Raw genomic sequence first — 68,908 nt, 5'->3', positions numbered from 1 at the left:
GTATTTTAAAAAACATATATTTTATAACTATTTTACAGATTTTATTTTCATTTGTTTTCTCTATTGATTTCCTGGTTTTTGTTCTGTTTTTTAGAGATGGGAGTCTCACTATGTTGCCTAGGCTGGACTCAAACTCCTAGGCTTAAGTGATCCTCCTGCCCTAGCTTTCCAAATGTCTGGGACTACTGGCACACCACTGCGTGTTTTGTTTTTAAAGTTAAAGATGCAGCCGTGCGTGGTGGCTCATGCCTGTAATCCCAGCACTTTGGAGGCCGAGGCGGGTAGATCATGAGGTCAGGAGATCGAGACCACGGTGAAACCCCATCTCTACTAAAAATACAAAAAAAATTAGCCAGGCGAGGTGGCGGGCGCCTGTAGTCCCAGCTACTCGGGAGGCTGAGGCAGGAGAATGGCGTGAACCTGGGAGGTGGAGCTTGCAGTGAGCCGAGATTGCACCACTGCACTCCAGCCTGGGTCACAGAGAGAGACTCCGTCTCAAAAGACAAAAAAAAAAAAAGTTAAAGATGCAGGAGAGAGAGATGATCGAGAGACTTCTGAAAGAGGAAGAAATTGGGGTTCAGGTTAGCCTTTGGCCAAAAGGGTGACATTTCCAAGCAGAGAGAAGAATGGGGGCGATGATGCAGAAAAATGCTATGCTTTTTGGGGGGCATGAGGTGGGAAAGGCAGGAAGATGGGAGAAATAAGGGAGCTCCCTTCTAGAGGCCTTTGCTTTTTCTGCAAAATAGGAAACTCAGTGGGGAGAAGGGTTTGGAGGCCAGAGAGGAGCAAGAGCTTGAAATAGCTGTTGTCAGGAGTGGGTGCAGCTACAAAGAGCCTCAAGGAAGGCTGTATTTGGTGGTGATGGCCCAGCTGAGCTTGGGGACTACTGGGGAACCAACTGTATTAGGGTTCTCTGGAGAAACAGAGCCAACAGGATGTGTGTGTGTGTGTGTGTGTGTGTGTGTACATATATATATATGGAGAGAGAGAGGGAGAGAAAGAGATTTTAAAGAATTAGCTCATGTGATTGTGGAGGCTTGGCAAGTCCCAAAATGGTGATGTCGGGGGGCAGCAGGCTAGAGACTCAGGAAAGAGTTGCAGTTCAAGTCCAAAGGTAGTCTGCTGGCAAAACTCCTTGTTTCAGACAGGTGCAGTGGCTCACGCATGTAATCCCAGCACTTTGGGAGGCCAAGGCAGGTGGATCACCTGAGATCAGGAGTTCAAGACCAGCCATGGCCAACATGATGAAAACCTGTCTCTACTAAAAATACAAAAATTAGCTGGGTATAGTGGCATGTGCCTGTAATCCCAGCTACTTGGGAGACTGAGACACAAGAATCGCTTGAACCTGGGAGGCAGAGGTTGCAGTGAGCTGAGATCGGGTCACTACACTCCAGCCTAGGTGACAGAGCAAAGACTCAGGAAAAAAAAAAAAAAAAATTCCTGGCCAGGCGCGGTGGCTCACGCCTGTAATCCCAGCACTTTGGGAGGCCGAGGCAGGCAGATCACAAGGTCAAAAGATTGAGACCATCCTGGCTAACATGGTGAAACTCCATCTCTATACAAAAAAATTAGCTGGGCGTGGTGGCATGCGCTTGTAGTCCCAGTTACTTGGGAGGCTGAGGCAGGAGGATCTCTTGAACCTGGGAGGTGGAGGTTGCAGTGAGCCGAGATCACGCCTCTACACTCCAGCCTGGCGACAGAATGAGATTCCCTCTAAAAAAAACAAAACAGTAGGCCAGGCGCGGTGGCTCAAGCCTGTAATCCCAGCACTTTGGGAGGCCAAGACGGGCGGATCACGAGGTCAGGGGATCGAGACCATCCTGGCTAATACGGTGAAACCCCGTCTCTACTAAAAAATACAAAAAACTAGCCGGGCGAGGTGGCGGGCGCCTGTAGTCCCAGCTACTTGGGAGGCTGAGGCAGGAGAATGGTGTAAACCCGGGAGGCGGAGTTTGCAGTGAGCTGAGATCCGGCCACTGCACTCCAGCCTGGGCGACAGAGCGAGACTCCATCTCAAAAAAAAACAAAAACAAAAAAACAAAACAGTAGTAGTAGAAACCCTTTCTCTACTAAAAATATAACAATTAGCCAGGCGTGGTGGTGGGCACCTGTAATCTCAGTTACTCAGGAGGCTGAGGCAGGAGAATTGCTTGAACCCAGGAGGCAGAGGTTGCAGTGAGTGGAGATCACGCCACTGCACTCCAGCCTGGGTGACAGAGCAAGACTGTCTCAAAAAAAAAAAAAGGAAAAAAATTAGTCGGCCTGCATTTATAGTCCCAGCTACTTGGAAGGCTGAGGCGGGAGGATTCCTGGAGCCCAGGAGGTCAAGCTTGCAGTAAGCTGTGATCACACTACTGCACTCCAACCTAGGTGACAGAGTGAGATCCCCCCAAAAAAAATATATATATGTATATTTTTCAAGATGGAGTCTTGCTCTGTCACCTAGGCTGGAGTGCAGTGGTGCGATCTTGGCTCACTGCAACCTCCGCCTCCCGAGTTCAAGCAGTTCTCCTGCCTCAACCTCCCGAGCAGCTGGGATTACAGGCATGCGCCACCATGCCCAGCTAATTTTTATATTTTCAGAAGAGACAGGGTTTCACCATGTTGACCAGGCTGGTCTTGAATTCTTGACCTCGTGATCTCCCCGCCTTGGCCTCCCAAAGTGTTGGGATTACAGGCGTGATCCACTGTGCCCGGCGCTAAATAATTATAAATTAATTATGGATCACTTGAGGCTAGGAGTTTGAGATTAGCCTGTCCAACAAGGCGAAACCCTATCTCTACTAAAAATACAAAAAAATCAGCTGGGTGTGGTGGCGCGTGCCTGTAATCCCAGCTACTGGGGAGGCTAAGGCACAAGAATCGCTTGAACCCTGGAAGCAGAGGTTGCAGTGAGCCAAGATTGCATCACTGCACTTCACCATAGGTGACAGAGCGCAACTCTCTAAATTTATTTACTTATTCATTTTTGTTTTTTGAGACAGTCTCACTCCATTACCCAGGCTGGAGTGCAGTGATGTGATCTCGGTTCACTGCAACCTATGCCTTCCTGGTTCAAGTGATTCTCCTGCCTCAACCTCCAGAGTAGCTGGGATTACAGGCATGTGCCACCATGTCCCGCTTATTTTTATATTTTTTGGTGGAGACAGGGTGTCACCATGTTGGCTAGGCTGGTCTCAAACTCCAAAGCTAAAGTGATCCTCTGGCCTTGGCCTCCCAAAGTGCTGGGATTACAGGTGTGAGCCACCGCACCTGGCCAAATTTAATAAAAATTTTAAAATCCATCATTTTAAATGTTGATCTTATCCAAAAATATGCCATCACAGAAAGATCTGGAATAATGTTTGACTCAATCCCTGGCACCATGGTCCACCTAAATTGACATATAAAATTAACCATCGCATCTACCTTGACATATTCAGATTTTTTCAAATTACCCAACAGCTGAGTGAAGAAATCACAAAGCCATCAGGTCGTATTGGCTTAGGGTTGGGGTTTTCAAGGCAGGGAAATCTGGAGGTATTGGCAGAAGTGAAGAAATGGAGAAGAAGGTCCAGGCTAGTGATGGACAAGAGCGATAGAGGGGAAAGCACTGAGGGATGGAGATTTTCAGTGAACTCAGGGCAGAAGGAAGGCATGAGAGACGCGAAAGAGCAGGAGAGTGTAGATGGGGACAGGACATAGAGTGGCAGCTAGTTAGGTGGCTGCAGGGGAGAGGAAGCCGAGGTCCTCACTGCAGTTGGGTGGATCAAAATATTGTGAGGCCAGGTCAGGGGTCGCAGACCCAGTTGCCTCCAGGGGCCAAGCAGATAACAAAAATAGTACAAGGAGCGGCCAACTGAAGAGAGTGTAGCAGCATGAGCTCTATCTAAAGGGGGTTGCCTCACTCAGCTCTGTGAGAGTTGCCTTGCAGAAAGAGGGACTGTATTAGTTCATTTTCACACTGCTATAAAGAACTGCCCGAGACTGGATAATTTATAAAGGAAAGAGGTTTAATTGACTCACGGTTCTGCATGGCTTGGGAAGGCCATTATGGTGGAAGGCACCTCTTCACAGGGCAGCAGGAGAGAGAATGAGTGCTGAGCGAAGGGAGAAGCCCCTTATAAAACCATCAGGTCTCAGCCAGGTGCGGTGGGTCACGCTTGAAATCCCAGCACTTTGGGAGGCCAAGGCAGGCAGATCACAAGTCAAAAGATCAAGACCAGCCTGGGCAACATGGTGAGACCCTGTCTCTACTAAAAATTACAAAACTTAGCTGGATGTGGTGGTGGGGCCTGTAGTCCCAGCTACTAAGGAGACTGAGGCAGGAAAATCGCTTGAACCCGGAAGGCAGAGGTTGCAGTGAGCCGAGATCTTGCCACTGCACTCCAGCCTGGTGACAGAGTCAGAAATCTGGATTTTCAGGCAAAGCAACTTTATTTTAAAATTTGCAATGAATAAATACACATTATGAAAATGCATTTTGTGAGCCAAATCATATACTTCTTCAAGGTCAGCCTTGTCATTAGGGCCCCCAACATTGTGCCATTTGGGACAGGGTATTGGGAGGAGAATAGGTTGTTAGGTGAGCAAGAAGGAGGAATATTTGGAGTTGGTGGGAAATTGGCTGGAGGATTCTAGAAGCAGCAGTGTGCTCAGGGCAGCCAGCAAGCAGAGCCCTGGGAAGGAGGAATTGCAGTGGCATGGGGTGGCAGTGGAGGAGGTGGCAGAGCAATTGCCCTGGGAAAGACCTGGTCCACAAGTATTCTGCAGACATGAGGAGTCTCTCACAGGGGTTAAGCAGGAAAGGGATATAATTAAGTTTGGTTATAGAAAGATTAAGAGTAGGTGGAGGTTTCACTGTGGGGTAATCCTTTCCTCAGGCCCGAAGGAGAGCTCATCCACACAAGACATAATGATGAACTAAATTGACATGAATTAGTTTATTCAATAAATGTCTTATTAAATGCTTTTGTGTCGGCAGGACATGGTGGCTCACGCCTGTAATCCCAGCACTTTGGGAGGCCGAGGCAGGTGGATCACCTGAGGTCAGGAGTTTGAGACCAGCCTGGCCAACATGGTGAAACCCCGTCTCTACTAAAAATACAAAAATTAGCTGGGTGTGATGGTGGGCACCTGTAATTCCAGCTACTCGAGAGGCTGAAGAAGGAGAATCGCTTGAACTTAGGAGGTGAAGGTTGCAGTGAGCTGAGATCACGCCATTACGCTCCAACCTGGGCAACAAGAGCGAAACTCCATCTCAAATAAATAAATGCTGGCCGGGCGCGGTGGCTCAAGCCTGTAATCCCAGCACTTTGGGAGGCCGAGACGAGCGGATCACGAGGTCAGGAGATCGAGACCATCGTGGCTAACACGGTGAAACCCCGTGTCTACTAAAAAATACAAAAAACTAGCTGGGCGAGGTGGCGGGCGCCTGTAGTCCCAGCTACTCAGGAGTCTGAGGCAGGAGAATGGCGTAAACCCGGGAGGCGGAGCTTGCAGTGAGCTGAGATCCGGCCACTGCACTCCAGCCTGGGCGACAGAGCAAGACTCCGTCTCAAAATAAATAAATAAATAAATGCTTTAGTGTCAGTCACTATGCTGAGCTATGGACATTGAGGGGTGAATAAGACACTGCTCTTACTGAAATAAGGTCTAGTGAGAGGTACTGAGAAGAGTTCACTACTACACTGCATCAGGATTTTAGTGGAAGATATAATAACAGCTATTGCTCACTAAGTGTTTCCCATGGCTGGGTGTGGTGGCTCATGCCTGTAATCTCAGCACTTTGGGAGGCTGAGACGGGAGGATTGCTTGAGCCCAAGAGTTAGAGACCAGCCTCGACAACATAATGAGACTCTACAGAAAATACAAAAATTAGCTGGGCATGGTGGTGTACACCTTTAATCACGGCCTGTAATCCCACCTGTAAACCCAGCCTGTAAACCCACCTGTAATCAGGAGGCTGAGGTGGGAGAATTGCTTGAGTCCAGAAGGCAGAGGTTGCAGTGAGCTGAGGTCGTGTCACTGCACTCCAGCCTAGGCAACACAGCAAGACCTTTTCTCAAAATTAATAAGAATAAGAATAATGTGTTTACCACATGCCAAGCATGTTAACTCCTTTGTATGTATATTTTCCATTAATTCCTTTACATATATTTTCTTTCTTTCTTTCTTTCTTTTTTTTTCTGAGATGGAGTTTCACTCAGCCACCCAGGCTGGAGTACAGTGGTGTGATCTCAGCTCACTGCAACCTCTGCCTCCTGGGTTCAAGCAATTCTCCTGCCTCAGCCTCCCGAGTAGCTGGGATTACTGGCGCCCACCACCACGCCAGACTAATTTTTTGTATTTTTAGTAGGGAGGGTGTTTCACCATGTTGGCCAGGCTGGTCTCGAACTCCTGACCTCAGGTGATCCACCCACCTTGGCCTCCCAAAGTGCTAGGATTACAGGCATGAGCCACCACGCCGTCTTTTTTTTTTTTTCTGAGACGGAGTTTTGCTCTTGTTGCCCAGGCTGGAGTGCAATGGCGCAATCTCGGCTCACAGCAACCTCTGCCTCCTGGGTTCCAGCCGTTCTACTACCTCAGCCTCCGGAGTAGCTGGGATTACAGGCATGCGCCACCATGCCTGGCTAATTTTGTATTTTTAGTTGAAACGGGGTTTCTCCATGTTGGTCAGGCTGGTCTCGAATTCCGGACCTCAGGTGATCTGCCTGCCTCGGCCTCCCAAAGTGCTGGAATTACAGGCGTAAGCCACCGTGCCCAGCCTTTTTTTTTTTTTTTTCCCCAAGACAGAGTCTTGTTCTGTCGCCTAGGCTGGACCAGGCTGGAGTGCAGTGGCATGATCTCAGCTCACTGCAACCTCCACCTCCCAGGTTCAAGAGATTCTTCTGCCTCAGCCTCCCGAGTAGCTGGGACTACAGGTGTGCACCACCACGCCCAGCTGATTTTTGTATTTTTAGTAGAGACAGGGTTTCACTGTATTGGGCAGGCTGGTCTTGAACTCCTGACCTCGTGATCTGCCCACCTCGGCCTCTCAAGGTGCTGAGATTACAGGCGCGAGCCACTGCGCCCGGCCCCTTTACATATATTTTATTGCTTAAACCTTATAACAACCTCTGTGAGGCAGGCAATACTATTATCCTCATTTTATTGAGGAAGTTAAGGCACAATAAGTTAAATAACTTGCTAAAGAGGCTTCTCACCAAAGGGCAACTTACATGAGCTTGTGTAGTGTGGAAGAGCTACCTGGAGGAAGTAGTAACTAAGTGGAGACCTAAATTTAAGTCCGAGTTAGCAAGGTGAAAGTGGAGAGAGGGCAGGAAGAGGGAAGATTATTCTAGGCTGAGAGACCTGCAAAGGCACAAGGTCAGAGAATGGGTCCACTGGAGGGTCAGAGTAGAATTTGGGGAAGTCACTGGAGAAGTAGCTGGGAAAAGATGGAAGGCTTTTGCAGTCCCTTTAAAGAATTTTAATTTTGATCCTAAGGATAAAAGAAAGCCCTTGAAAGGTTTTAAACTGGAGAGTGTGCTGATCACATTGTATTGAATATAGATGGCTCTTGCTGCAATGTAGAGATTGTGTTGGATAGATAGCTGGCAGACATTTTAGAAGCTGTTAAAATCAGATTCTAAGGCCAGGCACGGTGACTCACGCCTGTAATCCCAGCACTTTGGGAGGCTGAGGCGGGTGGATCACCAGGTCAGGAGTTGGAGATCAGCCTGACCAACATAGTGAAACCCCGTCTCTACTAAAAAATATAAAAAATTAGCCAGGCGTGGTGGCAGGCGCCTGTAATCCCGGCTACTGGGGAGGCTTAGGCAGGAGAATTGCTTGAACCCGGGAGGCGGAGGTTGCAGTGAGCGGAGACTGCGCCATTGCACTCCAGCCTGGGCAACAGTGCAAGACTCTGTCTAAAAAAAAAAAAAAAAAAAATCAGATTCTAGGTCAGCGTGGTGGCTCACACATAATCCCAGCACTTTGGGCAGATCCCTTGAGGTCAAGAGTTTGAGACCAGCCTGGCCAATATGGCAAAACCCCGTCTCTACTAAAAATAACAAACGTTAACCAGGCATGGTGGCACAGGCCTGTAATCCCAGCTACTCAGGAAGCTGAGGCAGGAGAATCGCTTGAACCTGGGAGGCGGACGCTGCAGTGAGCTGAGATCATATACCTGCAGCCAGGGTGACAGAGTGAGACTCCGTCTCAAAAAAAAAAAAAAAAAAACAGAATGGGGGGGGGGGCTTTTTTTTTTTGTTTTTTTTGAGACAGGGTCTTCTACTGTTGCCCACAATGGAGTTTAGTGACATGATCATAGCTCACTGCAGCTCAAGCCTGGGCTCAAGTGACCCTCCTGTCTCAGCCTCCCAGGTTAGCTGGGACTATAGGTGTGCACCATCATGCCTGGCTGATTTTTTAAACTTTTTTTGTTTTTTGAGACGGAGTCTTGCTTTGTCACCCAGGCTAGAGTGCAGTGGCATGATCTCGGCTCACTGCAACCTCCACCTCCCAGGTTCAAGCAATTCTCCTGCCTCAGTCTCTCGAGTAGCTGGGGGACTACAGACATATACTACCAAGCCCAGCTAATTTCCTTCCTTCCTTCCTTCCTTCCTTCCTTCCTTCTTTTCTTTTCTTTTCTTTTCTTTTCTTTTCTTTTCCTCTTTCTCGACGGGGTTTCACCATGTTGGCCAGGCTGATCTTGAACTCCTGACCTCGTGATCCACCCGCATTCGCCTCCCAAAGTGCTGAGATTACAGGCGTGAGCCACCGCGCCCAGCTATTTTTTAAAACTTTTTATTTGTAGAGACAGGGTCTCGTTATGTTTCCCAGGCTGGTCTTAAACTCCTGAACTCAAGAGATCCTTCTGCCTCAGCCTTCCAAAGTGCTGAGATTATAGGCATAGGCTACTGCTCTAGGTAGAGGGAAAAACTGACAAGGTCTGGTGATAGGGACAGTTGTGTGCGGTTTGGGGAGCAGAGTTAAGGAGGATGCTCCCAGGTCCTGGTTTGGGCAGCAGGGTGGATGACAGAACTGTCAGGGGCTAGAGAACACAGTAGGGGGTGGGAGGGGCAGGTTGTGGCAAGGGGCTGGGTGGAGATATTTGGGTCTTGAACTTGCCAGTTGAGGTGCCTGAAGGACACCCAGATGGAGGTATGTGGAAGGTGGTTAGATGTGTGGTCTGGAGCACAGGAAAGGTTGTCAGTGCAGGCGTGACAGCTGAAGCCTTGGAGAGGAGCAAGTGGATGCTGATTGAGAAGACAAGGTCAAGGACAGAGCCTGGGGCGCCCCAGGATTTATGGGCAAAGGAAAAGAGGAGACTGCAAAGGAAACCAAGAAGCTTCCCTAAAAGAAAAAAGAATAGCCAGGAGGGAGCAGTAGCCCAGGTGCCCAAGGAAGATTCCTGTGGGAGGCACATCGAGCAGCAGCGGGACCACAGGGAACTGAAGAGATGTGCTGAAATGTGCTCCTTGGATTTGGCAAGTCAGAGGAGTCATTGGAAAACTCTTCAAACTGGAGGGTGTGCGAATGAGAGGGACTAAGCTGGGCAAGAGGATGCTGAAGGACTAAATGTCTGTGTGGAGGGTCTAGGACTCAGTGAAAGGCTAAGAGACCAGAGGGCCTCCAGAGGGCAGGAGAAGGAAAGGGAAGGATCCTCCCCGCTGCCCCGCCCCACCTCCCCATGCACTTCTTTAGATCTTTTTGGCTCTTGCTGGGCCCCCTTCTGAGTTGTCTGAAAGAACCTCTGATGGGCACAGGGAAGTAGGGTCAGGAGGGCCTCCCTGGGATGCTGGTGGAGGGCGGAGGAGAAGGTATGAATGAAGCACCAAAGCAAGCTGATCTTGGAATGCCCTTCCCTCCAGGCCTGTGGAGGAAGGAGCCCTATCCTCCTTTGGAGAGGTGGGGCAGAGACCTGGACTCTCCAGCCCAGTGGCCAAGGGACCCAACAGCATTGTGACCTTTAACTCCTCTTGGAGTCCAGGCATTTCTGACACCCCACCCACCCCAACAGGGACTTCCAAGTGTCTCAGGCTGGTCCCCTGAGAGAACAGTGGGGGATGTTTCATGGTCACCAGGAGGAACAGCCAGGTATGATGGGAAGGGGTGGGAATGCTTTGGAATCCTATCCCATCCTCCTGGGTTTGGGGGTGGTCTTGGCACAGCTACCCAGGCCACAGCCCTGAACTTGGCCTTCTCCCACCTCCCCAGGCCCTGTTTGGTATGCACATCAGATACCGGTGCCCTTTGCAAAACTGTTATTTGTACAGAAACCTGAGGGAAGATGAAGGAGGGAGGCTGCTCCCCCCCTTTCCTCCCTCCAGCCACTTCCACTTGCAGGGACCTGCAGGAAAATGCCCACCCCCAGCACTCTGCCTCACCACTCCTGAGACTTGCAGCTTCCCCAGCTCCCCACGTGGCCCATGCTGGGAGTTTCTGCTCTGCCGGAAATGGCTGGGCCTTGGAGCTTCCCCCGACCTGCTGGGGCCTCTCAACCTCAGCCCTTCCTCCCCATTTCCCCAGCCCTGAGCTCAGCGCTGCCCTGCACCTCCTCCCCAACCTGGAGTCTCGCTGGCTGTGACATATTTGGCTTAAGCCTTCCCAGTTCCCTTCATCTCCAAGAATGGAGTTAGAGCCTCACCCTAGTCTATCCCCTGAGCAGCTCCCAAGATGCCCACCGTGCCCTGAGGGTGCAGGAGATGGCAGCGGGGGATGGGAAGCAGGCCATGCGAGGCAGGCAAGGTCTAGGAGAGAAAGAATGGGCTTTGGAGCAGATGGGCCAGGACTACACGCCCTCTGTCTGCAGCCTTCCAGCTTGTGTCCTGGACCCACTTCCTGTCTATGAATGGAGGTGGTAATACCGTCCCACAGAGCCCTGGTGGGGACCAAATGAACAAGGAATGAAGTGCCCAACACACTGCTTGCCACAGAGTAAGTGGGTGCTTAAAACAATGCCCTCCTCTCCTCCTCGGGGCACTGATGAAGAGGGTCCGTGCAGAGGGCTCTCCAAGAGGCAGGGGGCACCCGGTGTGGGGGGGCAGGGCTATTCTGTTTCACTGAGGGGCCTTTCGGGGAAAAGGGGAGGAATGCTGAGCCCTGGGCCACTCCAGTGCCTCTGCTCACTGCATTCCTTGGCCTGGCCTGGGGAGAACCTCTGGGAAGGGCTCCTTGCAGTGGGACGTCTCGTGGGGAAGGCCTGGTGTGGGGGGACAGCATCTGGGTTTTGAACACCCCCGGCACACACAGACTCCCCCAACTCATAATCTGATTTATATTCCTACTCCCTCCTCTGGACCCATCACCATGGCAACAGTTTTCTCAGTTGCACTTCATCAGCTTCTCAGCGAATCTTTTCTCCTGCCCCCTCCTTAACTCTCTTTTTCTCCTACTCCATCAGTCGGCCTTTCGAGGTACTCACAGCGCTCCCCTCCCCTTTGTCCCTCAGCTTCTGTTTCTCTCCTGCTCTTCACGAAGGTGTCCCTGCCTGCCTCTGTCCACATCTCTCTCTATGGCATCCCTCCTTTGCAGCAACAAGCTGGGGTCTGTTGATTAGACAATAACTTGTGTCCTTTCTGATATCAGGACAGAAAAGCAGAGTCCTGGAGGGTTTCGATTCCAGGGGGCTCTGCGCAGATTTCTGTCTGCCGTGATGCAGTGGGTGAGTGGGTGTCAGCTTGGGTTGATCTTTCCAACTCTGACCAGGAGGCAGAGAATGGTGGGGAGGGAAAGCAGTGTTGGGCAGTTTCTTCTCCAGCCCTAAGTCATGGCTCTGGATGTGTTCTACAGGGTCCTGTCCTTGGTTCGCTTCCCAGCTCACCCTCAAAGACCTCACCCACTGCCTGCAGCTACCACTGGCATGCGGTGCTTCCCAGGAACTTAACTTTGGCTTTGACTTCTCTTTCTCTGAAGTTCTAATCAAATCTTTTCACCTCCTCACTGGTCATGTCCACTTGGTATCCTACTGCCATGCCTAATGCAGTGACTAAACATGAACAATCTTCCCCAAATCATCACCCCCTTCATACTTCCCTGTCACTACCTAGAGTAAAAACCTTTGTGCTACCTGTGACTCCTCTCTCTGTCATCCTCCACACCTCACTTGAGTCCAAGGTGGACCAATTCTCCTTTGGAAATGTCATTTGGATCTGCTTCCTTCCCTTTGCCATTCCATACATATTATCCTAGACCAAGCCCCAGCCCCAGCGAGTCATTCTAGGCCCTCATAGAAGCCTCAGAGGTGGACTTCCCGCTTGGGTTTACTACAAATGCAGTCCCTCTTCAGAAACCAGACCTGGCCAGGTGCCGTGGCTCATGCCTGTAATCCTAGCACTTTGGGAGGCCGAGGCGGGTGGATCACCTGAGGTCAGGAGTTTAAGACCGGCCTGGCCAACATGGTGAAACCCCACTAAAAATACAAAATTACCTGGACATGGTGGCACATGCCTGTGATCCCTGCTATTCAGGAGGCTGAGGCAGGAGAAACACCTGAACCCAGGAGGTGGAGGTTGCAGTGAGCCAAGATCATGCCACTGCACTCTAGCCTGGGCAATAGAGTGAGACACTACTAGACCTGGGCCTGTCCTGAGCACCACTTTCTTCTCCTCCTCCTCACCCTCTCGTTTTTCTTCTTCATTTATTGAGTACCTGTTATGTACTAGGCTGTTCATACATGCTATCTCATTTAATCTTCACAATAAATCCTAAGGTGATTGTTATCCCATTTTACAGAAGAAACTGATGCTCAGAGCAGTCAATTTGCCCAAAGTTCTACAGCTGATAAGCAATAGAGCTGGAATTGTAGATCAGATCCAGATCTGTTGAGTTCCAAGGTTGGTGTTTTGTTTTTTTTGCTATGCCAGATTGTTCCTTGTATCACTCTTCTACTCAAAAACCTCTGAGCCTTTTTTCGTAGAAAAAGCCTTTTTCTCAAAAAAAAAAAAATCAATAAAAATAAAAAAATTTAAAAATCCAAGAATCACCTCCATGTATAGAATGGTTAGGTAAACCTAACAGAATAAAGTGATCAAATATCTAAGACCTCAGCAATACACAGTGGGCCAGACATGGCTTAGAAGAAGTTCAGGTGAAAAAGAATCAGGGGTTTTAGTAAGTTCAGTCTGAGACATCAGCATTGGTGGGGGAGAGGGGATCGGGAGAAAGAAAAAGGGACATCAAGCCGGGTGTGGTGGCTCATGCCTGTAATCCCTTTGGGAAGCTGAGGTGGGCGGATCACTTGAGGTCAGGAATTCCAGGAGCTCCAGACCAGCCTGGATAGTGAAACCCCGTCTCTACTAAAAATATAAAAATTAGCTGAGCGTGGTGGCAGGCACCTGTAATCCCAACTACTTGGGAGGCTGAGGCAAGAGAATCGCTTGAACCTGGGAGGTGGAGGTTGTGGTGAGCTGAGACCAACTGCGCCATTGCATTCCAGGCTGGGCAACAAGAGTGAAACTCCGTCTCAAAAAATGAAAGGAAAAAGTGACAGCAGGCTGGGAGTGGTGTCTCATGCCTGTAATCTCAGCATTTTGGGAGGCTGAGGCGGGTGGAACACCTGAGATCAGGAGTTCAAAACCAGCCTGGCTAACATGGTAAAACCCCGTTTCTACAAAAAATACAAAACCCCGCTTGAACGTGGGAGGCGGAGGTTGCAGTGGAGCCAAGGTCGTGCCATTGCACTCCAGCTTGGGGAACAAGAGCAAAACTGTGTCTCAAAAAAAAAAAAAAAAAAAAGAAAGAAAGAAAAAGGGGCATCAGCATAACGTGACTGCCAGGAGCAAATCCAATGTTAAGTCATGTTACTGGAGATACAGTATTTGGAATAAAGGAGAAGATAGATAATCTTGCTTTACTGTAAGTTGGCCAGGTGTTATAATGGGAGCCATTGTTTGTGACTTGGGAATGTTTAGGCAAAAGAAAAGAGTGGATCACGAGGTCAGGAATTTGAGACCAACCTGGCCAACATGCCGAAACCCTGTCTCTACTATAAATATAAAAATTAGCCGGGCGCGGTGGCTCAAGCCTGTAATCCCAGCACTTTGGGAGGCCGAGATGGGCGGATCACGAGGTCAGGAGATCGAGACCACCCTGGCTAACACGGTGAAACCCCGTCTCTACTAAAAAATACAAAAAACTAGCCGGGCGAGGTGGCGGGCGCCTGTAGTCCCAGCTACTCGGGAGGCTGAGACAGGAGAATGGCGGGAACCCGGGAGGCGGAGCTTGCAGTGAGCTGAGATCCGGCCACAGCACTCCAGCCTGGGCAACAGAGTGAGACTCTGTCTCAAAAAAAAAAATAAATAAAAAAATAAAAATTAGCTGGGCGTGGTGGCAGGCGCTTGGGAGGTTGAGGCAGAAGAATCCCTTGAACCCAGGAGTGGAGATTGCAGTGAGCTGAGATTGCACCATAGCACTCCAGCCTGGGCGACAAGAGCAAGACTCTGTCTCAAAACAAAAAAAAAAAAAAAAGAGAGAAAGAGTAGGGACCACTAAAGCTCAAATACCTGAAGGACTATCATGGGGAAGAAGAATTAGACTTACAGTGTGCACCCCCACAAAGTGGTACACAGACCACCAGGAGATAAGAGATCAGCTCAAAATGAAGTTCAGTTTCGTGGGGACCACTGGGAGATGAAGTTCAGCTTTAAGGAAGGAAAACAGATGTCCATAAATGGAGTGAGCTGTCTTGGGAGGCAGTAAGCTCCCTGTTACTGAAGGTGTTCAAGAAGATGCTGATGGCCAGGCGCCGTGGCTCACGCCTATAATCTCAGCACTTTGGAGGCCCAGGTGGGTGGATCATGAGGTCAAGAGATCAAGAAATCCTGGTAAACTTGGAAATCCAAGTCAACATGGTTAAACTTTGTCTCTACTAAAAATACAAAAATTAGCTGGAAGTGGTGACACGTGCCTGTAGTCCCAGCTACTAGGGAGGCTGAGGCAAGAGAATCGCTTGAACCTGGGAGGTGGAAGTTACAGTGAGCTGAGACCGCCCCACTGCACTCCAGTCTGGCGACAGAGCAAAACTGCATCTCAAGGAAAAAAAAAAAAAAAGAAGAAGATGCTAATACACTGCTGGCCAGAGATGTTGGCAGGGAGGTAACCATCAGAAAGAGTTTGAAGGCTGGGTACAGTGGCTCACACCTATAAACCCAGCACTTTGGGAGGCTGAGGAGGGTCGGTTGCTTGAGCCCAGGAGTTAGAAACAAGCCTATGCAACATGGTAAAACCCCAGCTCTACAAAAAATACAAAAATTAGCCAGGTGTCGTGGTACGTGCCTGTAGTCCTAGCTACATGGGAGGCTGAGGTGAGAGGACCACTCAAGCCCAGGGAGGCGGAGGCTGCAGTGAGCCGTGATCACGCCACTGCACTCCAGCCTGGGCAACAAAGTGAGACCCCATTTCAGGAAAAAAAAAAAAAAAAGAGAGAGAGAGAACTTGAACTAGGTGGTTGGTCTTTGAGATTCACTCCTTTCCCATTGACATTCATCCTGCTTTTGCTCTTTCCTTGCCCCTCACCGAGCCCTCTATGTGCCTCTGTCCCTGGCCTGTCTTTCCAGGCCCAGGTCAGTTTTCTCTTTCTCCACCAGGTCTACCTGAGGATGCAATTTGCACTGACTGCATGAACCTCATATCATTTAATTATTCAGCATCTTTTTTTTTTTTTTTGAGATGGAGTCTTGCTCTGTTTCCCAGGCTGGAGTGCAGTGGTATGATTTCGGCTCAGTGCAATCTTCGTCTCCTGGGTTCAAGTGATTATCCTGCCTCAGCCTCGCGAGTAGCTGGGATTACAGACATGCATCACCACTCCAGGCTAATTTTTTTGTATTTTAAGTAGAGATGGGGTTTCACCATGTTGGCCAGGCTGGCCTCGAACTCCTGACCTCAGGTGATTTGCCTGCCTGGGCCTCCCAGAGTGCTGGGATTACAGGTGTGAGCCACTGTGCCCGGCCTATTCAGCATCTTTTATTGTTCTCCCACTGTCCCCATCTTACATGCCCCTTGAAGGCAGGTACCTGTATTATTTGTACAATGACTAGTAAGGACAAGAACTTGGGGCTGGGCAATATAGAGAGACAACCGCCTCTGGGGGAAAAAAAAAAAAAAAAAAAGCAGCATCCTAGTCCCTGCAGATAAAGCAGATGCGGTCCTGAGGCTGTGAGACCCCGCAGGAAGACAGAAGCACTAGGCTTATTCCCTTACCTCAGAGCTACGTCTTTTTTTTTTTTTTTTTTTGAGACAGTCTCGCTCTGTAACTCAGGCTGGAGTGCAATGGTGCGATCTCTGCCCACTGCAAACTCTGCCTCTCGGGTGCAAGTGATTCTCCTGCCTCAGTCTCCCAGGTGCGTGCCACCATGCCTGGCTAATTTTTGTATTTTTGTAGAGACGGGGTTTCACCATATTGGCCAGGCTGGTCTCAAAACTCCTGACCTTGTGGTCTACCCGCCTAGGCCCCCCAAAGTACTGGGATTACAGGCGTGAGCCACCACGCCCGGCAGAGCTATGTCTTTTAAAAACACTTCCCTGATTTGGGATTTCAGAGGTGAGATTACAAATGCCTTAAGAGTTAGAATAGGTTATAGGTCTTTTTTTCTTTTTTTTTTTTGGAGATGGAGCCTCATTCTGTCACCCAGGTTGGAGTGCAGTGGCACGATCTTGGTTCACTGCAACCTCCGCCTCCTGGGTTCAAGTGATTCTCCTGCCTCAGCCTCCCGAGTAGCTGGGACTATAGGCGTGCACCACCACACCCAGCTAATTTTTTTTGGTATTTTTAGTAGAAATAGGGTTTCACCATGTTGGCCAGAATGGTCTCAATCTCCTGACCTCGTGATCTGCCTGTCTCGGCCTCCCAAAGTGCTGGGATTACAGGCATGAGCCTGGCCTAATTTTTGTATTTTTAGTAGAGACAGGGTTTCACCATGTTGGCCAGGCTGGTCTCAAACTCCTGACTTCAAGTGATCCACCCACTTCGGCCTCCCAAAGTGTTGGGATTACAGGCGTGAGCCACTGTGCCCCACCAGGTTATAGGTCTTGACAGATGGAGAACACAAGGCCCAGGGAAGTGAATCAGTTTGTTTTAAGTCACAGAGCAGGTTTTAGGTCTGGCTGGGATTGGGACTATGCCTGGCCCAGGGCTTTGTCCATAATCCAGGGAAGCCGTTTTAGAACGAGTAAGAGAGCTACATAAATATAAACAGGGTCATGATGAGAGAGAAAAGGGGGGCCTGGGAGAAGGCAGGTTCTGAGCACCTCTCCAGGCTCTGGGGGATGTCCAGATAAGGAGGCCGAGTCTGCCTTCCCAGATCGTATGGCCTCACAGGGAAATGAGCCAGACACAGGAAGAAGTCCAATGGAAAGTTGGATCAAGTGCTGCTGTGGTGTAGTGGAAAGAGTCTGGACATGGAGGCCTGGGTACCTCTTCCAGCTATCAGCACCAGCCCTATGCTTTTAGGGAAGTCCTTTCACCACTCTGGACCTTCACCAAGCACTTTCCTCACCTGAGAACATTCCATCTCTCAAAAATAACAGTCCTATAGTGCTACATATTGGAGCAGATTAATGCAGTAACTAAATATATTATGGGCATGCTCTCCCCTCCGGCACAATCTCAGAAAGCCTCTTGCCTTCCATTAGTAGCAAGAATGAAATGTTCCCAGGACGCAGAACTGCCAGACCAAGGGGGCAGTGGGCGAGACACGGGTGACTGACCAACTGGCTTTCTCTGAGACCCTGCCTCTGGCAGCTTCTCCTGGGTTTATGAGCTCTGGTAGCCCCACGCAGATCAGAGCCAAGTGAGTGTTTTTCTCTCAACAAGCCAACTATTTAATCGCTATCTATAGGATAAAGAAGAGCATGAAGATAAAGGCACCTAAGCCTCTTGTTTTACATTTGAAGAAGCTGCAACCCAGAGACAGGGAGTGACTAGGCCAAGGTCTTGTACTTTGGACTCTTAGACCAAAGTTCTTTTGGGACTTGGAGAATCAGAAATGGGTTGTTTGGGGCTGGGCATGGTGGCTCACGCCTGTAATCCCAGCACTTTGGGAGACCGAGGTGGGTGGATCGCAAGGTCAGGAGTTCGAGACCATCCTGCCTAAAACAGTGAAACCCCATCTCTACTAAAAACACACACAAAAAATTAGCTGGGTGTGGTGGCAGGCACGTATAGTCCCAGCTACTCAGGAGGCTAAGCCAGGAGAATTGCTTGAACCTGGGAGGCGGGGGTTGCAGTGAGCAGAGATCACGCCACTGCACTCCAGCCTGGGCAATAGAGCAAGACTCTGTCTGGGAAAAAAACAAAAAGAAGCATTGTTTGGGAATGTTGCCTTAGAGGCCTCTCAACAACTGGTGGAGAGGCTTTGGTGGGATGCTATTTTTTTTTTTTGAGACAGGGTCTAACTCCAGTTGCCCAGGCTGGAGTGCAGTGGTATGATCTTGGCTCACTGCAGCCTCGACCACCTCAGACTCAGGTGATTCTCCCACCTCAGCCTCCCGAGTAGTTGGGACTACAGGAATGCACCACCATGCCTGGCTAATTTTTTTTTTTTTTTTTTTGTACTTTCAGTAGAGACAGAGTTTTGCCATGTTGCCCAGGCTGATTTTGAACTCCTGGACTCAAGCAATCCACCCAACTCAGCCTCTCAAAGTGCTGGGATTACAGGCGTGAGCCTCCACACCCAGCCTCCTATTCTATCTTTAGAGCTTAGTGAGATGTACTGTTTGCCTGGACAGAACCATACCTGATGCTGGAAGTTCCAGCTCAGACAGTTGGTCCCTGCAGGCAGCTTCCTCAAACTCTCAAGTCTGGGATTGGTGTCCACTTCCCCTAAGTGTGCCCACACTGAATTGAAATCACCCGTTCACTTGTTTTCTGACTCCCACTAGGCTGCAGGCTGTGTGAGGACAAGGACAAACATCTATGTCACCAACATATACCAACCTAGTGTCTAGTCAAGTGCCAGGCACATAGCAGCTCCTCAATAAATATCTGTTGGATGAATAAGTAGGTGGGGCTGGTCAGAGAAGGATTCCTGAAGGAAAAGACTTTTTTTTTTTTTTTTTTTAAGAGACAAGGTCTCATCTGGTTTGAGCTGGTGTTTGAAAAAAAAAAAAAAATAAAGAGAAAGGGTGTCTTGGTGTTGTCCAGGCTTGTGTGCCCAATCCCACCATGATCCGCACCAGAGTTTCAATCTATTCCATTCTGACCTGGGCCAGTTCACCATTCCTTAGTCAACCTGGTGGTCTCCCACTCCTAGGAGGTCACCATATCGATGCTGAACTTGGTGTGGACACCCATCAGCATAATGCATTACAGCCCAGAACTCCTGTGGTCAAGCGATCCTCCCGCCTGCTAGCTGCGGCTACAGGGCTTGCCACTGAGCTGGGAGAAAAGGCAAATATTGAGGTATCACAGGGTACAAGGAGGACAGAATTGTCTCCAATTGGGTGAACTGCCCATGCAAAAAGAAGTCTTGAAAGGAAAGTAGTGGGAAATAAGGAGAGGCGGAAAAGTAAGGCAATTGAAAGGGGGAGGGGAAGGAGCCCTTCAAGATGATTGGCTTTGCTAACCAGGGAGGGCTTTGGGTAGATGGGAGGAAGGGTCTCAGCCATGCTGGGGATAAGAACACCTGGAATCCCTCAAGTGGAGTCTTTTTACAGGGAGGGACCTAGAAAGCAGCTTGGCTAGAGGGGAGGGAAGCTGACGGGGGTTGGGGTGGCTGGTAGGAGCTTTGAAGCCTGGCTGATTTGTATTTGATGCTGGGGTCTGGAGGGAATGGGTGCTCTGGGAAGGCCTGAGGTACAGAAAGAAAAGGTAGGAGCGAGCAACTTCTTCCTACAGACCCTCTCTATTAGATGGAGACCCTGGGAGGACAGGGCCTATATCTTCCGGTTTTTTTCCTACCCTCCTTCAGGTGTTTGGGACGCGCAAATAGAGCCCCTAGGGCAAGGATCTGGAAGTGGCTGAGGCAGCCTGATGAAAGAGATGGTGTGGCAGGGACTGTGGGAGCTCCCTCCTTCCATCAGCCTTCCCAGAAGGATCTCCTTCCCTGGGAAGGTGCTGTTCCCGCAAGACGAACACTCTACTGTCGTCGCCAATGCTCTTCTTCCGCGAATCCCCATGTGAGTCTATTTTTGCCAGCGGCTGCTAAGCCAGATTTAGCCACCAGGGGGCAAAAAAGCAGCCCTTAAGGTCAGTATACCCTCCTCTTTCCCCACCCACACACCTGAGGGCCAAGATGGGCGGTGCCTCACCTGGCGCTCCAGTCGAGCGCGGTAGCTGCGTTAACCCCTTCCTGCCTAGTCTGCGGTATTCTCTCGGCAGAGTCGTTCACAGCAGAGCTGAGGGGCACAGAGGACGGGGGAGGGGCTGTTCGCTAGGGGAGGGGCTAGGGTAGAGGCGAAGTCAGGTTTCCAGCTACTCAGGTCCTCAGTCCTCGCTGGAGCTGGGGGAGGCCAGCGTTCCCTGCCTCCGTAGGGTAGTTAGCCCCCCAGATGGGTGAAGCAGGCCCTCTGGGGGCAAGAGAGGCATGGGCTGCGGTCACCTGCGCTGGGCCTCAGTGGTGGGATGTAGAGGAGAGCGCTGAGGCAGCTACAGAACCCAGACTTCCGGGCTCCCCTGCTTCAATCTGGCAAGGACCTCGGCTCTCGACTGCAACTTGGAGATGGGGGTGGGGTGGGGGGAGGGTAGCCAAAGAGTGGAGGGAGAGACCCAGAGGGCGGCGGTGGGGATGGGAGGCAGGGAAGATTAGGCAAGAGAGCGGGCGATTCCGCAACTCTCAGGTGCCTTGTTTTGCGTGTGGCGACTCCAGAACCAAGCAGCCTTTCTGGGCCCTGGAACCCGACCAGTTCCGGGATTGCGTTCCGGGGCACAAGGTGTTAAACTGTGGGTGGGAGTGGGGTCCGGAGTCCCTCCTCCTTCCCTCCCTCACAGCGTCATCACCACAGAGTCCACCAGGCTGGCACTCAAGGAGTTAAGTCTGCCCGCAATCTGCAAGACTGGAGCCGCGGAGGGGGAGGAGGGGGAAGCTGAGGGGGTAGAGGAGAAGGGGGAAGCAGACTGCAGGGAGACAGCGTCAGGAACCCCCTCCCCAGGGTCCTGGCCCCTGGGCCCCCAGCCCCAAAAGAGGCCCTGTCCTCCCCGGGGTCGTTCTCTCTCCCCCCGCCCTGCCCCCGCCCTCCAGCTTTGTGTCCCCAGGAGGGTGGGCTGCAGGATTTCCAGCCAAGCCTTGGCTGCCTGCTCAGTTTTTCCAAACCCTCCAGTCGGGGAAGGCGGGAGCCCTGTCAGGATAAGAGTCCCTCCCCCTTGCCCCAGCCGGCCCCCTCTCTCAGCCTCCCTTTCCTGCCCCCGCACCTTTTCCAAACTCCTTCCCGTTCCCACCCTGGCCCCTGCGCCCTCTAGCACCTCCTCTATTGGCTCCCAAGTTGCAAGCTCAGGTTGGAAGGGGCAGGCGGGTCCCACTATCCTGAAAGGAGCTTATGAAGCCACACTCCTCAGGCCGACCCTGAGACCTGCGGGGCACCGGCTCTGCTTCTCTCCGCTTGGCGCCCGCCCCATCCCAGGACCTGGTCCTGGGGTCTCCCACCCCGAAACGGAGGCGTTCCTGGGGGGCGCCGGCAGAACCAGGCAGCAGGCTCTGTGTGGCAGGTGCCAGGCCCTGGGGCAAGCTTCGAGGAGGGGGCAATGTTCCGAGCGCTGGCACGGTTCTGTCCAGCAAGTCTATTATATAATAATCACCATCTATCAGGAAGCCAGGCAGCTGGAGTGAGTGGGGAAGCCAGGATGCCCGGATCAGCTCTTCCTCCAGGGCCCAGGACGGTGTCGCCACCAAGATGGGGGTGCGGGCGCACCCCGGCAGTGAGATGATGTGGGGGTCGAGGGGCAAGTGAGGGGCGCTGGGCAGTCAGACGGCGGCCACACAAACCCCGCCCCCAGACCTCTGACTGACAGTGCCCTGAACCAATGATTGAAGTCACTGTGGGACTCTGCGTTAACTCTTTCTTGGGTCCCTATTTGCTTTAGGGGATAGAGTCCTTTCCAGGAACTGTTTGGTCTGGACTCCTCCCACCGTCTTGGGCTAGTGCTCCAGCCAGTGAGGAGTACCAGCTGGAGAATCCTTTTGTCCTAGTAACCCCGGCAACGGGATGCCTAATCTCAGATCATCAGCAGCCCTCCCGCCGACCCCCAGCAGCCCCAAAGTAAATTGCATTACAATATAACAGTTGTGTGTACACACTGTGCTTCCAGAAACAGCCCCTCATGGCGCTGGCACGCCCACACTGCGTCACAAACGGGCACCCTCACGCACCCATACCCATGCGGGCACTTCCACCGACGAACGCCAAGGCTGACACACCTGTGACACCCCTCGTGACACAGTGACACACAGATACACGGAAACACAGAGGTTCCCCGAGTTGACCAGTAGAGGGAGCCGCTCGATTCCAGCAAGGGCCCCCTGCCTCTCCTTTCCTCCTGGCTCTTTCCAGGGTTCCACCCAGAACTTGTGGCTGCCCAGAGCTCAGCTCCGAATCCCAACCTGGAACCTCCGCTGGGGGAATGAGTCACAGCCCCACCCAGGGGAGCGCTCTGCATGGCTGCTCCATAGGACATGTATTGTGCACCATTTAAGAGACCCCTGGCAACACAGACTCACTCGCCCCTGCAAACTCTGTTTTGGACCTGCTATGAACCAGGAATTGTGCCAAAGGGATCATAACAAGCCCCTTTGGCTTGTCACATATGTAAGGGAAAACTGATCCACATAAATGCCGTGGTCCCCTCTAACAAGCACCCTGTTCGAGAAGTGGGGGCTCATGTCCTTCTGGAGAGAAGATAAGAAATTAAACCTTATTTCCATGGGTCAGGTACTAGTCTAGGTGCTGGGATCTTTCACACTAGAAGCCTCTCTGGCTTTTGGTTTTCTTTTAAGTGGGGATAAAATCAACTTCTCAGGACTGTGGTGATTCAACCACCTAACCCAGGACAGTGCTTGGCACAGCAGATTGGCACTTGGAAAAGTTTTGGTGATTAGATCAAAGCATCATCATGAGACAACATGCATGAAAATGCTTTGTAAGCGGTGACGGGACACACGGGGGGGGGCTACCATTTTATCTTCTTTCAGGTTTTTGGCCTCTTCCACCTGTGCCTCCCTAAACCTTGTCCAGTGCCCAGCTCTTGGCACCACCAACCCATCAAATCAGTATTTACTGAAGTCCAACTATGAACCCAGCCAGCACTTGAGTATTGTGGGGAATGTAGAGGCTAGGAGGCATGGTCTGAGCCCTTAGGAATCTTTTGGGGGAAATCAGACATATATATATATGTGTATGTGTGTGTGTGTGTACACCTATATATGTATAGGGATGTGTGTATATATATACACACACACACATATGTGTATGTGACAAGATAAAACACATGAGGAAGTACTCAGGTGCTATGACAGGATAGGTGGTCAGAAGAGAGGGAGGTCAGTGAGGCTAGAGTTATCTGGGGACCATCCGTGAGGATGGGCAGGGGACAGGACCGAGGAAACAGCAGGAGCAAGCAGGCTGGCTAGTGTTCTTCCTATCAGACAGTCAATGTTTGTCACTTGGTATTAATTCTGGGTGGGTGGGGACAGTAGGAAACAGTGAAAGTGCCCTGGGATAAGGAGACCCAAATTCTAGTCCTGGGCTTACCACTTTCTAGCTGGGTAGCTCTGAGTAAGTCCTTAGGTAATGTAAACCTCAATTTCCTCACCTCTGTAATGGGACTATAACATCTTTCTTGAAGGTTTGTGGTGAACATAGAAACATGTCAAATGTTTTTAAAAAGTGCTTTGGGCCAGGCGCAGTGGCTTATTCCTGTAATCCCAGCACTTTGGGAGGCCAAGGCAGGCCAATTACTTGAGGTCAGCAGTTCTAGACCAGCCTGGCCAACATGATGAAACGCCGTCTCTACTAAAAATACAAAATCAGCCAGGCATGGTGGCAGGTGCCTGTACTCCCAGCTACTTGGGAGGCTGAGGCAGGAGAATCACTTGAACCCAGGAGGCGGAGGTTGCAGTGAGCTGAGACCGCGCCATTGCACTCTAGCCTGGGCAACAAGAGCGAAACTCCGTCTCAAAAAAAAAAAAAAAAAAAAAAAGTGCTTTACAATTTCTTTTTCATTGCATCGATAATCCTATAGGGTGGTGAGAGTCGGTGTGAGTGTGTGTGTGTGTGTGAGAGAGAGAGAAGCACTTTGAGGTTAGGTTAGGAGAGCTCTTTTGAGAAGACAAAGGTTTCACTTCCACAAACATTTTCTTAGCATCTACTTTGTGCTGCTGAGGATTAAGATGAAAAAACTCAGTCTGTGTCCTCAAGAACCTCATGGTCTACTAGGGGAGAGACATGAATAAAGAGATGCTCAGTGCTTTATGGATGTGGGTGGGTACAATGAAGAGGGGACCCAGTGCTGTGTGTGTGTGTGTGTGTGTGTGTGTGTGTGTCAGGGCAACTTCCACTCCTTCCAATCAGTGCAGACAGGAAGGTAGGTTTGTCAAACCTTTCCCTAGCCTGGGATGTTGTTGGCGCGTCTCCTCCTCAATCCTCAGGAGTGGGGAGAAGAAACCCCACTCCCCGCCCCCGGGCCAACCTGCCTCCGGCTAGCCGGCCGGGCGCCTTACCGAGTCAGACCACTGGGAGGCTGGGGGAGCCGGGTTGGGCGAGGAGGCAAGCGAGATGGGGGAGCTCTTATTTTGACAGGGGCCTCTCCGGGCTCTGGTATGAAGGCAGAAGGAGGCAGCCAGAGAGCCCCGATGCTTATTCAGGCTGGGGAGTGGAGCCGAGTGGAGGGGCGAGCGAGGCTCCGGCAGCGCAGGGGAGCCCGGGGAGGCGGCGGCGCGCGGCGGAGCCAGTGGCTGGACATGCCCCGGACCCGGGGCCGCTGCACCACTGCCGCCGCCCGGAGCCAGACGGCCGGACGCCCGCACGCCTGGGTCCCCCGGCGCCGCGCAGCCCGGGGGCTGCGACCCGGACCCTCGGCGTCCGACCAACAATAAGCGCCCAGACAGCCCCCTCCCCACCCAGCGCCCGCCATCCCCGCGGGCTTTGGGGAAAGTGAAAGGAGGAGGCGAAGGAAGGAAGGAAGGAAGCAAGCAAGGGAGGAGGAGCGGGAGCAGGAGCCAGAGTCCTGAGGTTCGGGGCCGAGACCCCAGCCCCGCGCCCCGGCCCCGGCGGGTGTGCGCGCTCTCCCGCCGCTGCCCGGCGCCCACGACCATGCTCCGCAGTTGGGAGGCAGGAACCCAGGCACCCAGCGATCCCCGGATAGCCTCCCCCGGGCCGGGCTGGTATTGAGATCAAGGCGTCCAGGATCAAAAGATCACCGCCTGCCCGCCCTCTCTGCATCTCCAACTGGCGAGCGGGAGGACCCCCATCCACACACCGACCCTGACCTGGTTATGGCTTCCAGCTCCGGCCTGGCGTGAGGACCCCCCAATCCGCGTGAGGTGAGGGGTGGGCTGGGGGCAAGGCGAAAGTCATGCCAGGCCAGCAGAGGCGCGAGGAGGGAGATCCAGTTTGAATCGGGGAGGGGAAACACAGTCGGATTGTCTCTTGCTCTCTGGCACGTACCCCCAGGCTGTTTAAGGTGTGGGGGACGCCCCCAGGGTCAGTGGAGGCTACTCTTAAGCCCCCAATCAGGTTGGCAGCTCCAGAACACCGTGGGGAGGGCTTAGGGGCAGCCAGGGGACCCTGCCACCCTAGCGCAGAGAACAAGGCCGGCCTTGGGCCAGCTGGAGCAGCGAACCTTGCCCTGGGGGCTTCTGGGAGATGTAGTCCCCCTCCCAGGCTCACCAACCCCGTGGGTCTTCGCACCCCAGCCCTCCTTCCCTGACTGATGGGAGCCTCCAGAAGGAGATGGGTTAGGACTAGGGAGAGCTGGGGGTCAGTCACCCTTTTCCCCCAGGCACTGCCTGCGAGTAGCGGGGGCTGTGACTGAGGAGTCTCTTCTTTCAAGGCTTCTGAGTGATGTGGGCTTGGCTGGGGGGTGGGGCAGTCATACAGTTCCTTGGAGGTGTCCCTGCGCTGCTAAGGGGAGGTGGCCCCTGCCTTGATCCAAAGGAACCCTCGGGGAAGAATGCAGGAAGAGAAGTGAGCTTAGGCTTCTTGTTCCGCTAGGGTCGGTCCTATTCCAGAGCTGCTGGAATTTGGTTTCAGAAGAGACAGAGGACTACTAAGGAGAGAGTCCCTTGAAGTCTAGGAGTCTGGAGGGTGTCTCTGTGGAGCAATGAGGCTAGGATCAGCTTCTGTCTGTCTGTCCAGCTTCCTTCCTTCCGGGTTTTTCTGACACCCCCTCCCTCCCTCCTCTTTCTGTCTGTCTGCTGCTTGGGGTGGGTGTCTGTGTCTGTGTCTGGGGGGACCTCTGCTGAGAGGAGAAAAAGTGTTGCTCTGAGAGAGGTGACCTGGGCATGTGTTTGAGCCTTCAGAAAGGGTCTCCAAGGCTCCCTGGATCTTTTGCCCTCACTCCCAGCCTTGGTTTAGTGTGAAAGCTGTCTGTGCACTGTGTCTGCTTTAACTCTGCTGCTGCCTCTGAGCAGCTCTCTGGATGAGACCGCCACAGTGAGTGGCCTTCCACTGTCTTCTCCCTCTCTTCTCAGCCTCTCCAGGGTGCAGCCACTTCTGGGCAGGGGCTGCCTTGCTCCTTTGCTGCCTCTCAGCATGGGCCTGGCTACCTTCTCCGGGTCAGAACCACAGTTTCATGACCCCAGAGGAAGAGCATGCTCAGCCTCTGTCTTCCTGGTGTCAGCTCTGAGGCCCTGCTGATAGAGGCCTCAGGACAGGACCAGGAGAGAATGAGTGAAGAAGGTGAAGAGCAGGGAGAGAGACTGGGAGGCTGGTGCCAGGAAGGAAGGTGCCACCTCCCCCAGGTGATTTGCCTCCTTGGCCTTGGAGAGCCAGGTCTGGAAGGCCAGCCTTCTGGCCACCTCCCTCTAGGGGTTCCCTGCTTGCCCATGTTGCTCCTGAGTGGTGTGGGGTGATAGTTCACAGCAGGAAGGGTGCTGAGGGGCAGATGGAATACCTAAAATCTTGGATCCAGAGTGACTCTTGTGCCTGGAGTAGAAGGGGTCCCATGACTGGTGATGGGTTCTGGAGGCCCATATGGAGGTTCAGAATGAGTTTCTACTAGGATGGGGAGTCATAGGATTGGAGAGATACTACAGGGTCCTAGAGAGGGATTGGCAGTCCACAGAAATCTAGCGCCTCAGTGGCAGTTTGGGACCTATTGATCTTGCTTGTTGAATCTGTGTTGGGTACCCATGACCCTGCTTAGCTAGTTCCTGCCTTTGGAGTCCTGGTACCTGGGTTAAGCGGGAGCCCTAGGCTGGGATCTCAACTTCCACACCAGGCAGGACAGTAGCCTCTAGGCAGAGGCCTAGGGGGTGGCAGTGTCGGCTCAGCAAGGGCTGGAATGCCTGGCACCTGCTTTAGATTAAAGGAGATGCCGAGCAAAGGGGAGCTGCCTGCCTGTCAGGGGAGTGGCTGGGATGGAGCTCCATGGACCCCAGGAGTGGAGTGGGAGGAAAGGACCAGGGTTGCAGCAGCAGCAGCCCAGGCGGGAATGGAGGGAGCCACTGTCACCCAGCTCTGCAGCCCTCCTCCAGGGAGTCCAATAGGAGGAGCTGGGGGCACCCCCACACTGCGCCTAGCACCACACGCTGAAGTTCTGTCCCAGGACCTGGGGCAGCTCTGGAGAGCTGGGGTGTTCAAGTGTGCAGTCTTCCCAGGATCAGAAGAGGCACACAAGGAGGTGTATGGGGGGTCCTTTGGGATTCTCATGGTCCTGCTGCCATGCTGGCTGTTTCTGGGGCTCTTTGGGTGCTGAGAGTAAGGTATCTCAAGAGTCTGGGCACCCAGGGGTGACAGGGGAATGGCATCCCTTGCTTCCTTGTGCCAGAGCCCTGGGCACTGCCCGGGTGCTGACCTCTGATGGGGGAGGGGGCAGAAGGGGGATGGCACCGTGGGAAAGTGGGCAGCTGTGGGAGCCAAGCGGGTACAGGCTGGGTGCCGCGGGCAGGGAGCCTCTGCCAGGCCCGCTCTCCCTGGGGTGGGGCGGCTGTTCCATGGACTGGCTCAACCTGTTGAGCGCCTGGCTGCTCTAGCTCGGCGTGTGTGCCCCTGCCTGCCAGCCCTGCCAGCTGCCCACCCATAGCCACACCGTGGGGGCTGCCCTCGGAACTGAGGGAAGGAGGCTCTAACTGGCCAGAGGGGACGGGATGGGGCCGGTGGGAGCTCCTCCCAGGGCTGAGGAGCCCATCTGAGTCCCAGAGCTGGGGCTAAAGCCAGTTGGAGGGCTGGAAGGCCAGGGCTAGGAGGGGAAGGCCAGAGCACTGCAGCTCCTGAGCTGGTGCATGTCACTTGGCTCGGCGGCCCTGAAGGCTGCCTGGACTTACAGCCTGGAATTTCCTCTGCCTGGTGCCAGGGCCAGGCCTCCGAGCCCCACCCCCAGCCTGGACTGACCTCCCCTCCCTCCCCTCCTGGGGGAGAGCTCAGCCTGACTTTCCCTGGAGGCTGGGGGAGGGGCAGTAAGGGCATTCTGGCTGCTGTGGGAGGGGTGACTTCCTGGGTGTGGGCATGTGTTGCATTGCCTCAGTCTCCCCGAGGGTTCCGCATCCCTGTGGAGAGGAAGAAAGCACTGGGTTCCCAGGGGGATGCCCACAGCCTGCTCTGAGTGTGGGGGGTCCTGGAACCTGTAGAAGACCCCTGACTCCTGCAGGCCCTTGCTGTCTCCCTATCCCCTGTGACCTCTTAGCTTTCCACCCACTTTGGGGCTGTGCTAGCTGGTGGGGAAGGGGAGCCAGGGTGCCACTCTGGAGAGCAGAAGGTGGTCACTGCCCAGGAGTAGGGGAAAGGACACAGACAGGTTCCCTCTGATTCTCCATGCTGAGGGGGAGGGGCGGCCTCCCCTGCCTTCTCACTTTTTCTGTCAGTGGCAAAAGCAGAGGCCTCTCCTTTGCAGCCCAGGCCCTCCCTGCTTGACCCTGGACCGGCCCCCCTCCTAACCTTGGTGTTTTATTCTAGGCCCCCTTCCGCCAGGGCTGGGACTCCCTCTGTCCATTCCCGATCCTTCTCCAATGGACTGGTAGCCCTGGGCTGGCCTGTCTTCCCCTCCTCCTCACTCTGCACTTCCCCACCCCCAGCCTCAACTGGGAATGGCCCTGAATCCAGCAATTCCAGCATTTCGAAACCAGGATTGTTTTGAAATCCCTGAGTGGTTCTCCACCCCCTGCAGGCTCCCCTCCTCCCCAGAGCACTGCCTTCTAATCCGACTTCACACACTGTACGCTGCAAGTTTGTGTGTTTGAGTTTGTGTGCTAGCACATGGCTGCGTACTACTTTGTGTGTGTGTGTAAGTTTGTGTGTGTGTGTGTGTGTCTCAGTGTGGGTGTATCTTCTGTCGGCGGTTCTGTTTGGCAGTTCTGTGTGATTGGCCGATGTCATGTGTGTTTCCTGAGCTCCCCTAGGCTGTCTGTATGAATACGGTAGCCTCTATGGGTCTTAAGGGGCCACTCTTGGAGAATTTGGAGTGCTTTTTAGGAAACGTCTTTGGATGTGCATCTTTGGGAGTTGCGTCTGTGTTGTCAGTGTTGGGGTACCTCTGGAGAGTGTGTGTGCTGGGGGCGTGTCTCGTCCACGTGCATGTGCATGTGCGTGCACACACATGCGCTTCACTTCTCTTCCCTCCTCTCTCCTCCCTGGGAACATGTCTGGGGTGTGTAGTCACAGGTCTCCCCACAGCTCCCTGGGACATGGAGTCCTCTGCCCTTTGATAGGGAAGTTTCCTGGAGTGGGGCCAAGGCTTCTGGCAGTTCTGTGGTCCTTGGAGAGAGAGTGGTGCAGTGGGGACTTTGTGATGAACCCTCCCTGGGAACTGGGTTCTCTCCCTCTACCCCCTCACGGGCACCTAGCACCTTGTAAGGTCCCCATACCACCTGTCCACCCTCTTCTGGTCCTGATTATACAGTGGTGGTTGTTACAGGGAGGCCCGGTGCTCTAAAGGCAAAGCGGTGGGGAAAGGGAGCTAACCCCCCACCCTGGGGTCACTTGCTTCATTGAGGGCAAGGAACAGCCAATCACATCAGACCTGGGAGCTTGGTGGCAAATTTAAGGTTCAGAAAAAGTTGACTTCTCCAGTGAGGGCCAAATAGCTAAACAAGAGAAGACACTCATATTTCCAGCCTGAGCAGAAGACAGAGGGGTCTGGAATCCAGGCATCTGGGGTGAGGCCAGCTGCCCTTGTAGCCTTGATCGATTGTGGGAAGTCCTTCTTGATGTTTAATCTCATTCCCAGTATTCTACATAAGAGGAGGTTCCTAGGGTTTTTTGATTTGGGGCCAAAGAGAGGACGGTGATAACAGAGTTGTATCGTTGTATCGGCATGGGATGCAGGCGCTAGAACCCCCATAACCTTTCTGTATCTCAGTTTTCCATCCTGGGATCTCAGGCTAGAATGGAATGCATTCCTCCAGAAGCACTTGTGACAAATCAGTGAGGAAGCAGAGTGCTGGGGCTGGGGCTGATTGTGTGAGTCAGAGACCTATGGAGACAGCAGCAGGAGGTGGACACAAGGATAAGCTGTCCCTTTTTACGTCCCCACCCCCAGTGGCCTCTGGTCCCAGAGCACAGTGGGAGGAAGGGAGGGGTACAGGTTGGTACCGTGCTCAGTGACCCAGCAGGGGGAGGGCCTTGGCAAGGAATTTTCAGTTTGTTTCTCAATCTCTGTCTCTGAGACACGCACACACGTCACTGCAGACACCTTTAGGAGATGAGCTCAGAAAAGTCACCTAGGTGGCGGCAGGGCAGGGCAGTGCCAGACGGGGCCATGTGGAACCAGCCTTTTGCTGGTAGATGCCCTGCTCTGTATGAGCCTTAGAATGGAAAGTTGAGCCCAGCCAAAGGTCTTCTCCCCAGCAGCCCCCATCTCAGGTCTGGGAGGAACACAGGCTGGAGAGGGTTAAGTCTGGTTGGCAGGGACACCCCCCGCCCAGTGCAGTGAGAGAGAGGGAGGGGTGGTTAGCAGCTTGCTCTAGTTGGCGTCTCTCCCAGAATTCTTCGGAAAAGAACTCCCCTTTGACCCCCCAGTACAAACTGAGCCCAGCCACCAGCCTCCCTCCCGCCTGCTGTGGGAGCTTCGCCCAGCCCCCTCCTACTGAATTGCTAAACCTATTCCCTCGCCCCAGGCCCTCCCAACCAGACCAGGTCCTCAGGACTTGGCGTCTTCAGGGGACCAGGGCTATAGCCAGGGAGACCACACAGGGACACAGAATACACAGCCATTCTTTTCCCTGACATAGGATAACCTGGAGGTGGCTGGCACTAGAATCTGGGGTCCTCCAGCCTCCCCATGCCTCTCCTCCCCCAGGTCCTCAGGCCAGGTCGTGGGAGTCCTCTGCCTCTCCTCCTCCCCATGGGGCCAAGCTCTAAGGGAGCGCTAAGGTCTTCCAGTGCTTTCTCCTCTCTTCCAGGCTAGGGAGGGGATGGCGTGGTGGGTGGGGGGTGCGGGGGGGCGGTGCAGCTGGGTCAGGCTTGGCTCCCAGCCAATCCACAGAAGTCCTAGCGGGGGTGGGGGGTGGCAAATGAGTAGCTCAGAGACTTCCTGGAGCTGCAGGCTGTGTGGACTGTGTGTACATGTTTATGTGGTGTGTTGGTGGGGGGTGCTGGGGTGATGGGAGGAGCGGGGGCATAGATTGCTGGAAGGGGGCTTCTAGCTTTGACCCTCTCTCCACAGGGAGCCCCCATCCCAGACCACACCCTTGAACCTGAGCCCGACATTATTCCTGAGGTGAGAGGTCCGTGTGCCCCTGTGTGTCCCTCTCAGCCTCCCTGATTTCTGTCCGCGGCGGCCGCGTCATCCTGGCTTAGCCTCTTGCTTGGCTTTTTGTCTTTTGGGCTCCCTCCTCTTGGCTTTCTGCCCCCATCTCTCCTTTCATTCCCCTCCCTCCAGAGGAGGGAGGTCTCCTCTGGCTCCTGGTGGGCAAACAGCCTGACCAGAACCCTAGACCCAGTCGGGTGGGGAGTGGGGCCGGGCCGGGAGGGGTTACAGCCAGGCTCCAGTGAGAGTCCAGCCTTCCTCTATCTCAGCCGATCTCACCCCCCACCCGCCCCACCCTGCGGGAGGCGAGGAGATTCCGCCCAATCGCCCTGGAGGGCAAGGTACGATTTCCTGGTTATCCCAAGTCCTTGCTCCTCCTCGCTGGCTTGGCCTCTTCTGGCTCAGTCAAAGCCAGAGTGGCTGCCAGCCACAGTAGCGTGGTTTCTGCCCTGGCCCCCTGGTCCCCTAGTGTACACATGTGTGCGTGTACACACACACACACACACACACACGTGCGCACGCGCCAGCCTCTTTCCCTCCGTCAGCCCCCCTTCCTTACTTAGCAACAACTCCCTGAATTCACAACAAACACTCCTGAGGGCTCCTGGTCCGACTAGGGAAAGCTGGAGGAAGCTGGGGACTGGGAGGAGGCGCTTCTCCTAGACCATCCCCAGGAGGGAGGGGCTTCTCGTCCCCCCACCTCAGCCCACACCCTCCCCATTGAAGCCACCCCCCCAGGGACACCGAGGAAGTGGTCCTGCTCTCTACTGAGGAATGAAAGAAATGGGGAGCATTGGCCAGGTGTGGCTGAGCAGGTGGGTGGGGAGCAGGGCTGGGACTCCACCCTCACTGGTGAGTCCCACTTGACCTTTGACCCCCACCTGGGGCCTCTCACAAGCCCATGGTAACTCTTGGCAGGGGCTCTGTGCTGTTTTCTCAATGACTGGCCTTGTGCCCTCCTCTGACCAGCAGGGACAAGGATGGGTGAGGAGGTAACGGACTGGAGTTGGGCGGGGCTGGGGGAGGCTGGAGAACTTTGCTGTGTCCTGGCAGCACAGGCCAGGCCAGACAGGTACCTGGGTTGAGGGAGTGGGGAGTGGTGCTCTCTCTCTCATCTTCCCTGGGCAAGCCCTGGGCACATCAGGCATGGAGGGAGGATGTGAGGAGCGAGAGGGTGGGGCCTGGGTACCTCGTTCATCATCGTTCAGAGGACTGATACTGTGGTGCATCTGGAGTATTGTGAAATGGCCCAGAACCCAGATGCCAGGGAGTCTGAATTCAAATCCTGCTTCTTCTTTTTATGGCCTTTTTTTATGGGCCTTAGGCGAGTTATTTCACTTCTTGGCACTTCCCTTTTCTTAGTGGGAAAGTGGGCATAATAAGAATGCTTTCTTACCAGACTGTTCTGAGGATTAAATTAGATGATGCACTTGAAGCATTTAGGACTGTGAAGTTACAAAGTAAATGCTCAATAAATGTTGGCGATCCTTCTCATTTTATTAGTCAGAGCTCTTCACAGGAACTTTTGACCCTCCCAGGGTTTTAGCATGGAAAGAATTGATAGTGAGAAGAGGGAGTGTGGGGGTGGGGAAGAGACAGCCTTTCCACACTCCAGATTCCTGGATTCTAATACCCCTCCAGACCCACTGTTTGCTACCTCCGTTTCCCCATCATTGGTGCTTGCTGACTTCTTGATTGCAAGTTTGCCAAATAGCCAGGGGCCTGGAGAAGGCCCAGGGAGCTTAGGACACGTCTCCCTCGCTATCTTCAGGCTTCTCAGGGCCAGCCCTCCTCCCTGAGGCTGTTTGCTCAGTTCTGCTCCAGCACTCCTCCCACTGCCCCATCCCCTGCTGCTCTGCTCTCACCAGGCAAACAAGACATTCCGTCCTTAAATGGCTTAAATGGCCGCCTCCTCTCCTTCCTGGCCTAGGGGTCAGGGACCTGGCTTGGGGAGCGAAGTGTCAGTGTGGAGCTGTGACCTGGATGGCAGCTGTTAGGAACGCCTCAGGGCCTTGGGCCCCCGGATTCCCTGTGCCCTGCCGGGGCATTTCCCTGAGGGGCAGTGCCCAGGCCTATGATAATGTGGGGGAGCCCTGAGGGGCGTGTTTGGCACCTGCTGGACACAGATGGTCAGGGAGGGGGCATGCTGAAGCCCAGAAGGGGAGTGGAGTAATATCAGCATCCACAGCGGTCCAAGGGACACCTCCAGAGTCCCTCCCTGAGCTGCAAGGGGGAGTGTGGACACTAGGAAAAGTTCTGCCTTAACCCTGTGTGCTGGCAAGGGAGAATGCTGAGTGGGGCCAGGCGGCCAGGGCTCCTATAGGCCCTGGGGTGAGAGTGGGATGGTGGAGGGGCTGAGGCTTGGGAGCTTCTGGATGAGGAGCCCAGGAGTGGGCGGCAGGGATGGGGTGCCCACAATGAGGTGTGGAAGCTATGCAGACAGGTGGGTAAAATCTTCTGGGGACTAAGATGTGGTAGAAGTGCCTAGGATCCCAGGGCCCCTGGGTCTGAGGCCTGGACTGAGCTAGCAGGTGTCTCTCTGGCGTGGTACCAAGAGGGGTGGGCTGGAGCCCCTGGCCCTGCTTACCGTGTTCCTCTGGATCCAGAGAGGACACCTCCCTTCCATGGGCCGGGGGAATGAGGGCTCAGGGTCTGCCTGGGCCGTGCCTCGCCTCATTGCTGGGCTGGCCATGCCTCCTGTGCCCAGCCCCTGGGGCCTGTTCCTTGGGCAGGCTGGGGCTATTTTTGGGATCGGGCTGGGGCTCTGGGGCTGGTTTCAGATGTTCCAATGTGAACGGGAGAAAATGGGAACAGATGGCTGGAGGGTTCCGATCAGTGGGTACTGCTGGGCGCAGGTTATTTTTAGGACCTTGTTAACCCTTTGGGGGCTTGTGGGGCCACCCGGAGAGATATAGCCCTCTCTAGTTGAGAATAGAACAGGTTTTCTCCCTGGGCCCCTACTTTCCAGAACTGCTTGTCAATTGTTCCTTTGAGATCCACGGCTAGAGAGTAGGCTTAAGCTTTCTCCTGGCCCAAGTACTACAGGGTGGACAGCCAAGGGACAGGCAGGGAGAAGGGCACCTGGCAGAGGGGAGGCTGGCCCTCTTGAAGAGAAATTCCCCTTTACTCGCCTCCTGGACTTTTGAGATGGTCCTGAGGCTAAGAGAGTGGACAGCCGCCCAGCCCCTCTCTGTTTTCATGCTGTGGGTTTGAGTGTGTCGGTGAGCCCAGGATGCCCAGGACTGTGCCAGTGGAGGGAGCTGGCCTCTGAGAGGAAGGCAGGGAAGGAGCCAGGTCTTGGTACTTGGTGCCGCTAATATGATGCCCACAGGCCCTCTTCTCTTGGACACTCACAGGCAAAATATCTGGACAGTGCCTTCCTTTACCAAATGCCCACATATTTGGGTGCCATGGCAGAAGGTAAAAATGAGGACATTAAGGCCAGAAGTGGTTCGTTGAGGGCTGGTGTGTCTTAGGCATTCTGTTAGTTTCACACTGTTACCTCACTGTATAAAATTATTCTCATTTTGCAGATGAGGAAACTGAGGCTCAGAGGGATAAAGGGAAGGACAAGGCCCCATAGATGAGAAGGGGCAGGGTGTGATTGGCACTGTCTGACTACAGACTCAGTTTTGTTTTTTTTTTTTTTTTTGAGATGGAGTCTTGCTGTGTCGCCGAGGCTGGAGTGCAGTGGTGCATCTCAGCTCACTGCAACCTCCGCCTCCCGGGTTCAAGCAATTCTCTGCTTCAGCCTCCCAAATAGCTGGGATTACAGGTGCCCACCACCATGCCCGGCTAATTTTTGTGATTTTAGTACAGACAGGGTTTCACCATCATGGCCAGGCTCATCTTGAACTCCTGACCTCGTGATCCACCTGCCTTGGCCTCCCAAAGTGCTGGGATTACAGGCATGAGCCACTGCGCCCGGCCCTCAAACTCAGTTCTTATTCCACTGCATCCTACTGCATGCCAGGGCCCCAGCCCCAGAGGGCGAGGCCGCCAGGCACCAGACCTCCTCTGGGAGCAGCTTTACTGAATGGGTGTGGGAGAGGAGGCCTGGGGACAGGGGACCCTGCCTGTCACCGCTCTGACAATCCCCTAAGCCCTTTTTGCCTGAGGGTGCCAGGACTGACACCAGAAACCCCGTGTGGCCTTCCTGTCTCCCCTGCAGAGGATCACAGGCATACATCCTGTCTCATCACCCCCACCCCTCCCGGCCTGGCCCACGTGCCCCTGCATCCTGGAGGGTCATGACAGTCTGGATGTCAATGTGGGCAGAGCTCATGGAGCCCCCAGGTGCTGCTGGTGCCAAGAGTGTGGGCCAGCAGGCGAGGTGAGGGGCCAGGAGGATGCCTCTGCCTCTGGCTGTACCTGGGGAGAGAGCAGAGCAGGCAGGCAGGCGGGCGGGCGCTGGGTGAGGTCCCACCGTGGTGCGCTTGGCTGTGCCAGCAGTCTGCTGCACTCCATCCTCCCACAATGGCCCCATTGTTCCCAGCAGCCAGGCAGTTTGGAGGAGGTTCCTCGGCCACCCCTACCCCCCTAAATAGGGACCAGATTAACCCCTTGGAGGACTGAGGCCAGGTGAGGGCCCACAGGGAGCTGCCTTGCCCATCTCTGCCTGTTCTGGGAACCCAGGCTTGGGAAGTTACCTTCTACCCACATGAACCCAGCACCAGACCACCTCCTGAGATGGGAGCCTCCATAGGGTAGAGAGTGGCACCTGGATCATCTCCTACCCCCACCCTGGTACAGGTGCCAGGGGACAGGAAGTACCAGTGGGGCGGCGGGCAGAGACCAGATATATTTGGGCCGGTGGGGCTAATTCCAGCCACCACTGCCTGCCCTACTGGCTCCTGAGCTCCTTTCCTTCCTGTGAAACCAGAGCTAGGTTGGGCCTAGCTCAGGATTTCGGTGGATTTAAAGAGGCAGCACCATCCCTGCCAGCCTGGCTCCCTCTCCCCTGCCCAGGTAGGGTCTGGGGCAGAGAGAGGACTGGAGAGCTTCTTGCTCCTCCCTCGTCCTGGGCTAACCCCTGGCCCTTGCCTCTGTTGGGGTACCAGGCTTTTGGCACTCCTCTCTCCCAGAGCCTTGGGCGGGTGGGGTGGGCGGGGGTGGGCTGTGGTTTCCTGTGTTGGTTGTTTGTGCCTGGCCCAGAGTGCCCGCCGCCTGCCTGGGCTTCCTGCCCTGTCTTGTTTCCTTGTGCCCCCCACCCCCTCTCCACCCCTCCCCCTGTGGGAGGGAGCAGCTGGGGACTGGGTAGCTGTCTTTGGGGGCACCCTACTGCCAGGCCATGATTGCTGCCCAAGGCCCGACCACACTGACAATGACTGTAGGAGCCAAGAGAAGTGAGGTGACCTCAGGCCTGTCCAAGCAATGCCACTTGTCCCTGCGAGCTCCAGAAGGGACAGTGGGCCAGAATGGGTAAAACCACCGATTGCCCCCCAGTACCCTGTTCAACGATCCCAGACCAGAAAGGTCTGGGACCAGGAGTTTCCATGGCCCTGTGGAGCTGGGGTTGTCTGACATTACCCTAGGGCTGCAGGTGGGGTGGGGCTGGAAACTCCCAGGGAAAACCTCCCAAGCAAAAATGGCTGATTTGCATGGTCTCCTTTGGCACAGGGTGGGGGGAAGTGGGGAGAGCTACTAGGAACCAGGGCCATGGGAAGGCCCCCTAAGCCTGGAAGTCCCCACATCGAGGGTCCCAGCGCAGCACCTTGGTCCTTGAGCAGATTTCCTGCTGGGCTACGAATCCTTGACCTCCCCACCCGCTGAGTCACCACCTCAGGAAGAGGAAGTGACCTGAGTGGTGGAGAGAGCTTCTGAGGTCTGAGGGGTCCTGACACCCAGGAGAAAGGGGATTTGGGACCCTGTCATCTCTGGCGCTGTATCTCCCTGAGCCAGAGGCCAAGGATCTCGTTTGCTCTGTTGTCCCCAGCAGGGTCCTGAGCCCTCGTGTCATCACAGAGGGCCCTGGCAGACAGAAGCATGGACCCTCCAAAACATTTTCTTACTGCCTCTTTGGGGTGGTTTTGAGCTAGGCAGTGACACTGGTGGGCCAGCTGGTGAGCCAAGCAGAGGCTCCCAACGTGGGGGCAGCTGGAAGCAGGCAGGTTGCCACTGGATGTGTGAACGCCTGCCCTACCTGTGGTAGTTGTGTGTGGAGCAGAGCTGGTGTGTCACACCTGGAGGCTCTGGGCATCTGAGCCTTCCTCCGCTCTTCCCCCAGCCAGGATCAGGTCCACTTTAACCCTTAGCAACCCTTAGGCTGCTGGCTCCTACCCTCGCAGTCACTCAGGGTGGGGTGGCGGGTGGGGGAACGGATTGGATATCTCAGGCCCTTTGTCAGGCCGCCTCCTCCGCTCCTCCGGGCACATTCATTCTCCTGGTATGCGCCTGGCCTTCCACTCAGGTGACTTGCACCTGCTCCCTGTTTGTGAGCTTGCTACCCCTCCCCACCTAACCCCCTAAGAGGGAGGCACGATGATGTGTTCCCAGAGCCCCATCCCTTTGCTTTCTTGCACCTCAAGGGCCCCTGGCCTGGTACTAGGAAGCCCCCTTCACTTGGTACTTCAAAATTGCATTGGACTGAGATCAGCCCTCTTGCTTCCCATCACCAGGCCTTCCAGGTGTCTTCAGAGACTGAGTGTGTGGAGGAGGAGGGGTCTTTGGGAGCTGGGGCAGACTCTTGAGGGGCAAAGTGGGGAGGTGTGAGATGGGAAAGTCCTGACTCATCCACGCTTGACTCAGCTCGCCCTGCGGCGGGGTGGGAGAGAGGGGGTGGAGTCCCAGAGGGGAGGGTGACTGAAAGAGTCTCCTGGGGAGGAGCCTAGGCCTGAAAGGCTACTGGGGAGGACTGATTTTCTAATAGTCCCTTCCCAAATTCTTACAGGTTCTCAGTTTTTGAGGCTGTGAACATAGGTAGTGAATGGCCCTTGCCGTGCCCCTCCCCCCTTATGGGGGGCCTGGGCACTGTGGCTGGAGTGTGGGAAGCCCACCTATCTGATGCAGGCTCAGAGGAGCAGTCCTGGCTGGGGTGGCGAGGTGGGGCCACTGCAGTGTCTGGAATGAGGGTCCCCACACTGCCACGTACTGGATCTGTGACTCAAGGTCACATCACTTCCTCTTCCCAGACCTCAGTTTCCTCGTTGAAATGGGGTCGATCCTTTTGAGAATCTGCGAGTTGGTGAAGGGAGAGCCTGAGATGCATGCCAGCCAGGAGCCTGCTCAGAGCCCTGCTGTCTCCAGTGACTCCAACCTCTGCCTCTGCTCTTCCCTGGTTGTGATGGAGAAGCTGGGGGTGGCGGGCTGTTTCCCAGGCAGGTCCTGGACTTTGGAACCTTCCCCCAGGAGCCTTCCTCCCCAGAGACAGGGCTGGAGTGGCGAAGGCCAATGTGCCCTAGGGTTAAGTTGGGGTTACACTCCCGCAGGGTGGCAGGTGGGGCCCCCTCACCCCGAGGTCCCCGCCCAGCCTCCAGCAGCCCTGCAGGGAGCATCAGGAGTGTGCACCCGTGTCTGGCCGGGCCTGTCACCGGGACGAGGCTCATGGGCCCAAGACTCCTCCCCTTTGACAGGGATCAACTGCTGGAGGGCGGGTAGGGGACGCGAGGGGGAGCCAGGGCTGGGGGCAACTGGGTGAGGCCTCTGTTTGTGTAAGTCTGTTGCTGTATCTATGGCCCTGTGCGTGTTTCTTTGTAACTACCAGGCTCAACTTTCTTCGGCTCTCTTGTGGCCGGCCTCAGTCTTTTCATCTGTTCAATGAGTCCGGCGCTCGCACTCAGCCCTCGGGCAGCCCCGGTGTCTGCGCGTGCCCCAGGCTATCTCCGCGGCTCCCGCTCCGGCCGGCGCTTCCCTGGCCTCCGGCGCGCCTCTAGCTTCCTGGGCTCCGTGCGTGTCTTTGTCTCCCTGTCCACGTGTGAGCTGTTGAGTGTGTGTGAGTCAGAGTTCGGGTGTCTGTGGGTCTCTGAGCCCCTGCCGGCAGCACCCGGTGCTCGCCAAGCTTTTGCCGGCTGGCGCGCGCCCCAGCCCCTGGCGGGACTAGTCCGTGTGTCTGTCCGCGCGCGGGGCCTGGAGAAGCACGCTGCAGTCCTGTTCGCCTCCCGCTCGCTGCCTCGCTGGCTGTCGCTCTCGCTCTGCCTCTCCACCCGGGCTCTGCCGAAGGGGGCGGGGTGGGGGTGCAGGGCGGGGGGAGGGGAGGCTCCTGCATTCTTGCGGTCGGGGAGGAATCCGAGCCAGCGTTACTGGTCTCCAGAAGAGCCCAGCTGCAGCCCCGGGGCCCCGCCAGGCCTCTCGCTGCCCGCCCGGGCCTGCTGGGATGGGCACGGGCTAGGCCCCGAGCTGGGGACGGGGCGGGGCGTGGCCCCCACCCCGGGCCCCCTCCACGGCTGGAGCGTTCTGGGGGTGGGGCGTGAGGGGTACCCCACCCTGGATGAGGGGCGCGTCTGGGAGCAGGAATCCCTCAAGGGGCCAGGGCAGACCTCACGGCCGCCACACGCGGTACCTTTGCTACCTAGCCTTTTAGTGAATTCTGTCTCTGCCGCCCGTCAGGGCGGGGGCTTGCTGGAGACTGCAAGCCCCCTGAGGGCAAGGTGTGGGAGGGATGGGGACAGGGCTGGCCTCCAGGATCGAGACCCCATCTCGTAATCCTTTTTTTCCAGTGCCACCCCACCCTACCCAGCTCCCTAGTCCCAGGGCTGTTGGGGCTTCCCTTCTCCCCTCCCCCTCTCACACCCCCTCCCCAAGTCACGAGTTTTCTCTTTGGGGCTTGTTGCTGCAGTCCGTGCTCCAGTACCGAGTACCTGGCTGGGCCCTGGGCACGCACAGGGGCCGTAGCCCCACTGTGTGTGGGAGCCATGAGGATCCTGGCTAACAAGACAAGGTGTGTGGGTGTCGTGGCGGGCGGGATGTGTGTGTGTGGAGTGTGGGAAGGGAAGGGCCCAGTGGTGATGGGGCCCAAGCTGTGCTGGCCAAGAGAGGAGCCGCCCTGGGCACCTGGCTCCCAGGCCACCAGTGGGCTAAAGCGGGGTTAGCATGGGAAGGCCTGGCCCGAAGCAGGAGGCGCAGCCAGCCTTAGTACCTGGGCCCGGGGGGCAGAGGGGACTGGCAGCCTGCTATGCTTGCGGCTTCTGGTCCCTTCTAGTTCTTCCCTCCTTAAAATGGTTTCAGCAGACCCCCTCCCACCCTACTGTGGGGTCCGAAGGCCGCCTCTGGCCTCAGTCTAGCTGGAGGTGGGAGCGGGAGTAGGGGGCGGTGCCTGCCTCCCTCCCCCCACCCCGGAGAAGCCGGCAGACAGGGCCAGGCGGCAGCAGCAGGACAGCAGAGCTGAAATAAATCTGAGCTGGTGTGGAATGAGGGGGGATAAATATCCTCTCCCGTGATGTGATCTTTCCAGCGGCTATTAATAGGTCTCCGGGGAGGGGGAGGCGGCGGGGGGAGCGGGCTGGAGCTTAAAGGGCCCGCAGCCTAGGCTGCAGGAATCCTTGGCTTCAAGCTGCACTCCCCATCTGCTTGACACACCGCTCCCCTCCCCCTTTCCTCCTGCTTCTGCCTGCCGGCCTGGCCTGCCAGGCCCCCCTCCTCGGGCCTTCCCCTCCAGCTGTCTGGACCAGTGGGTACCACTCCCCAGTGTGCGTTTCCCCACTGTCCCTGGGGAATGAGACAGGGGCATGTGCAGTGACCCCAGGTCCTGCGGCCCTTCTCTGCTGGTGTTGGGACATATGGGAGTTGAGGTTTGAGACCTTGGAAGGAGTCTGAAGACAGCAGATCTTAGAAGAGAGGATGCTTAAGTCTGATACAGTGGACAGGGTTGCCACAGAAGCTTGCAGGCTGATGGGTGTTGGGGCTGAGGTGGGCGAATTCTGCCAACTCTGGGCCCTGGTTTCCATTCGAATTGTGGAGGCTGGAGGGTGGAGGGTTTCCCCGTCTCCACTCCCCAAGGTGGATGAGGGCCTTAGCCCTTGTCTGAGGAAGCCATGGAGGGAAGTAGGGAATAGCTGGTGGTGGTCTTGAGATGCCACCCCTTCCCCCTACCATCCCCCATTATTAGAGGAGGCAGGATGGGGCAATTAAGTTCCAGGCATGCCTAGCCCCTAGCAAGGTTAACTTTTCACATCTCTCCTACCTTCTCCCAGGTTACCCCACCCCAGGAGGAGAGAAGCTCCAGGGAGCCCGCCGCTGTCCCCCCGCGGCCATTGCCCCCCTGCCCCAGCCAAGCCAATGCACCCAGAAAATAAATTGACCAATCATGGCAAAACAGGGAATGGCGGGGCCCAATCTCAGCACCAGAATGTGAACCAAGGACCCACCTGCAACCTGGGCTCGAAGGGCGTGGGGGCGGGGAACCATGGGGCCAAGGCCAACCAGATCTCGCCTAGCAACTCAAGTCTGAAGAACCCCCAGACAGGGGTGCCCCCTTTCAGCTCGCTCAAGGGCAAGGTGAAGAGGGAACGGAGTGTGTCTGTGGACTCTGGAGAGCAGCGAGAGGCTGGGACCCCATCCCTGGATTCGGAGGCCAAAGGTACCCCATTTCTTTATCCCCAAGACCCTAGCATCTCCTATAGTCCAAGGCTCAGATGTTCTGGGAGATCACCTCTCTGCCCCCTGCTTGTCCAGTCCTCACCCCACATTATTCTCCAGTGTTTCTGCATGGGTACCTTTCAACACCCACCAACCAGATCATTCGGGATTGGGGCTGGCCATGGTGCCACCCATGGAGGGGCCACACAGAGTGGTCAGACTATGGATTCCTTCCCCTCCTGCTTACCCACTAGAGCTCCAGAGAGGGACAGGGAGGTGCTGTGGAGTGAGGACCAGACCCCAGACCCACACACTTCCCAGGAGCCTCCGTATCCCAGCTGGTGGGAGCCCTCTGGGAGCAGGCACTGGGGCCTGGAAGAGTAGCAGCAGCTCCCCCTCCCCGCCAGCCCTAATTAGAACCAGTTGTGGTTGGGGATTATGCTGTACTTGGTGTTGGGGGGGGAGGGGAGACAGGCATGGGGCTATAGAGAGAAATCAGAAACAAATGGTGTGGTAGGGACCACGGGCTGGGAAAGTGCCCACCATGGCCTGGGCAGTGCCCTCTAGGGTGGGGCATCTTAGAGAATGGGTCTGGGAGGGACCCCGGGTGTGGGAGGATGGGGCCTCTGGGCACTCACTCTTTCCTCCATCCTGCCTGGGCAGAGGTGGCGCCCCGGAGTAAGCGGCGCTGTGTGCTGGAGCGGAAGCAGCCATACAGTGGGGACGAATGGTGCTCTGGACCGGACAGTGAGGAGGACGACAAGCCCATTGGGGCCACCCACAGTGAGTGCCTGTTGATGCCAGGGTGCTGTAGCCAGTGATGTTCCAGGTGGATGGACTTGAGAGGACTGAGCCTGGGAAAGAAATGAGGACTGGGAGCCCTGGATTTGTCTCTCCCATCCCACCTCAGACTCTGTCCCTCCCTGCACTGCAACAGCCTTGCCTCTGCCTTCCAGGTGCTCAGTGGCCCCCTCTCCCTAAGGACCCTTGGTGAGGCAGAGTGGAATGGCCACCTTACTGGTCACATCACCCACACCTCTACTCGTGAATTCCTGGCCTATGCTGCCACCTTCTGGTTAGTGGAGGCAGGGCAGTGAAGGTCCAGTGTCCCTGGGAGTGGGACAGTTGGCTCTGCTGTGCAAAGCCCTGCTAAGCCTGGGTGTGAGCTGCCACTTGGCTGTATCTCTGGTGCCCTTCCCTAACCTCTAATTGACTCCTGGCAAGTACCCAGGGTGTGTCACCAGGACAAGAAGTGGGTGTGGAGGGATGCCCACTCCTCCTCCGATTCTTTTATGAATCCGCCTGTATTTTGGCCTTCCATGAGTGATGGGGGAGAGCCAGAGGTAACCCCTACCCCTGGGAAGCTTGTACACATTTTTTTCCCCCTCAAAGTTTACATCTTTTTGATGGGAGAGACATAAGAAACTAGCCAGAGAGGCTAGGTGCGGTGGCTCTCACCTGTAATCCCCAGAATTTGCGGGGCTGAAGCCGGAGGATTTCTTGAGCCCAGGAGTTCAAGAACAGCCTGGCCAACATAGGGAGACCCCATCTCTAAAGAGAGAGAGAGAGAGAGAGAAAGGAAAGAAGTAAAGAAAGAAGAAAAAGAAACTAGCTAGAGACTATTAAATTGTGAATTTCTTGAAGGCAGGGACGGTAGAAATAAGAAAGAAAAGAGTACATTGACTACTTTGCTACTCTATTTTATTTAATCCTTACAATAGCCTTGTGAGGTCAGTGTTATCATAATGTCAATTATAGAGGAGGAAAGAGAGTCAGCAAATGTGATGGAGTGAGCAGACTATGTCTGTGGCCGGGGTGCAGAGGGTCAAATACCAAACCTCTACAGCTAACTGGAACCTCACAGACCATCCTGTATCGGTTCTCTCTCCCCTGGTGGTCGCCAAGCCTCTGGCTGAACCCTTTGATGATAGAACCCTTTACTGCCTCCCAGGCCAGACACCTCCCCCCATAGCCAACACCTCCAGTTCACTTATGTCACATCAGACTGCACCATTGTAGAAACTTTGTGAGTTTTATTTATTTATTGTTTAGAGACAGGGTCTCTCTCTGACACCCAGGCTGGAGTGCAGTGGTGTGATCACAGCTCACTGCAACCTCAAACTCCTGAGCTCAAGTGATCCTCCCACCTCAGACTCCCAAGTAGTTGGGGCTCAGACATGTATCACACCTGGCTATTTTTGTATTTTTTGTAGAGACAGTCTTGCCATGTTGCCCAGGCTGATCTTAAACTCCTGGTCTCAAGGGATCCTCATGCCTTGGCCTCCCAAAGTGCTGGAATTACAGGAGTGAGCCACTGTGCCTGGCAAACATAGGGAAATACAAAGTAGAAATTGCTGACATCCCATACTCAAGGCGACTATTGTAACTAATTTAGTCGTACTGCCCCTAGAGTCTTTTATTTATTTATTTATTTATTTTTGAGTTGGAGTTTCACTCTTGTTGCCCAGACTGGAGTACAATGGCGCAATCTTGGCTCACTGCAACCTCTGCCTCCTGAGTTCAAGCGATTCTCCTGCCTCAGCCTCCCGAGTAGCTGGGATTACAGGCATGCGTCACCACACCTGGCTAATTTTTGTGTTTTTAGTAGAGGTGGGGTTTCACCATGATGGCCAGGTTGGTCTCGAACTCCTGACCTCAAGTGATCCACCCTCCTCAGCCTCCCAAATTATTGGGATTATAGGCATAAGCCACCGTGCCCGGCCTGCCCTTAGATTCTTTTTTTTTTTTTTGAAACAGAGTTTCACTCTTGTTGCCCAGGGTGGAGTACAATGACGTGATCTCGCTCTTGTTGCCCAGGCTGGAGTGCAATGGCGCAATCTCGGCTCACCACAACCTCCGCCTCCCAGGTTCAAGTGATTCTCCTGCCTCAGCTTTCCCGAGTAGCTGGGATTATAGCAATGCGCCACCACGACCAGCTAATTTTGTATTTTTAGTAGAGACGGGGTTTCTCCGTGTTGGTCAGGCTGATCTTGAACTCCCAACCTCAGGTGATCCACCCGCCTCAGCCTCCCAAAGTGCTGGGATTACAGGTGTGAGCCACCACACCTGGCCACTGCCCTTAGATTCTTAAAGAGTTCTTATTGGAGGGGCGATAGAACGTAGACATTGACAGAACTAGTTCTGCCATCAGGCTACCTTGGTTTGCAACCCAGGTTATTTCTGTTAATTTGGGAAAGGGCCTCCGTTTCCTCATCTATAAAAATATTATTTATCTCATAGGGTTCGTACAAGGAGTAAATGAGGTTATACATATAACATGTTAGCTTTTATCGTTGTTATTGTACTAGAAAGTTCCTTGTTGGACTAAGCCCTGCCTCTCTCCCCATAGCTTGTATCCAAGAGCCCCTTAGCAACCCTCATACATCGAGGTCAGCTCTTAAACTCCCCCACAAATTTCTGGCTCTGCTCTTCTATGTAAAATTGGAGAGATAGGGTCTAGAGCAGGGCCATTTTGGGGTGGGTCCATCAGAGAAGAAGGTGGAAAAGAAACTTTTTCCAAAGAGGGCAGCCTGACACTGGGCCCATGGCCTGGTGGTCACTGCCCTGGCTCAATGGAGACAACTTTAGGCAGTTTGTCTCCCATTAACTGAGAATGCTGGGACTTACTATCTGTGGGCCAGGCACCGTGACTTGCTTTTCTTGGCATGGGAATGGGCCTACCCACTCACCTAGACCCATTGGAGATTTTTTTCTACGCTAAGACTTACAGTCAAGTGTATAACCATGGAACAAAACTTCCCTTGGTGCTGAGGGTAGCTGGTCTGTCTTGAGAGTGTTTCCAGTATGTCAGCTTTTTGTGTTTTCTTTCTTTCTTTCCTTTCTTTCTTTCTTTCTTTCTTTCTTTCTTTCTTTCTTTCTTTCTTTCTTTCTTTCTTTCTTTCTTTCTCTCTCTCTCTCTCTCTCTCTCTCTCTTTCTTTCTTTCTTTCTTTTCTTTCTTTCTTTCTTTTTCTTTCTTTTTTCTTTCTTTCTTTCTTTCTTTTTGAGACAGTCTCCCTCTGTCGCCCTGGCTAGAGTGCAGTGGCACGATCTCAGCTCTCTGCAACTTCCACCTCCTAAGTTCAAGCAATTCTCTTGTCTCAGCCTCCCAAGTAGCTGGGATTACAGGCATGCGTCACCATGCCCAGTTAATTTTTGTATTTTTAGTAGAGATGGGGTTTCACCATGTTGGCCAGTCTGGTCTTGAACTCCTGACCTCAGGTGATCCTCCCGCCTCTACCTCCCAAAGTGCTGGGATTACAGGCATGAGACACCGCTCCTGGCTCTCTGTTTTTCAAATGGATTTTTTTACTCTGTGACATTGATTTAAACTTACTGTTAAAAAATATATTTCTTTGACCTGCCCGCTGTGCAAGGAGGAGGTTAGTATTTTACATTTTATAGATGAAGAAACCAAGGCTTAGGGGGATGTCTGGTTCATAAAATCACAAAGTCAGTTAGTGGTGGGGCTGGAGTGAAAAACCATCCATCATTTGAATCATCAGCTTGTGTACCCTCTCTGCCTTCTCCCTAACTGGGTGACTAGACTGTGTGCACATACACTTACCCAGTTTGAGGGGCAGCAGCAGACCTCAGAGCAGAGCTTCAGAGTCCCTGCCCTGGGTTCAGTTCTGGCTCTGTACTAACTGGCTGTGTAACTGTTTTTTTTTCTTGTTTTGTTTTTTGTTTTTTTTGAGATGGAGTCTCACTCTGTCTCCTGGGCTGGAGTGCAGTGGCGCGATCTTGGCTCACTGCAAGCTCCGCCTCCAGGGTTCACGCCGTTCTCCTGCCTCAGCCTCCTGAGTAGCTGGGATTACAGGCTCCTGCCATAACACCCGGCTCATTTTTTTGTATTTTTAGTAGAGACAGAGTTTCACCGTGTTAGCCAGGATGGTTTCGATCTCCTAACCTGGTGATCTGCCCGCCTTGGCCTCCCAAAGTGCTGGGATTACAGTCGTGAGCCACCGCGCCCGGCCTCCTCCTTTGTTAAATGGAGTGTGTGACAGGTTCCTCCCAGGGTGTGTTGATGAGATGAAATCACACCTGTTAAGTCCCCAGCAGAATGCCAGGCCCATGGGAGCCTGTGGAAAGGACACATTTTCTTTGTCCCTGCTCTCCACCTGGTCACCACTCTTGCCATGATGGAAACCAGCCTGATGAGAACACCAGATAGTGACATCATATGTTCCTGTGAGCACGAGCTGTAAGGCTGTGAGCATCAGTGGGAGGGGTATCAGCTGGTCCTTCCTGCGTCTGGACCACTTAGCCCCTTTCCCTCTCCTCTCTCCTCCTGCAGATTGTAATGTAGCAGACCCAGCCATGGCGGCCCCACAGCTGGGTCCCGGCCAAACCACCCAACTGCCCCTCAGCGAGAGCAGCGTGCCAGGCGCCCCGCACGGCCCTCCTCCTGGCCTTCGGCCTGATGCCCCTGGGGGCGGGGGCGGGGGCGGGGGCGTCCCCGGAAAGCCTCCCTCGCAGTTCGTATACGTCTTCACCACCCACCTGGCCAACACGTAAGTGCCTGGTGGGCAGGCCACGTCTCTCTCTCTCTCTCTGCCCAGCACCTCTCAGCCTGGGGTTCTGAGGGAGCCATGTGCAGGGGCAGGGTGGGGTGGGTGAGGGTGGGGCTCCCTCCTGCTCACCTCTCTGAGCTGTGGGTGCCCTCACTCTGTGCAGGGCTGCGGAGGCAGTGCTGCAGGGCCGGGCAGACTCCATCCTCGCCTACCACCAGCAGAACGTGCCCCGGGCCAAGCTTGACCAGGTGAGCGTGGTGCCTCTGTGAGCAGCAGGACGGGGCGGAACGTCCCCTTACCTGTCTCATGCTCTCTTTGTCCTTCTGCAGGCCCCTAAAGTGCCCCCCACCCCAGAACCGCTACCCCTGAGCACGCCGACAGCGGGCACCCCACAGTCCCAGCCACCTCCACTGCCGCCGCCGCCACCCCCGGCCCCTGGCAGTGCCCCGCCTGCTCTGCCCCCAGAGGGGCCTCCTGAGGACAGCAGTCAGGACCTGGCCCCCAACTCAGTGGGAGCTGCCAGCACAGGTGGTGGGACTGGGGGCACCCACCCTAACACCCCAACGGCTACCACCGCCAACAACCCTCTGCCTCCTGGAGGAGACCCCAGCAGTGCCCCCGGCCCTGCCCTGCTGGGGGAGGCAGCCCCCACTGGAAACGGGCAGCGCAGCCTGGTGGGCTCAGAGGGCCTGTCCAAAGAGCAGCTGGAGCATCGGGAACGGTCCCTCCAGACGCTGCGAGACATTGAGCGACTGCTGCTCCGCAGTGGAGAGACTGAGCCCTTCCTCAAGGGGACCCCAGGAGGAGCGGGTGAGGGGGGCCCACCAGCACAAGCACCCCCTCCCCCCGCCCAGCAGCCACCCACGGCCCCTCCCAGCGGGCTGAAGAAGTACGAGGAACCCTTGCAGTCCATGATTTCGCAGACACAGAGCCTAGGGGGCCCCCCTCTGGAGCACGAAGTGCCTGGGCACCCCCCGGGTGGGGACATGGGGCAGCAGATGAACATGATGATACAGAGGCTGGGCCAGGACAGCCTCACGCCCGAGCAGGTGGCCTGGCGCAAGCTGCAGGAGGAGTACTACGAGGAGAAACGGCGGAAAGAGGAACAGATTGGGCTGCACGGGGGCCGCCCTCTGCAGGACATGATGGGCATGGGGGGCATGATGGTGAGGGGGCCCCCGCCTCCTTACCACAGCAAGCCTGGGGATCAGTGGCCGCCTGGAATGGGTGCGCAGCTGCGGGGACCCATGGATGTTCAAGATCCCATGCAGCTCCGGGGCGGACCTCCCTTTCCTGGCCCCCGTTTCCCAGGCAACCAGATACAACGGGTGCCTGGGTTTGGGGGCATGCAGAGTATGCCCATGGAGGTGCCCATGAATGCCATGCAGAGGCCCGTAAGACCAGGCATGGGCTGGACCGAAGACTTGGCCCCTATGGGGGGACCCAGCAATTTTGCCCAGAACACCATGCCCTACCCAGGTGGGCAGGGTGAGGCGGAGCGATTCATGACCCCCCGAGTCCGTGAGGAGCTGCTGCGGCACCAGCTGCTGGAGAAGCGGTCGATGGGCATGCAGCGCCCCCTGGGCATGGCAGGCAGTGGCATGGGACAGAGCATGGAGATGGAGCGGATGATGCAGGCACACCGGCAGATGGATCCTGCCATGTTCCCCGGGCAGATGGCTGGCGGTGAGGGCCTGGCGGGCACTCCCATGGGCATGGAGTTTGGTGGAGGCCGGGGCCTCCTGAGCCCTCCCATGGGACAGTCTGGGCTGAGGGAGGTGGACCCGCCCATGGGGCCAGGCAACCTCAACATGAACATGAATGTGAACATGAACATGAACATGAACCTGAACGTGCAGATGACCCCGCAGCAGCAGATGCTGATGTCGCAGAAGATGCGGGGCCCTGGGGACATAATGGGGCCCCAGGGCCTCAGTCCTGAGGAGATGGCCCGGGTTCGGGCCCAGAACAGCAGTGGCGTGATGGGCGGCCCGCAAAAGATGCTGATGCCTTCACAGTTTCCCAACCAGGGCCAGCAGGGATTCTCTGGGGGCCAGGGACCCTACCAAGCCATGTCCCAGGACATGGGCAATACCCAAGACATGTTCAGCCCTGATCAGAGCTCAATGCCCATGAGCAACGTGGGCACCACCCGGCTCAGCCACATGCCTCTGCCCTCTGCCTCCAATCCTCCTGGGACCGTGCATTCAGCCCCAAACCGGGGGCTAGGCAGGCGGCCTTCGGACCTCACCATCAGTATTAATCAGATGGGCTCACCGGGCATGGGTCACTTGAAGTCACCCACCCTTAGCCAGGTGCACTCACCCCTGGTCACCTCGCCCTCTGCCAACCTCAAGTCACCCCAGACTCCCTCACAGATGGTGCCCTTGCCTTCTGCCAACCCGCCAGGACCTCTCAAGTCGCCCCAGGTCCTCGGCTCCTCCCTCAGCGTCCGTTCACCCACTGGCTCGCCCAGCAGGCTCAAGTCTCCTTCCATGGCGGTGCCTTCTCCAGGCTGGGTTGCCTCACCCAAGACGGCCATGCCCAGTCCTGGGGTCTCCCAGAACAAGCAGCCGCCTCTCAACATGAACTCTTCCACCACCCTGAGCAACATGGAACAGGGTGAGTCAATTGTGCAGGCAGGCAGGCAGGCAGGCAGCCTCTGAGCAGTGTGCCCATGCTGGGGCTGGGCAGTGAGTCGAGGCCTCTGTACTGGGGCCCAGAGGTGGATGACTCTGCTCGCGGGGCAGATAATGACAGCTGTGGGCTTTCTCAGAGGGTGTTACGTGAGTCTCAGGCATTTTGAGGGATTGTACTTGGTGCCCAGGATGGTCCCCTTGCTCGGGGCCCTGAGGCTGCAGGGATTGCTTGAAGACTGGTGGGCTCTGGAGATAGTGGGGGCCTGTGGGTGTGTCTGAAGGACCAGGTGATTTGGGGAACTGACCTCTTCCTAAACCCCCCCAATATCCACAGCCGAACTCATCTGCCCCTCCCCAGTCACCCCTGCTCTCTTTGTCTCCCCGTTTCTGTAGGTGCCCTCCCGCCTAGCGGCCCCCGGAGCAGCTCCTCAGCACCTCCCGCCAACCCTCCCAGCGGCCTCATGAACCCCAGCCTACCATTCACTTCCTCCCCAGACCCCACGCCTTCCCAGAACCCCCTGTCACTGATGATGACCCAGATGTCCAAGTACGCCATGCCCAGCTCCACCCCGCTCTACCACAATGCCATCAAGACCATCGCCACCTCAGACGACGAGCTGCTGCCCGACCGGCCCCTGCTGCCCCCCCCACCACCACCACAGGGCTCTGGGCCAGGTGCGAGGACAGGCTGGGGCCCCAGGGAGGCCAGCTGGTGTGGGCACTGGGATCGGGTAGCACAGCTGTGGTTGTGCTGACTTTTTTGTGCTTCTGAATGCCCTGGGCATGGGGGTGGAGGCTCCGGGATGCTGTTCCCACTCACTGGAGTCATTAGTGAAATGCAGCCCAGAGCACTCGAGTGGTCTTTCCAACACCTGGTGGTGTCTGGCGACCTGAGCCAGAACTTGGTCTCTTGGCTTCTAGCTTCAGTGCCTCCAGTCCCTTCCCTCCCAGCCAGGGGAAGCCAGTGGTGAAAACTCCGACCCCTGGCACCACCTGGCTTGGGAGTGGGGAAGGCCTGAGCCCTGCACCCTCCCTAAGCTGGGCGCACCGTGCCTGACCCCCTGTCTTTATTCCCTACAGGGATCAGCAACAGCCAGCCCAGCCAGATGCACCTGAACTCAGCCGCTGCCCAGAGCCCCATGGGCATGAACCTGCCAGGCCAGCAGCCCCTGTCCCATGAGCCCCCGCCCGCCATGCTGCCCTCCCCCACCCCTCTGGGCTCCAACATTCCACTGCATCCCAACCCACAGGGGACAGGAGGGCCCCCTCAAAACTCCATGATGATGGCCCCAGGGGGCCCCGACTCCCTGAATGCCCCATGTGGCCCGGTGCCCAGCTCCTCCCAGATGATGCCCTTCCCCCCTCGACTGCAGCAGCCACATGGTGCCATGGCCCCTACTGGGGGTGGGGGCGGGGGGCCTGGCCTGCAGCAGCACTACCCGTCAGGCATGCCCCTGCCTCCCGAGGACCTGCCCAACCAGCCGCCAGGCCCCATGCCTCCCCAGCAGCACTTGATGGGCAAAGCCATGGCTGGGCGCATGGGCGACACATACCCACCGGGTGTGCTCCCTGGGGTGGCATCAGTGCTGAACGACCCCGAGCTGAGCGAGGTGATCCGGCCCACCCCAACGGGGATCCCCGAGTTCGACTTGTCAAGGATCATCCCCTCTGAGAAGCCAAGCAGCACCCTCCAGTACTTCCCCAAGAGCGAGAACCAGCCCCCCAAGGCTCAGCCCCCCAATCTGCATCTCATGAACCTGCAGAACATGATGGCGGAGCAGACTCCCTCTCGGCCTCCCAACCTCCCAGGCCAGCAGGGCGTCCAGCGGGGGCTCAACATGTCCATGTGCCACCCCGGACAGATGTCCTTGCTGGGCAGGACAGGCGTGCCCCCACAGCAAGGGATGGTGCCCCATGGCCTGCACCAGGGGGTCATGTCCCCTCCACAAGGCCTCATGACCCAGCAGAATTTCATGCTGATGAAGCAGCGGGGCGTGGGGGGCGAGGTCTACAGCCAGCCGCCCCACATGCTCTCCCCGCAGGGCTCCCTCATGGGCCCCCCGCCCCAGCAGAACCTCATGGTGTCCCACCCCCTTCGGCAGCGCAGTGTGTCCCTGGACAGCCAGATGGGCTACCTCCCAGCGCCAGGTGGCATGGCCAACCTGCCCTTCTAGAAGTCGCTGCTGGGGCTGGAGCCGGGGCAATGTTGCAAATACGATAACCTTAACAAAGTTCTTCCCCTCAATGTTGGGATGGCCTGGGTCGAGGGGTGGGGTGGAGGGGGTGGGAGGGAGCTTGCGTAGGGAGTGGCATTTGTGGAAACCAGATGTGCTGGCAGCTTAGGGGGATGTGGCAGAGTGGGGTGGGGGGATTTTGGATTGGGGTTGGTTCCATTTTGGCCACCAGGACTGCCCCTCCCCCACTCCACCCAATTCCTATAGAGCCTCTCTATTTTACCTCTTTCCCTGCATCCCTACACCCGCCACACCCCCTTCAGCTATGCTTTTGGAGTCCTGGATGTGATCTGGGGGGAGAGAGGAAGGACAGGTCAGGTCTCCCCCAGCCCCTTCTGCTCTTGTCTCCTCGTGTCCACATTGCTGGAGCTCCACCTCCCTCTTCGTTTCTCTGCACCCCCCCCCATTTTCCTTCTGTCTTTACCTGCTTCGTATCCTTTCCCTGCTGATGTGGCTGACCCTTCTCCCACCCCTCCCTGCAGGCGGCTGGCCAGGTGGGCAGGTGCCAGCCGGAGCTGTAAATAGAGCGCTGCGCTTTTGTGCTGGTTTGTGCGTGTGCTGTATTTCTGTGTTTTGATAGAAGTCACACAAAAAAAAAAGGATAAAAGAAACCCTTCCCCCTTCTTCAAGTTATTGCCCTCTCCATTCCCCTGGACCCAGGACGTGCGGCCCTACATGGCCACCCATTGTTTGCAGTGTCTCTGAGTCCCTAAGGGATACCATTCCTGTCCCCTTCCCAAATGGTAAAATGACATAAATGCCCCACTCCTAAACTGAGGTCAGACCACCTAGGCTTCCACCTGGTGAGCCCTAGCAGGGCTGAGACCCCCAGGGCGGCAGCCTGTCTGCTGCTGAGTGATTCGGGGAGAACATGTGTGCACACGCACACGTGTTTGCCCACACCGGTGACACGGGGCCCTGGCTTCCCACTTTCGATGCCTGGGCGTCCCCCGCTGCTACATCTTAGCCAGAACTTGAAGTCTTTTGTCCCAGTTTGGGATGAAGGAAAGGAGGAAGAGGCGGTGGCTGTGTGGCCCCCTTGAGTGGAGCCATGGAAGGTGTAGCATGGTGCCATTGGGGCCTGTGGCTGCAGTAGCCATGGGCCAGGTAACCTCCAGGGCCCTGACTTCCAGAGGCTGCTGCCACCTACTTCTTATCAAAGAAGGGGGAGAACAGTTCATCTGAGTCAGTGCACCTCCCCTCCAGGCTCCACCCCCTGAGGATGGAATTGGGGAAACAGCATCCTGCCGCCTCCTTTCTGCCTGCCCACTCACCGGCAAGGTTGTCCCTCTGCCCAGGGCTCAGGGCCATGTACCAGATCTGTCTGTGCCCACCCAGGCACAGCCACTGCCTCCCCCTAGGCTCCCTGCTCCTCCCCAGGAGAGCTCCCCATCCGCCTTTGGTCAGAGCTGAAGCCATATACGACTGGGTGTTTGTCCCCTACTTTGGCCCCAGGAGTAAAAAACTTCTCCTTTTCTCACTTCCTTTCCTGCCTCGGGAGGTGGCAGGGCAGTTCCCTGGCCGAGGCCTTTTGCGCCCCGCCTCCAGGGCCAAGGGCCATTCTAGACAGGGTGTCTTCTACCAGGACCAGTCCCTAGCCTTCCTGGCCTGGAGGGCCTGGTCTCGCACTGGCAGCTGTAATACAAAGGGAACTTGCCCCACTTCTCCCAGCCTGGTGCTGTCCTCTCGGCCCACCATCGGCCAGGTCCAGCGCTTCCTCTGGGGCTGACAACAGGCCCCTGACTCCCCCCGGCCACCTCCCAGGGGCCATGGCCAGGGCCTCTGTGTTTGGGGGGTCACTTGCCCTTCATCCTGCCAGGCGCTTTGCCCGCCCTGCCTCAGCCTGGGCCTTGTGCCCTTGAGCCCTCCACCCCTGGCCCAAGACCCCCCAAACTGTCTGACTCTGTGTTTCCTGCCCTGAGGAGAGAGGGGTCAGATCGCAGCGGGCCGAGTGCCCTCTCCGTCCCCTCTCCTCCCACCCGCGCCACAGGCCAGCCTACTCTTCCCTCCATCCATGGCCATACCCCTAGCCATTTTGTACCATTATATAAATATATATATAAATATAAATATATAAATACAATATGTGAAGACATCTTCTTGGTTTTTATTTTGAAACAATTTTTAGGCTTGTTCCGGGGGTCTCTGTGCTGCCTGTACTGTATTGACCTGTTTTATAGGTGCCTTTTTATTAAAAAGAAAATTCAAAATCCAGCCTCTTGCCTCTTTGCCTCTGCTTCAGACTCCTCTGTCAATTAGATTACCCAGCTTGCTAGGAGATAGTCAGAGAAAAAAGGCCCGTCCCAGGTCTTCCTTGTTGTTCCCCCGTGAAGACACTCTCCCCTCAGCTACAGCTGTTATTTCCCCAATGGGACCTCCCAAGGAGCTTGGCTGCTTGGCTTGGTGGGACAAGTGCAGGGGTCCCTGACTCCCTACCCGATCAAAGGGTGGGGAGGTGGGAGGGAGTGCCCAGAACTGTGGGAGGGAGGTGGGAGGGAGTGCCTCCCACACCCCAGGTGAGCAAACAAGCACGGAGCAGCTTCCTGCGGTTCCATCTGAGTGACATCCTCACAGGGGCAGAGCACGGCTTCCTGGGGCCTGGGGACTTCCCTGCCCCAGTGTGTTTCTTACACTTCCCTGCCTAAGGTGATGCCACAGAGGGGATGGTTGAGATGACTCCCACAGGCCCCTTCCAGTCCACCTTTCTCCATTCGGACTCTGAGTTTCCTCGGGTCTGTAGCTTGTGGGAAGGGAGTAAGGAGGGGACAAGCCAGCCTCCTTCCCCATCAGTGCCCACAACCTCCCATCCCCTGGACCCGGCCACCCTAGGAGCTCTCCACCCCACTCCATCTCACCTAGTGGAGGGGACCACCGAGTTTCACTGATCCATGTCCCTCCTTGGGGTTGGGGAAGAAAGCTCTTTTCTTTCCTCTGTCGGGTTTCTCTCTTGCTTCTTGGTCTTTGCACTTCCTCAGGTCACTGGCTGCTCTCCAAGGGCACCTAGAGACGGCCCTGCCTGCAAACCACCCAGGACCCAGTGACATGGGGAGGACCAAGTGCTGTTTCAGTCCAAGCCAGTGGCAGCTACCTGAATTCAACCAGTCCAAGCTTCCTGCTTGGTCAAAATGGCTGCAGGCTTGGGGGCTTGGTGGAATGTCTGTGTTTTTAGGAACTGAGTTGTCTGAAGGCCACACTCTGCTGCCAGCTGGCCTTTCCTCAGCCTTAACCTCCACTCATCCCCTGGTGCTCAGCTTCTCCTGGCCTTGTGGACAGGTGGGTAGGAGGGGAGAGGGGATTGGCTTCTCCTGGCCTTGCGGACAGGTGGGTAGGAGGGGAGAGGGGAAACTGTGGAGGTCAGCAGCCCTAAAGCTGATGGAGTGTGTTCTGGGAGGGACAGGCACTCTCCGTCGGCAAGGGCAGAAGTAGAAGTTGTTTCCTGAGCGTTGGATGATTAGGATGGGAGGTACCTGAGGTTCTCTCAGCCCAAGAGGGTGCAGATGGGTAGAGACAGGCTTCACTGTGCCTTCGAGCTGCTTTCCGCTCCCTGGGCTCCAGTTGAGTCCCAGGGCTGGCAGAAGAGCTGGCAGGGATGTCCTAGAAATGGGGGTTGGTTCCTCTAGCTACCCCAGCTAAGGATACTCCTAGGACACTCTAAGCCACCGTGAGCCCTTAGGATCCCAGCTCCTGTTGGAGGGAGCATCCAGCATCACTGCGTGCCCCAAGGAAAAGCAGCAATAAAGGGGGACACTGGGACCTAGAATGTGGTGAGAGAGGTGGCATTCTCTGACTCAGAGAGACTGCTCTTGCGCCAGCTAGGGAAGAGCTGGCACAGGGAGGCAGGGCCGGTACAGCCCAGCTTGGTCAGGAGCCGCGACAGGTCACTGCGGAACTTCACGCCGGCAAAAGTGTAGAGCATGGGGTTGAGGCAGCAGTGGGCCAGGCCCAGGAACTCACACATGGTGATGGCCACGGGGAGAGAGCCATTTAGCTCGCAGGTATTGTCCACAGCCTTCAGCCTCACCAGGGTGTCCAGGAAGATGACGATGTGGTAGGGTGACCAGCAGAGGAAGAAGATGCTCGTCACCAGGATGGCCACCCTGACTGCCTTCTGCCGCTGAGGGCGCCGCTGGGCCTGGCGCAACCTGTGCACTACCCCCACGTAGCACCAGCCCATCACCAGCATGGGCAGCAGGAATCCCGCCACGTGGTAGAGGAATCGGGAGGTGAACCAGGCATGCGTTTCGGCTTGGTTCTCTTGGGAGAAGGTGCAACGTGGCAGGGAGTTGTTGGGATGGGCTTGGCTGACTTTGGCGAAGAGAATCTCTGGCAAGGCAAAGAGGAAGCCCACCAGCCAGATGGTCCCACAGGTGATGTGGATGGAGAGGAGGCGGCGGTGGCGGTAGGCGTGGACGGCGTGGACAATGGCCAGGTAACGGTCCACGGCGATGCAGGCCAGGAGCAGGCTGCTGCAGTAGAAGTTGACTTTGTGCAAGGCAATCACAGTTTTGCAGAGGAAGGTCCCCAGGACCCAGCCCACAGAGCCCTCGGCCACGGCAAAGGGCAAGATGAAGACCAGCAGGAGGTCGGCCACGGCCAGGTGGAATAGGAAGGTCTCCGTGGAGCTGCGTGTCTGCCGGTGCCGCTCCAGGATCACCAGCACCAGGACGTTGCCGATCACGCCCAGGAGGAAGATGAGGCTGTAGGCCACGGGCACGAACACAGCCTTGAAGGAGGCCATGAGGGGCCCCTCTGTGGCAGGGCAGAGGTGATTTTCCACCAGGGAGGTGTCGTTATAGTTGTCGAATTTGTCAAATTCCAAGAACTGCAAGGGCAAGGAGACGGGAGGGTGAGGACCTGTCTTTCCTCTCCGAGAGGAACCCTAGCTCTCTTGGAGGTTTTTCCTACATAGTCTCCACTGACCAAATGTCAAGTTTCAAATTTCAATTTTGAACAAATCACTTTGTGTTTTCCAACTTGAGTTTTTTGCCTGTCAAAGGGATCGCATTCCTTAGAGTGGTGGTGCAGATGAAGGGAGGTGTGCGGGTGGACATGCTTTGTAAGTGCTGAGGGGCTGGGCCCCATAAGTCAGCTTGTGTTTTGGGGTCCTCATGTACGGAAGCCTGCAGCCTTGGGGGCTGGAGTCAATTTGGGGAATGGACCTGGTTGGTACAAGGACCCGTCTGTTTCAGTTCCGAGCAGAACAGTCGGGCACTGCAACTTAGCATCGTGCTGGGGGCTGGGGGCGGGCGGGTGCTGATGTGGCCTGCGGCTCCCTCCTCATGGGTCTCACTGTTCCTGACCGTCTCCGTTATCACTGAAATGGCAGTAATAGCCTCCCATCCGGTTCAATATGCACAACCCGCTCAAGGTATGTAATAGTATTCCTATTTCACAGATGTGTCTTGCTAAAGATCAGGTTTGTGTGAACTGACATTTATCTACTTCCAAAGCCAATACTTTCCACTGAACAACCCTGCCTGGGCTTCCTTCTAGGGGCAGCAGATGCAGGTTCCCTGCTACTTCCCATCACTGGCAACCTCCCTGCAGCTAGGAGCACTCAGAAGCAGAAAGCCCAGAGGCAGACAGAGGCAGGAGAAAGTGAGGGTGACCCAGGGAGACTGGCAGGAGAGGAGAGAGCCTACTCCAAGTGCAGGGGGCGTGCCCATGATGTCTCCGGAAGTTCCCTCCTCCCCATCCTCCTCTTCCTCTCCCCATCACCCCACCTCCATCACCCCAGCACTCAGGTTGTTTACCCAGCTAACCACAAAGGAAGACATGTGCCTGTTTTCACACCTTTCACTCACAGCTGTCCCCTGCACCTGTTCCTCCTCACCTCCCAGCTCTGTTCTTCCCACCCTCCCTACCCAAGCCCCTCCCCAGGCAATTCAAAATCAATTATAACCAACCTATGTGGGTTCAAAAAGGCAATACTATAAATGATGAGCCCCAGGGAGGCAGAGGATAGGATGGGGTACCCTGTCCACCAGGCTCCGGGTGGCTTAATGCTGCCCCCATTTTAGGAGAGCAAGGCCCCCCCACAAGGAGGGGGTGGTCACACTGGGTGCCACAGGGCTTTCTTCCCTCTCCGGAGCCACAGTTGTGGGTCACACACTCACTCCTAATGCTGAGCAGACCCATTCCCCAGCCTGGGTCTTTCCTTCTGACTCTGGGGGAATGGGGCTCTGTGAGAAGCAGGTGTGGGAGATACATCAGTGCAAGGGCAGAGCCATCTGCCAACTCTTCCCACAGCATCCCTCTGCCATTGCCTCAGTCTAGTCTTCCTTCTCTTCACGCTAACGCTCAGGAGACCATCTCTCCATGGGTCCCGTCTCCACCAGCTTCTCTACTCCTGTCCACGTCCTGCACAGAGGACGGGGTGCGTGTTCTAAAACACAAATCCCACTGCCTCAGTGTTCTGCTTAAAGTCCTTTGCCGGTTCCCCATCACCTATAAGCAGTGGTTTTCTTTTGTTTTTTGTCTTTATTTATTTATGTTTTCAATTTCACTTTTTTTTTTGGAGGTGGATTTTTGCTCCTGTTGCCCAGGCTGGAGTGCAGTGGCACGATCTTGGCTCACTGCAACCTCCGCCTCCTGGGTTCAAGCAATTCTCCTGCCTCAGCCTCCCGAGTAGTTGGGATTCCAGGCATCTGCCACCACACCCAGGTAATTTTTTTGTATTTTTAGTGGAGACAGGGTTTCACCATGTTGGCCAGGCTGGTCTCAAATTCCTGACCTCAAGTGATCCACTCACCTCGGCCTCCCAAAGTGCTGGGATTACAGGTATGAGCTACTGTACCAGGTCTCAATTTCACATTTAATAACAAAGTCAACTATAAGAAAAAGTCATATTTGTGATAATGTTCGTCAGTAGAAGATTGATTGGAGTCTGGGCATGGCGGCTCAGGCCTGTAATTCCATCACTTTGGGAGAACAAGGCAGAAGGATCACTTGAGCCAAGGAATTTCGGACTGCAGTGAACTATGATCATGCCACTACACTCCAGCCTGGGTAACAGACCAAGACCCAGTCTCAAAAAAAAGAGTAGAGTAAGCCAAACTTAGTGCCATTCACACATTGCTAAATTTCAGAACTGCTGGGCACAGTGGCTCCCAGCACTTTGGGAGGCTTAGGTGGGAGGATTGCTTGAAACCAGGAGTTCAAGACCAGCCTGCACAACATAGCGAGACCTCAACTCTACAAAACATTTTTTTTTTAAATAAAGTTTAGAACTAATTGCAGAACATCCCATGCAGTAGGATTCCATGGAATTTCTCTCCCAAACACACACCTTTGTTTTTGTTTTTTGATAGATAGTGTCTTGCTATGTTGCCCAGGCTGGAGTGCAGTGGCTATTAATAGGTGTGATCATAGCACACTACACCTCGACCTCCTGGGCCCAAGTGATCCTCCTCCTGCCTCAGCCTCCTGTGTAGCTGGGACTGCAGGTATGTGACAGCAGCGCCCAGCTCCAAGGACTTTCTTTAGAGTACCCATGACTGTGTGTGTGTGTGTCACAGGGTTCCCCTGGGGTGGAGAGTGGTGGTGTGGCTCCAGGCTCCCCTCCTTGACTTTAAACTATAGCTCTCCACTTTTGACTTGTGTAGTGCTTCACACATAAGCTTTTGTTGAAGAAAATGGTTCTACTTTCATTTGAAAACCATGGACCTGTGGGATGAAGTCTAACCTCCCCAACAGAGCCCTTATGTTCCTCCCAAATGTATATTCCTCTGACCTTTCAAACTTTGTCTTCTATTAATATATTATTGCTCTAGGTCACCCCTTGGCCTTTTCCTTCTGCCTAGCAGGTCTTTCTTTCCAAATTGGCCTATCTAATTTCTACCCTTCCTCCAAAGCCGAATTCAATCCCATCTTCCCACATCCTTGCTGGCTCCCCTCTTGGAATTCTCTCTTCTCCTTATGATGCGTGTGCATTTATTACAGCACCCAGGGTTGGGATGACCACTTTCTAACCAGATGGCAAAGGTCTTAGAAGCAGGCCTTCTGTGTCTCCCTCCCAAGGTCATGTGTTTTACATAGGACAGATGTGTGCTGACCTGCTCTGAAAGCAGTTTCCCAGAGAAGGCCAGGAGCCCTGATAATCTGAGACTTAGGCTAGTGTCTCAGCAGGGACTCACTCCGTCACCTTCTGCATTCTGCCTTCTCCCAATAACCTTGACCGCCTGGATCCTAGATCCTATCTTGACTGCTCTCTCTCTATTGGGAGCTATTTCCAGTATTGTCATTGAGCACACCCACTTGACTAATACTGGAATTCAGCAGTCTTCATGCAGAGCCAAGCCATTCATGCGGAGGGAGGAGAGCAGCAGGGCCTGGGGCGGTCAGCAGGGCTGAACTCCACCTACCTTGGCTGTGCCTGGGTGAGGGCTTAGGTCCAACCAGCCTATCTGAACCAGAAAGCCCTGGGTTTCTGTCCCTAGGGCTCCCATCTCCTGAGAACCAGATTTAGAGGGGGGTTGGGAGGGGCCTGTCTCTTCCTCCTTGCCAAGAGGTATTTGTTTGGCAGCGTCAGAGAGAGGAAGATGGGAGGAAGCTGGTTTGAGGGGTGCTGGGAACTGACGGCACATCTCAGCAGGAGGTGTCAAACAGACGTTTTGGGGGTTCAGGAGTGGCACGTGTTAAAGCCACTTCCCACACATAGGAGTTCTAGCTCCCCCAATCTCCCCCAAACTATGGAGAGAGGCAATAAAGCAAGGTTGGCTCTTTCCTCATGGGAAGTTGAGGAATCAGGAATCCTGAATACTGTGGGGCATGTGGTGCTGAGGAAGCCCTTCAATCCCGTGCCCAGAGGGAGCGCAGGGCGGCCCGTTTGTGTGAGCGGTGTGCCCATTCTTTGACATGAAAAGCTGCAGAAACCCAAGGCCCTCATGCACACACGCACTCTGACAGCAACACCCACCTTGCATAGACACAGGTCCCAAGATGGGCCACACCAGCGTGTGGCATAGACAGGCACCCAGCAGACAACAGCCTGGTCATAGGCCAGGGCCACATGCCCCAAAGAAGGCAAGAAGCACAATGACCAGAATGAGGCTGAGTGGAGCTAGAATCTAGTTAGAAAATTGCTGTGAGCACTGGGGAGGAGCAGGGGCTGTAACAGTGTCCAGTATTGAGGGGCTTAGGGGAAGGTGCGGGGTGTAAAGCAATGCAAAGTACTTGGCCTGTGGTAGGGCCCAAAATGTTACTCTTCTCCTTCCCTCCACTGTAGGATGCAGGCTCCTCCCTGGATAATTAAGTTTCCAAGCCCCACCTCACTTCTCCAAATAACGAAGCTGCCCCACTGCCCAGCACTGACCAGCATGAAGCTCAGCTCACATTTGCTAATGGGGATTCTATGTCAGCAGGTACATTGGGCAGGGGTGTCTAGCATGCCTCAGGGATCTATCCTGAGTCCCCTCCTCTTCAGCACTCTCAACCCAGCTTTGGGGACACTCTCAGGTAACACAGAGTTCTTTACAAGCTGGAACCATGGGCCCAACCTAACCAGATGAAATTGCGTGCGGAAAATATACAAGCCAGGACTCAGGTTTAAAACTTTACCCATCCAGGGATAAGTTAGGGAAGACCAGGTAACAACAGTTCGTGAGAAACACTTGGGAGTTTGTTGCCTACAAGCTTAAGATGAGTCATGGGAGTGACGTGGCCAGCAGAAGGGCCACTGTTACCTTCATCTGTTCACCTAGAACAGATGAAGTGGGCAGCTGGCACCAGCCCAGTTTGGTTGGTCTGGACAAGGATGACCACTTTGTTGAGGGGCTTGGAAAACCCTGCCCGTGGAGAAAGTTTTCAGGTATTAGGGGTGTAGTGTCTGGGACAGAGAAGACTTGAGCCCATGAGGGCTGATGTCATGGATTGGAAAGAAACTCCATGGGCAAGAGGGCAGCAATGGACTCTTGCTGTGGGCTTCCAGGGGCAGTCCAGAAGGACTGGGCAGAAGCTGAGGGGGTAGAGTTTCAGTCAAAGGCGGGGAGAACTTTCTAACAGGCAGAACTGTCCAGCAATGAGATGGGACCCTTGGGAAGGAGAGGAACGTTTGAGCCCAAGTGTGCAGGAAGAGATTCCTGCCCTGGGAAGAAGGAGGCTGGACTCTGCCTTCAAATGCCCCTCACTCTCACTCCCAGATTTTCTGTCTGTCCTGCCCTGCCTGGAGCTGAGCTGGTTCTCAGCGTGATCTCCGTCTAGCTCAGTAGCTGGAGACTTTGCTTTTCTAGTCCATTCTGCCACCAGTGAATGCCCCAGCCTGACCTTACTTCTCAGCCTCGAGGAGGGGGCAGGGCTGCCTGCGTGCGTGGCTCACTCAGGCCGAACCCCAGGACTCCAAGGCCTGAGTCATGCTGGCCACGGGAGGTGTCTGCACACAGACGCCAGTCATTGCTCTGGCCACAGGGGGCATGCAAACTCCATCTCCTTTTATGTCCCTGTGTGGATATTCCCAGCTGAGAGTCAGGAGCTGTGAGTGGAGCCGGCCAGGGTATCTATCATTCCAGCCTTCGGTGGCTTAAGGGGTGCAGGGGTCTGGAGGAATGAGACTGGGCTATGGGTGAGGGTGTAGGTCTGTATCCCTTAGCCCGTCTTTCTTCAGGAGGCCCACAGCCCTTAAAGACCATCTGAGACTCTGGCTTGCCATTTGTCACATCTCCCTTGCTACACCCATAGCCTTCAGGGACAAGCCTATGAGACTCCTCTTCCATCTCTTCCCACGGGTTTTGGCCATTAGAAGCAGGTACTGTGCTGGATGTGGTTTTAGGGGGAGAGTTTAAGCTACTCCAAGCCTCTGCGGCAAGTCTTGAGGCTTAAAGGGGCCCCACCTGGCACCCCAGCGTCTCTTTGCCCTTTGGATACAGGGTCACACAATCCAAGGTGCAGATAGACAGGCCTCCCAGGTGTGTGTGGCAGCCTCTTGAAACCATCTCCTGGGCTGGAAATATTTTGCCCCACCACTCTTGAAAGAACGCTCATGCGGCCCGGCGCGGTGGCTCACGCCTGTAATCCCAGCACTTTGGGAGGCCGAGGCGGGCGGATCACGAGGTCAGGAGATCGAGACCATCCTGGCTAACAGGGTGAAACCCCGTCTCTACTAAAAATGCAAAAAATTAGCCGGGCGAGGCGGCGGGCGCCTGTAGTCCCAGCTACTCGGGAGGCTGAGGCAGGAGAATGGCGTGAACCCGGGAGGCGGAGCTTGCAGTGAGCCGAGATCGCGCCACTGCACTCCAGCCTGGGCGACTAAGTGAGACTCGGTCTCAAAAAAAAAAAAAAAAAAAAAAAAGAAAGAACGCTCATGCTTGTGTCCTGATTCTCAGGTCCACATACACGGCCGCTGTTGATGCTGTTCTGCTGGAGGAGTGGGATCAGCTGCAGACTGCATCCCTGGGGAAGACAAGAGTTCCTGACGAGACTCTGCAGTCTGTATGCCTGAACCCAGATTCACTTTGACCCTGACCCATCCTCAGCCTGGCCTTGGGGCTCTCCCTCATGTCTGACCCCTCCAACCACACCCCCAGTTGGGCCTGCTCTGCTGGGGTTGCTCTGGGACTTTTGATCTGATTGGAGGGGGCGGGTGGAGAACCTCCCTTCCCCCCAGAAACAGCCTGAGCTGGTTTTGGTTCCTCTTCTTCACACCTCCGTGATGAAATGAGATGGTCCACGTGGACGGGCTGTGTGGCCTGTGATGCTCTAGTCACACTGAAGTCATGATGTGTGGTAATTATCTATGGAGAGGGGTCATAGAAAGCCAGGCTCTGGGGATTGGGCCAGCTTCACCCTGCGCTATAGCAGCTTCCCTTCCTGGTTGGTGTGCAGGGTGGGGCTGGAGGTATAGTTTATGACCAGCCTCTGTGGGTGCCCCAGCCCAGGCCAGGCCCTGGTTCTGTTGGAAGGAGGCTCTCAGATCAAGGTTCGCATAGACAGGGGCTGCTCTAGGTCTGCCTGGATCTGCCTTTCCAGCAGGATGGGTCCCTGGCATGCCCACCCCAGGACCTGGAATCTTCTGGTTCCTGGCTCTCAGCCATCTAATTTTTTTTTCTATTTGGACCATTCGTTCTTGAGAATTAGCAGCCCCTCCACACCTCCCGGCCCCTGCCTTAAAGAAGTGGACATTTTAAGCGGCTCAAGTTGGTCTTCGAGTTCAACAGGACAAATGGAATACAGAATGACCAACCTGGCTTATGGCCAGGAGCCCCCAGTTCCTTTTTTTTTTTTTTTTTCCTGGCAAGTTTGTGTAGCCAAAAGTCCCCAGTTCTTAGCCCAACATTAGAGTGTAAAACCCAGTGTTCAAGGAATATGAACCAATACTTGGTATGGGCAAGGACAAGGAGGAGACTAGGAAGCAGAAGGAGTAGAAGAACCTGGACTAATTCCAGAGGAAAATGGTGAGCTAAGAGCTTTACTGCATCACTAATCAATAAATACTTATTGAGAAGCTGCTACATGCAAGATTCTCCTGCCTGTACCACTATGCCCGGGGTTTTTGTACTGTGACACTGAGGGACAGTCTGCCAAGCTGCTCACGGCCCTTCAGTGAGTAGGTGGGGGTGGAGGAGAGGGTCTGTGTTCTGAGGGGACATTGGCCCTGGAGACAGGGTATGTAGGAGATTCGTGAAGGGAGAACGACGCACTGGTGGCTGGCTGAAGAACTCCAGAGCCCAGATGGTCCAGGACTCCGGACTCCTGGCTAGACCCTGAGTGAGGGATCCAGATATTTGAATGCCTGGCTGAGGATCACTCATTTGAGGTGTGACATGAAGCAAGTCACTAGGTCCCTTTCCCCCAGATGTAAGTTTTCTTGGGACATACCCTGCTGCCCCTGGCCCCTGCCACCACCTGTCTCTAGTAGGTCACTCAGTGAGGTGAGACGCGCAGTTAGGGGAAACTCAAGGTTTCTCAGAAGCTGGGACCTGCCAGGTCTCCAGTCGGTTACTAAGAAATCCAACTGGGTCAGGGCTCGTGGTCAGTTTGAAGCTGCAGGCAGAGGAAGACGCCCAGTAACCGAATCAGGCAAGGCCAACGGCCGTGACTGGGGACCAGGGTGGGAGCACATTGCCCCTTTGGGGCTGCAGGTTTTTAGTCTGATTTGGGATATTGCCCAGACTCTGTGATTAGACTCAGGGCAGCTTCATAGGCGTGCAACTGGTGCAGTCACATGGGGCCTGCACCCAGCAGGACCCCTGACTTGGTTTAGTGCTCTGCTGTTGCTTTCTTGATATTTTTAATAATTTTTCAATAAGGGGCCCCATGTTTTCGTTTTGCACTAGATCCCACAAATTATGAAGCAGGTCCTGATTAGATGAATGGTCCGGCTCTGATTCTGCTTGCGATTTGGATCCGAGAGGCCAGGCTTTGGGTAGTTAGCCCTTCTGCTCACTTTCTCCCCGTGTCCTACTTACACTTCCCAGCCTTGAGATCTGGGCAAGCGAGAGGCAGGCTTCTCCCAGCAGGTCTGGGAACACGGTTGGTGGAACTACAAAGTCCACTCTAGCTGGGGGAGCAGGAGGGAGTCAGACAATATCTCAGGGTAAGTTTGGGCCAGGAGAGTTGGTAGGAGCCAGGGTTTGGCTCCTTCATGATCTAACCCAGAATGCAGTCCCAAGACAAGTCCTCTCCCCAGGGGGAGAAAAGACCGTGAAGAAGTTTCCAAGAAACCCTTACAACCAGCCTCTGCCGTCGGCTCACAAGGAACCCTGTGTTTCTCCGGTTGAGCTGCTCCATACATACACCTTTTGGGAGCCCAGTGACGACCAGGTCAACTGCATCTCTACGCTTCACTGCAGAGACATGAGTGCTGGCAGTGTAGTGCTGGGGACCATTTTCTTAGCCCACCCAAGAAACCTTTCCAAGAATACCTTATCTCTAGAGATTCTACAACAGGTTCCAAGACATTTTTTCAGATTAACAGTTTTCTCACCCTGCTCCCCGACTCCAACCTGCTGGGATCCTCTTCCTTGCTACCATCTGTTCTCATACTTCTCAGTTTAGCACATAATTGTTGTCTAATAGCTTCCAGTGAGTGATTTTTTTCTCTGGCCAGAGCAGAAGCTATTTGAGGGCAAAGACCAGATCCTCAACTTCTCCACCCAACATAGAATGTAGTGCCCTGATGATATAATCATATGGTAAGAGATGAACAGCTATGCATTGATTGACTGATGAGCAATGCCAGCCTCCTTATGGTAAGAAAACCTCCAAAGGTACTTTCCTGTCTAGTTCCATATTCCCACCCTAAGAGAAAAGGAGAGAAAGAATGGGGAAGTGAAGTATCCTGTTCCCGGTCACATAGCAACTCAGAGGAGGATGCAGGGCCTGAACCCATGTCTTCCAGCTTCCTCTAAAGGATGTCTACTAAGGACAGCAGCTCTCCTTATCTGCTTCTTCCACAGAATGGAAAATAAACTCTTAAAGGGCAGGAGCTGACTGACCTGTCTAGATTTTACAGATCCACAGCGGGAGAGGATTCCCACGCTGTCCCCTCTCTCTCGGACTCTGGCAGAGGATATTAGAATTCCAGGCAGGGCCTCGGCGACAGGAAGCTACCCGTGTCTACTCACCAGGTCCTCCAGGTTCTCGAGGTCCATTTCCAGCATTAGCGGGTAGTTCATGGCTGTGCCGGCTGTGAGTCACCAGACTGGTCACTGTCTGATGTTGAGAGGCTCCCCGCCAGGTGCCTCTAGAGAGGTGGCAGCCGTCAGCTGCAAATTTAAGCAAATGAGCTGCGCATCGTCTCCTGGGGCTGTAGGGCCGCGACCTGCCTCACAACTCATCACTTTTTTTTTTTTTTTCCACTGGGTCTTTTCTGTTTTTTTGAAGAAAGAGGGAAAATCCCCCACAGCATCAGTGCTAGTCAAGCATTTCAGCTTCTTTCCCGGCAACAATTGTCTCAACTGGGGCCTATCACTAGTTTAAAGGCTGCTCTCTCTTCTCCTCCCTATACCCCCAATAAGGGGCTCACAACTTGTAATGAAACCACCACACAAAGTCAGCAGACTGATGAGGGAAACTCCTGATCAACAGAGAACAGGAGAAGAGCGCTCCCAGCAACCTCTCCTCCAAGCCACCTCCAGACCTTCATCTTCCTCACCACTAGGGTGATCAACCATTCCAGTCTGCCCAGGACTGAAAAGTCCCTTGACTTGGGAAACCCCTAAGTCCTGGCAAATCAGGGCACTTGGTCAAACTACTTGCTACCATCCTTTTGCCCAACAGGGGCAAAACCCCTTCCCTTCTCAGCTCAAGTTCAGAAAAGATAGGTTAGAATTTTTCAAAGGGAACAACAGTCAAACAAAACTGGAAGACAAAAATGAAATCAACTCTGGAAGGCCGAGGCAGGAGGACTGCTTGAAGCCAGGAGTTGGATACCAGCCTGGGCAACATAGCAAGACCCTGTCTCTAAAAGAAAAAAAAAAAAGTGAAATCACCAAGAAAAGCATACAGTTACAGAGTCATTTTCTGACTCAAAAATAATGATGTTCTATCTATAAATTAACTTGGTTTGCTGATAAATTATTAACCTCATAGACTACCAGGCTAGAGAGGACTTCAGAGATCATCCAGTCTAACCCCCAATTTTTATGCAGGAGGTCCGTGAGGCTGAGAGGGAGAGCAACTTACCCAAGATCCCACTGCTAACCAGTGGCAGAGCTGGGACTTGAACTCAGGTCTTCTGACTCCACCTTTAGTGTTTTCTCTACTCCAAGCTGCCACTCTTGCAGGCGCTCATAACCTCTGTCCTTTCCCTCAACTCTGCCCTGTCTGAGGGCCGTTTCCTTTAAGAAGCCCTTTTGTAGATGTTGATCAATTTCCCTTCCAAGTCTCATTTGTGGCTTTTTCTTCCAGAAGTGGGCATTTCCTCTCTTGGTCCACAATGATGTGAAAACAATGTCTGCACGCATAGCGGCACCCACACATGGTGGCTGTTTCTTGGCCCCACCCCCACCTTTGTATCATGCTCCCTTTCAACCAAATCGCCCTTCGCTGGGATCCTACCCTTTCCAGTGCTCTCCTTCACCCTCTCCTCCATATTCACCTTCCCTCTTTCCCCTCTTCACACCTTGCTTACTGAAGATGCTTACCTCACTGCATCCCCAACAGATGTACCATTCGTTTTTTTTTTTTTTTTTGAGACAGAGTTTTGCTCTTCTTGCCCAGGCTGGAGTGCAATGGCATGATCTTGGCTCACCGCAACCTCTGCCTCCCAGGTTCAA

General features: G+C 54.8%; 2 protein-coding genes and 1 long non-coding RNA gene across 4 annotated transcripts; 2 read left to right on the top strand and 1 right to left on the bottom strand.

Annotated features, from left to right (window-relative positions):
• The first annotated feature begins 24,741 nt into the window (after window positions 1-24,741).
• On the top strand, window positions 24,742-54,911 carry BCL9L (B cell CLL/lymphoma 9 like). 2 transcript variants are annotated; one of them, XM_025357057.1, is made up of 10 exons: window positions 24,742-25,439; window positions 31,718-31,771; window positions 40,575-40,676; window positions 41,929-42,314; window positions 42,977-43,096; window positions 47,608-47,824; window positions 47,988-48,072; window positions 48,154-50,446; window positions 50,857-51,138; window positions 51,544-54,911. In XM_025357057.1, exons 3-10 carry the CDS (start codon window positions 40,651-40,653, stop codon window positions 52,635-52,637), a joined length of 4,503 nt encoding a protein of 1,500 aa, XP_025212842.1. In that variant the 5' UTR covers window positions 24,742-25,439; window positions 31,718-31,771; window positions 40,575-40,650; the 3' UTR covers window positions 52,638-54,911. The 2 variants fall into 2 exon arrangements, with proteins under 2 accessions (XP_025212842.1, XP_025212843.1); XM_025357058.1 differs by lacking the exons at window positions 24,742-25,439; window positions 31,718-31,771 and having other exon boundaries at window positions 39,685-40,676.
• A 1,088-nt stretch (window positions 54,912-55,999) lies between these two features.
• CXCR5 (C-X-C motif chemokine receptor 5) lies at window positions 56,000-67,482 on the bottom strand. Its single transcript, XM_025357059.1, has 2 exons — window positions 67,256-67,482; window positions 56,000-57,519 (listed from the first exon to the last, which is right to left on the bottom strand). The coding sequence occupies exons 1-2, from the start codon at window positions 67,304-67,306 to the stop codon at window positions 56,452-56,454; spliced, it is 1,119 nt and encodes a 372-aa protein (XP_025212844.1). The 5' UTR covers window positions 67,307-67,482; the 3' UTR covers window positions 56,000-56,451.
• LOC112606504 lies at window positions 63,206-65,140 on the top strand. Its single transcript, XR_003115642.1, has 2 exons — window positions 63,206-63,438; window positions 64,016-65,140. It is a non-coding gene; the product is annotated as an uncharacterized LOC112606504 (long non-coding RNA).
• Window positions 67,483-68,908: the final 1,426 nt, after the last annotated feature.

The sequence above is a fragment of the Theropithecus gelada genome, chromosome 14 (assembly GCF_003255815.1).
Source record: "Theropithecus gelada isolate Dixy chromosome 14, Tgel_1.0, whole genome shotgun sequence".
NCBI lineage: Eukaryota > Metazoa > Chordata > Mammalia > Primates > Cercopithecidae > Theropithecus > Theropithecus gelada.
The sequence above is the reverse complement of the archived record's forward strand: the minus strand, read 5'-3'. Positions and strand labels throughout refer to the sequence as shown.

What these genes read in the sequence shown, in the direction of transcription:
- CXCR5 (XM_025357059.1), bottom strand. Translation starts at nt 67,306, where the DNA reads ATGAACTACCCGCTAATGCTGGAAATGGACCTCGAGAACCTGGAGGAC. An exon ending in TCGAGAACCTGGAGGACCTG is followed by an intron (nt 57,520 to 67,255) that starts GTGAGTAGACAC and finishes TTGCCCTTGCAG; the next exon opens with TTCTTGGAATTTGACAAATT.
- BCL9L (XM_025357057.1), top strand. Translation starts at nt 40,651, where the DNA reads ATGAGGATCCTGGCTAACAAGACAAG. An exon ending in CCTGGATTCGGAGGCCAAAG is followed by an intron (nt 42,315 to 42,976) that starts GTACCCCATTTC and finishes CTGCCTGGGCAG; the next exon opens with AGGTGGCGCCCCGGAGTAAG. An exon ending in CCCGGGCCAAGCTTGACCAG is followed by an intron (nt 48,073 to 48,153) that starts GTGAGCGTGGTG and finishes GTCCTTCTGCAG; the next exon opens with GCCCCTAAAGTGCCCCCCAC.